The 52,251-nt window shown below is 38.5% G+C and overlaps 1 protein-coding gene across 1 annotated transcript; it reads right to left on the reverse strand.

The window, feature by feature from the left end:
- Positions 3,295 to 45,079, reverse strand: CDKL2 (cyclin dependent kinase like 2). The gene is made up of 14 exons (XM_013964725.2): positions 44,576 to 45,079; positions 41,839 to 42,037; positions 30,402 to 30,596; positions 27,973 to 28,151; positions 26,199 to 26,311; positions 23,284 to 23,423; positions 20,824 to 20,912; positions 18,923 to 19,058; positions 17,187 to 17,485; positions 14,924 to 15,017; positions 11,452 to 11,575; positions 11,120 to 11,226; positions 5,006 to 5,094; positions 3,295 to 3,977 (listed from the first exon to the last, which is right to left on the reverse strand). The coding sequence occupies exons 2-13, from the start codon at positions 42,004 to 42,006 to the stop codon at positions 5,029 to 5,031; spliced, it is 1,710 nt and encodes a 569-aa protein (XP_013820179.1). The 5' UTR covers positions 42,007 to 42,037; positions 44,576 to 45,079; the 3' UTR covers positions 3,295 to 3,977; positions 5,006 to 5,028.

The raw sequence follows: 52,251 nt of genomic DNA on the forward strand, positions 1-52,251 counted from the left end.
GATTGTTTTCAATTCAAGCAGCAGTTAATGGAGGTCGTTTTCCAAATTTAGAGGCACATGTGTGCTCAGCAGCTTCAGTCATGTCCAACTCTTTGCAACCCTAAGGACTGTAACCCTCCAAGTTCCTCTGTCTGTGGAATTCTCCAGACAAGAATACTGGAGTGGGCTGCCATTCCCTCTTCTAGGGGCTCTTCTGACTTAGGGATCAAACCTGTGTCTCCTGTGTCTCTTGCATTGACAGGTGGATTCTTTACCACTGAGCCACTGGCGAAGCTCTAGAAGCATGGAGATAGCTAAATGGAGATAAACTGATATAAAAACCCATTCTCTTGACCGATTGGAGATCCTACTCTACTGTAGGGAGAAGAAAACATGCTGAATTGAAATATTTTGGTTTCACTTTCCTGACTCCTCATTTAATTCATGTTAACCAATAACACAGCTTCCAAAATTTGGCTAGAGCCTTCCTCACTTCTACAGGAGATGATCCTACACGACAAAGTAGAGCAAGAAGGGATTAAATAAGGCTATGCAATGGAGGGAAATAAAATTTCACTGAAAGCAAAGGAAAACATTTTTGTGGGTGAGTTTTTGTTTTCAGTTTCTCAGTATATAATAACATCACAAATACCCACAATAATAATATCCAAAATATCTACAAACACAAAGCTCTAAATCACAAGTTACTTACAAGTGATGACAAGTGATTTGTGGTAAGGCACTTCTCAGAAAGACATGTTAAGAAACAGATAAGCTTTATCATAATTATGAGCTTTTCTGGTGGCTCAGTGGTAAAGAATTCGCTTGCTAATGCAGGAGACTTGGGTTCTAACCATGGGTCAAGAAGATGCCCTGGAGAAGGAAATGGCAACCCACTCCAGTATTTTTGTCTGGGAAATCCCATGGACAGAGGAGCCTGGAAGGCTACAGTCCACGGGGTCGCAAGAGTCAGAGACCACTTGGTGACTAAACAACAACATGGTAATTACACTTTAAGTTACTTCATGTCTGAAGCTACAAAGAGAGAAAATAAGACCTTTTAAAACATAATGTGAGAACATACTTTTTCATTCACATGGAGGAGTGTTAAGGGCCCATAAAGAAAGTGAAGTCACTCAGTCTTGTCCGACTCTTTGCAAACCCAGGGACTGTAGCCTACCAGGCTCCTCTGTCTATGGGATTTTCTAGGCAATAGCACTGGAGTGGATTGCCATTTCCTTCTCCAGGGGATCTTCCCAACCCAGGGACTGAATCTGGGTCTCCCGCATTGTAGACAGACTCTTTACCATCTGAGCCACCAGGGAAGTTGCTAAAACACAACACAAAACAACGGGGAAAAATCCATTTAGTCCAATTTTCTAGGACCAGCCTTAAAACCTGAAAAGCAGTGATGCTGAGGTCTCTAATTCCTGCTAATAGTTCGGTCATAGGAAGCAGGGCTTAGAAAACAAGTCAAGCACATTTTCCCATCTCGTGTAACACATAATTTATTATAGAATCAGCCTTGTAGCAAAACTAAAGTAAAGGAACCCATGATGAGAGAGTCACAAGAGAAGACGCGTCTCTGTGTCACCATTTCTATAGGATGTTAGCTATCCTAACCAAGCAAGGTATTCTCAATCAAAAGAACCAGGTTCTAAGATTGAGTTTGTCCCAGTTCTCACCAGGTCATCTTTACAAGACAAGTAAAGGACAAGACAGGACCAGGCTGCTTGTATTACTGGCTGTACAAGAAAATTAACCTGCTACCCCTGTTTCCTAAATTTTGAAAAGAAAATTAACGGATTATTTCAAACTTATTTGTTAAAATGATACAGTGCTGCATGCATTATTCATGGTCTCAAATAAAAATCAAGCAAAAACCATAGATGGAGCTCAGTAAGACACAATATTTATTAATTTTAAAACACATACACACAGCAAGCCCATTTCCCCCACCAGTACCTACATATATTTTCTATTAGTAATTGGCTCAATCATATCCTTGTAGGTGAGAAAAAGTTAAAGTAACCTCAAACTGAAAAGGGGGATTATTTTGGTTCAGTATCTACGGCCCCAATTTGCAAAATCTTTTTCAAATAGTTCTGCAAGTTCTAACCAGATAAGATTCTCAAGTCTCAACCTGGACTTACAGTGAATCATTTTTAATTCCTTAACTCTGAAGTTCACAATATGTTTTAATAAACAAAAAAAATTGCCCGAAAGCAAATATAGAAATGAGAAGGTTATTGATCTTAGATCCTTAGACGCTGAGATGATATTTTCACACTGATCTATAAATTTAAATAACATAGAAATAAACTAGAGAAACACTTGGCTTTTTAAGTATCATCTTCTTTCAAAGCTATAGAGTCTCTTGGCAATATTTTTCAAAGTAAAAATAGATAATATTTTAATGTGAAGCCAATTAGTACTTATACACAAATTTTGTTCAACATGTTAGCCATAACAATCTAGTCAAATACCTGGTCAGAGGTTAAAAATAGAACTTCAGAATCAAGACCAAATTTTAGTTGAACCACAGATAGACTCCACATTGGAGCCTCTTATTTTGCCTCCTCTGGAATGTCCTACTCTTTTGAAGCCCAAATATCTAAGGTCAGAATTTCAATATTAAGCTCCTTAGAGTAATAGAGAAAAGTGCTAGTTAAATTTGGGAGTTAAGTTCTAGCCAATGCCTTTTGGAAAAAAACAACACGTTGTTAATTGGTTAAGGCAAAAAAAAAAGTGTCCACACAAATTCTGGTCCCCTTAACAACCATTCTCTAAATGAGGAGCATGACTTACAACCCAGAAACCAAAAACCTGCAGTCCAATTGGTTTAACATCACCACCTAAGTTTGGACCAGTGCACTAGAAAAGATGTATGGGCTGATGGTAAATGATTTTGCACCTTGATAAGAAGTTTTGGGGAAGGCCTAAGTGTTTGAGGAAACAAGGAGAGAGGAACATCTCTAGGTTCTGCCTAACGTCACCTTCAAACTATCAGTGGGACAAGAGTGAAGTCCTAATGGTGGACATTCCCTCCCTAAAGCATTTCCAACTGGGGAGTTTCATAGACACTGGCCCAGAAAAGAGTAATCAGCCTGAGGAGACTGGCATAACGCAGTTTCAGCCCTCAAACTCTGTATGGTTGCCTCTTTTTTTTCAAATGAGAAGCACAGTACTCAGCTCCAAGGTAAACTTAACAAAATTCTTCTTCACCACTCATTTCAATCACATTCCTACACACAGGAACATTAGCACTAGAATCTTACAAAACAGAGGACTATCCAATGCCAGAACCACACTAAGTTATTAGAAATAAAGGTTTATTTGCAAAATTTGCTTTAGTGTGTTCTTAGAAGATCAGCAGAGAGGCCAAATTCCCACAATAACACTGATCAAACATTAACAATAATCACAGAAACCAAAGATACACTTCTATCCATAGAGAGTAGTTACTTTTCTCCTTAAAGCATAGAAACAAGCAAGATTTTTAAATGTTTTATAATTAAGTTTGAGTAAAGGAAACAAGATCTCTTTTTGATCTTTTTTTTGTTTTGTTTTCTTCAATTGATCCTAGTTTTGATCATCTACCTCCACTGAACTCACTTCCAAATAAATGTACACATTTATACAGATAACACACAAGATTCAATGCATAAATAACAAAACCTTTTAAATGCTTCTCTCTCTCTCTTTTTTTACTCACTTTAAATACACAATCTACTAATAGTAAATACACATTCATATAACAAAAACCCTATCACTATTCTTTCATTTGATATATCTTGAAATAGCATCAACAGACTTGAAAGGTGAGGAGATAACAGTTATTCAATCTTCCTGTGAAACACATGAATGATGTCTTTTCTTCTGCTGCAAGGCCTTTCTCAGAAAATGCAGGCAGTTCAGAAGTCAATGCTCAAAGCCATGAATCTCTGCTTCTAGAATTCTGTTGCACAAGAATGTTATCTCAGGTACCATAGCAGCATCTAAAAGCAAAGGGGGATAGTTTATATAAATTCCTTCTGGAAACTGATTTCTACCTCTCTTGTTTTCTTACCCTGTATATATTGATAGTCTTGGTAGGTATTACATGGTCTAAGAAAACCATGCATATCAAAAACAAGATTTTAAAGACAATCTTCAGGATAATTACTCACCAAACTATAATGTGTAGCAATCCACTTTTATATAAATAATGATTAATTTTGACAAAACAGATCCAAGTTTTAAGAGAGCCTGAAGTTTAAACAGTATGTACAATGAATGCATTGCAATGACTTCCACTAGGGCCTTGGAAAGGACCTCTAAAAATGAGAAATTAAAATTTAAAATTTGTTCACGTCACAGTAAATTCACATTTGGTGTCACAGACATTCAAAATACTTGGTGGAGGTTGAAAGATTAATTAACACAGTTGAAAGATTAATTAACATAATCAACACAGTTATGAGAATGTGGTATTTTATTAATAATACATTTCACAGAGTTAATGAGATACTCAATTTTGAATGACCTGTGTGAGCTCTCATAGAAAAGTATCACCCCCAAAAGGTCTGGTTTGGAGGGGGAGAAGGTTTTAGCATTAAAAAGTTCTATTTAAAAGAAAAGCAATCACTGGGTTTAGTGCTGATACCTCTTTATTAGGAAAAAGATTATCTAGCAATCATTTACTCTTTCTTGTTTTACAAGCCCAAAGGGCATATGACTGATAAGAGAGATAAGTCCATATCCTCCTGGAGTGCTTGTCACCCTAAGTTCACATTACTGTATCCAATAAAATACAGCAGATTAGTTTAAAGCAAGAGATGTAGACTCTATGAAAAAGGATTTCATCCCAGAGACAAATGCTACTCCTGTTTTTTTAAGTGGTACAATTCTTTGTCTATCAGGAGTTCCCACAGAGCCAAACATGGAAGAACATTTTGGCTGAAAATCTGTAGCTTTAGCAAGCTATCAACACAAAACATTTCCCATGAAGGTTAACACAGCTCCAAGTGTGAGAAACCAGACCTACCCAATTCAGAATCGACAGGACACTCAATGCTGGTGTTCCACGGAAGGCAAATCAGCCTCTGAATCATCTGACAGGGGAGATTTTGATACCTAGAAGTTAATAATTGAGCATAATAGATTCTCAGTAATTGCCGAAGTCCTACTTCCCCCAAATCCCAATTCTTGTTCAAACATCAGATGATCAGGGTTAACTATTCATATGGATAGCTCAAGCTGCTTATACAGAAAAAGATGAAGTAAGGGCTTCATCTTACTCTTTGACCTTGTTGTTGATATATATGCTAAATGATACTTCTGATGTGCCACGGCAATGTAAACCTGCTGTAACCCATGTTTACTACCTATCAACAAAATAAACAAATCAAAACCGTTTGGAAAAAAATACAAAAAAAAACAACTGAGGATGAAGGACAAGAGTCAAAACTTGGAGATACAACCCTTCGTGTGGGAGTAAGTTTCCAGTTTTGTTTGTTTTTCCCCACTGTGACTTTGCCCAAAAGGCAAGCTCCACTATCAGAGTAGTGAGGAAGTGCAAGATAGATCAGTAGAAATTACTCAATCTGAAAAACAGAAAAAAAGATTGAAGAAGGTGAAAAGCCTCAAGAACCTGTACAAAAATAAAACCTACCAAAAGGTCTACCATATAAGTCACTGGAATTTCATAAAGAGAAAAGAAAGAAATTACGGCAGGAAAAAATATTTGAAGAAATAATAACCAAAACTTGCCAAATTTGGTAACAGAGATCAGTTTGCAGATTCAAGAAGCTCAGCAAATTTCAGAAGGATACACTCAAAGAGAACTATGCCCAAACATAAGATATTCAAGCTAATGAACACAAAAGACAAAGATTAGATATTGAAAGCAGCTAGAGAAAAATGAAACACTACATATAGAGGAACAATTCAGATACCTGATAATTTCCCACCAGAAACTGTAGTGACTAGAAGACAGAGAAATAATTATCTTTATAGTGCTGAGAGAAAAAAATTTTTTTAAAAATCTACCAACTCATGCTCTATATCCAGTGAAAATATATTTCAGGAAAGAAGGCAAAATAATAATGTCATCCCCAAATGAAAGAAAAGTAAGAGTTTGTCATTATCATACCTGCTCAGTAAAAAGCATTACAGGAGGTTTTCCAGACAGAAAGAAAATAATATCAGAAATTAAAACTGTAATCTTTAAGAAAGAAGGAAGAACAACATTAAAAGTCAGTAGCTAGGTAAACATAGAAAACTACCTTTTTTTTGCATAAACTGCTTAAAATACTTATAATTATTTTAGCAAAAAGATAACATAGTGTAGTGAGGCTTTCTATGTATGTGAATAAAATACATATGCTAACTCTAATATAAAGTTCAGGTGTGGAGAAAAGAAATCGGTTTTGAAAGATTCTACATTTTATAAGTGATACAATACTTATGCTAAATAGACTATGAAAAAATTAGTTACATACACTGTAATCCCTAGAGAATTCATTTAAAAAAAAATAATGCAGAGATTATCACCAAAGAGCCAGTACTAAAAGTACTTAAATATAAAATAAGACTGGAAAGGGAAAACAGAGGAACAAAAAGCAACTAATAAAAACATAGTGCTAGATCCAAACACTTGAATAATCACATTAATGTTAACTGGCCTAAATATTCAGTGGTAGGAAGGATTCTAAAGATATTCCCCTAAGATATCTGTCCCTGGTTAGTCAATTGAATTCACTTAGCTACTTCTGTGAAAGAACTTAGCACATGAAATTAATTTAGCAATTCAGCTGACCCTCAGAGAGATTATCCCAGTGGGCCCAAGAAATCACATGTGCCCTTAAAAGCGGAAGAATGTCAGAGAGATGAGGCAGATGAGGTAAGAGTGAGTCAAAGGAGTAAGAAAGTTTCAACCACAGTTGCTGGCTTTGAGGGCTGTGGAATTAGGCCATGAGCCACGTGAACAGCCTCTAGAAGCCAAGAACAACCCCCCAGGTGTCAGTCAGCCCCACATCAGCCCCACAACCACATGGACTAGATGCTGCCAACTACTTGAAAGAGCCTGGAAATGGATTCCCCTCCTAGAGCCTCCAGAGAGAAACACAGCCCTGCTGACATCTTCATTTCAGCCTATGAGACTCTTAAGGAGAACAGCAGCCATACCTTGACTTCTGACCTATGGAAATTGTGAAGTTGAACAAGTGGAGATTGTTTTAAATTGGTAGTAACTTGTTAGAAGAAATAGAAAACAAACAGACGTTCCAATTAAGAGAATCAGAATTGACAGAATGGATACTAATGCTGTTGGCGAAAGAAACACTTTAAACATAAAAACCAGATAAGCTGAAAGTAAATGAAAGTATTGATAGAAAGATACACCATGGAGACAAATAACTGTAAGTACGATGGAGTGAAGGCTTCCCAGGCGGCACTAGTGGTAAAGAGCCCACCTGCCAGTGCAGCAGATACCAGACGTGGGTTTGATCCCCGGGTGAGGATGATCCCCTGGAGGAGGGCATGGCAACCCACTCCAGCATTCTTGCCTGGAGAATCCCACGGACAGAAGAGCCTGGTGGGCTACAGTCCACGGGGTTGCACAGAGTCAGACGTGACTGAAGTGACTTACCATGCACGCAGGCTGAAGTGACTATTTTAATCTCAAATAAAATAGACTTTGAGGCACAGAGCACCAAGAGAGATAAAGTGAGACGCTTCAAAATAATAAAAGGGACAATGTATCAGAAAGACAAAACAAGTATAAATGTGTCTGTACCTAACAAAACAGATTTTTTTAAATACATGAGGCAAAAATAAACAGAAAGATAGACAATGCCACAATCATAGTGAAAGATCTATCAAGATCTTTCAGGAACTGAAGGAACTAAACAAATCATCAAGAATATACAATGTTTGAACACTATCACCCTTAATCAAAGCTCACATTTATAAAACACTACATCCAACAACTAACTAATTATATACATTCTTTTTAAGAGAACAAGGTTTATTCACCAAGACAGACCATGTGCTGGGCCATAAAACACATCTCCATGCATCTAAAAAAATTGAAATCATACAGGGTATATTCTCTGACCACATGGAATTAAATTATAAATTAATAATAAAGTATCTAGAGAATACCCAAGTATCTGTTAAACAACACATTCATAAATAATTATTGGGTTAAAGAAGAAATTACAAGGGAAATTTTTAAAATGTTTGACCAGAATGATAATGAAAATATAACATATGGAAATTTGTGGGATGAAGCAAACAGTGCTTAGAGGAAAACATTTGAAGTTATGTATGTAAATATAAGATGTGTAAGCATGGGGTGGGGTGAGGGAGTGGAGACAGAGTCCATGGATTAAGCAATACTTCACTTACAAAATTTATCTTACAGATTGTTCCAGAAGGTATGTAATATACTTTTATAAATGTGAAAATGTTATGTAGTTCAGTGCACTGATGAACACCATAAAGTAAGGGTGCAAGGCAGGTCACAGCCTCAGAAGGCAGGCCCTTGGCTTTCAGTCTCCAGTCCTGTCTCTTTCCACTCAGATTTTCCACACATAAATTCATGGTATTTTGGCGTTAATCTGTGCTTTTTCAATACATCTACTTTCTCTTTCATTGTATTTTAACTACAAATGGAAACTGAACAAATAACCTGAGAGGAAAAATGCAGAACCAGTTTACAGATATAAAATGATTAGTTCAGAATGAGAAAGAAAAATACTGAAGAAGGGGGAAGGCAGCCAAAGCTTTTCTTCCATCGCATGCAACTAGACTGAGCTATGCTGACCCAAAAAGTGCTTTGAACAATAATGTGCTCACAAAGAGCAAGTGCAAAATTTTTCCTTTAAAATCTGCTTTACATTTAAGTTTAGAAGTATACAAGGAATTTCCCGCAACACTGTAGTTCCTAAAAATAAAATCTGTGGCCATGCTTCATCTTCACACAATAGGAATTTGTTTAGCTTTAATGATGTTGCTCCAAAAATGGCTGGTAAGGGATAAGCCAAAAAAGCAACAACTGTCTATAAATGTTTTTCTCAGAATCACTCGGTAACTGCCTCTGTAATTTGTTATCCTCAGCTATAGCATTCCCCTTGTTTGCAGAGTTGTACAAATTATTTCAGGAGTAACAGTAGGAAAAAGTACCCACACCGAGGAAGAGGGTACATACAGGGGCTGTCTGTGAAATGGAGATACTTAAACAATTGGGATGGAGAAATCCAAAATAAAAGTTGCATCAAGCAGAAGTGAAAACTTGTTTGAGGAAGAAAAGTGGGGGACAAAAAGAAGTAAAGGGAAAAATTCAGTGATACATGTCTCAAGTTTGTAGTTAGTTATGGATGGCCCAAGAGATTATAAAGTTCGCCAGCTTTCTTAGGGATATGACTGTTGTTGATATGAAAGTAGCAGAAACATAAATATTCTGGAGAGATAAGAGAAATTATAGAAAAAGACTATATGGATTAGAAAATCTCTAGCATGAACCTAGAGGGGTGGGATGGGGTGGGAGGTAGTAAGGAGGTTCGAGAGGGAGGGGACATGTGTGTACCTATGGCTGACTCATGCTGATGTATGGCAGAAACCCACACAATACTATAAAGCAATTATCCTTCAATTTAAAATAAATAAATTTAAAAAGAAAAATCTCTAGCATGGATGGAGCGGATTGCCCTAGGGAAAAGTGTCAAATAAACAATACATTTTAAGAAGATAAAAACAATTCCAGAGTTTAACTCTTTGAAAGATGGGTAATATTAATAATTTTGGTATTATTATAGTGAAATGCCATAATCTACAATAAAGAATAGGTACATTAAAGCCACAGCTAGGCTACATACACACACACAATTTTTTAACCTATAAAAAACTGATCACTGTAAGCTGTGAAATGTTTATGTAAATATATATGTAATAAGGGTGCTTAACAATAACTTCAGATATGCAGATGACACCACCCTTATGGCAGAGAGTGAAGAGGGACTAAAAAGCCTCTTGATGAAAGTGAAAGTGGAGAGTGAAAAAGTTGGCTTAAAGCTCAACATTCAGAAAACAAAGATCATGGCATCCGGTCCCATCACTTCATGGGAAATAGATGGGGAAACGGTGGAAACAGTGTCAGACTTTATTTTTCTGGGCTCCCAAATCACTGCAGATGGTGACTGCAGCCATGAAATTAAAAGACGCTTACTCCTTGGAAGGAAAGTTATGACCAACCTAGAGAGCATTTTCAAAAGCAGAGACATTACTTTGCCAACAAAGGTCCGTCTAGTCAAGGCTATCGTTTTTCCTGTGGTCATGTATGGATGTGAGAGTTGGACTGTGAAGAAGGCTGAGTGCTGAAGAATTGATGCTTTTGAACTGTGGTATTGGAGAAGACTCTTGAGAGTCCCTTGGACTGCAAGGAGATCCAACCAGTCCTTTCTGAAGGAGATCAGCCCTGGGTGTTCTTTGGAAGGAATGATGCTAAAGCTGAAACTCCAGTACTTTGGCCACCTCATGTGAAGAGCTGACTCACTGGAAAAGACTCTGATGCTGGGAGGGATTGGGGGCAGGAGGAGAAGGGGACGACAGAGGATGAGATGGCTGGATGGCATCACTGACTCGATAGACGTGAGTCTGAGTGAACTCCGGGAGTTGGTGATGGACAGGGAGTCCTGGCGTGCTGCGATTCATGGGGTCGCAAAGAGTCAGACTCAACTGAGCGACTGAACTGAACTGAACTGAACTGAATGCAATGAATCATAAAATAAAATTTAACATGCAAATTTTATAGATACCACTAATAAACCTACCCAATCAATAAAAGCAAACTCTCCATATGACACTTTAAAAGGAAGTATGTGTGCGTGCTAAGTCACTTCAGTTGTGTCTGACTCTTTGCAACCCTAAGGACTGTTGCCCACCAGGCTCCTCTGTCCACGGGATTCCTCAGGCAAGAATATTAAATGGGTTGCCATGCCCTCCTCCAGGGGATCTTCCCCACCCAGGGATAGAACCCACGTCTCCTGCAGTTTCCGCATTGCTGGCAGATTCTTTACCAGTGAGCCACCCGGTAAGCCCAAAATAAAGTATGAGAGAAACCCAAGTTCCATGAAACCTACGGACAGTATTTCTGTACCTGCTGTAATGCGATACTGGGGGTGTGCAAGTCAATTGTGGCCAGAGATGGAATTCGAGATTCTGAAAGATTTTTGTTCTCTTTCTTTATTAGCCTGGAATTCCGAGCTAGACAAAAATAACCATAAACAGAGTGAGAAAATGAGACATTTTTGTTAGTTTTTCACATTCTATATCTGTCCTTCAGTCTGTAGTTATTGTACATAAGTCTACATTTTCACATACTTAAATATGTAAAGTTACTAAAAATTTTTTATATTGTTAGTTTACTTAACATACATTTTAAATAATGTATAAAAAAGAGCTGAAATAGTAAAAGCATTGTAAACATACCGATGCCTTCCAGGGCTTTTAGTTCAGGGAGATGATTATAATTTAGTTCAGGCAAACGGACATCTGTCTTTGAGTATTCCCGTCTTTTCTTATTTGCCTGAAGTAGGCTCTTTTCACTAGCAACCTAATATCACCAGAATGGTTAACACAAATGAATTAGCTTCCAGGTAAGCTTGTCCCCTTTCACAACTACTATACTCATATCTTAAAATTTATGGAATTCAAAAGCTGGAAAAATATAAAGTTTGAGGAACACTAATAACAAATGAAACAACTTCACCCAGTTACTTCAAATCTCTTCCTAATTAAATTTACTAAAATTGCTAACAAGTGGGGTGCTTGGCTGCTGAGTTTCTCCCTCCAAGGTTCTGACAAGTGTCACAAGGTTAAAAGATGGGCATCAGTGTCCTGGTCTTTCAGGCCAGCAAGGTCAGGCCTTGTGACACTTGCTGGACTTTTATGCAAATAGTTGTTACTGACACCTGAATTGTGAATAGTTCATCTTGTTACAGATCACATCACCTAGCACATTTTTCACTTTCCCAATGGTAATCTTATTACTCGATTTTTACATTTGTCCTTGTCTCGCTCCTCAGCATTAGCAAATGATATTATCTCCCTAGAAATACATTTTATTAAGGTATAAAGTATAAAATTATTATTCAAATTATTTTCCTAATCTTAGTACTATTACTTCATATTTTATAAAGTCTGGAAAAATAATAACAGAAGTAACACTTCAATTCTGCACCTTTGTGAGTTAGACATTTTCCCAATCTGTTTCCTTTAAGAGACACAGAAACTCTAAAATCTTTTCCACATTTTCAAAACAGATGATACACAGAGATATTATATGATTTTCTAAAAGGAAAAAACCACATATAGATGATGAAATCATATGTATGTCCATGTATATACACATACATGTATAAACAGTGAAATACACACACAAAGACTATAATGACAGTGTTAAGCCCCTGAGGTTCCAGATGTCTTGAGTATACCTGTGGCAGATTCATGTTGATGTATGGCAAAACCAATATAATATTGTAAAGTAATTAACCTCCAATTAAAATAAATAAATTTATATTAAAAAAAATATTCTCTGAACTACTCTGCCTCCCAGAAAGTCTTCAGAAGTCCTGTAGTGAACTTTTGAGTTTCTTTATTTTGGATGTTTCTATTTACTCTTTTAATAGAATTAGTGCTAAGCCTCAAGTTTCAAATCAACTATAAAATAAATTAGTTAAAAAAAAACTATCCACAAGCAAAAAACAATAAAATAAAATAATGAGTACAAACTACTAGATTTGTATACTCAAAAAGTGACAAGTTAAAATACGTAAGAGATGTTTATAATAGTATACTTATCTACATCTCAGAATCAGGGTACAAAGCATGGGAGAAGGGTATTGATATTCAACCTAGAAGTTGAAGAAAGTGTATGCTTAGTTCTGCCTCTGTTAATTTTCATTAAGAAAAGACTCCATGGGTCTTCTCCCCACTAATCTTTACCTCCCTTCTTGAGTCCCTGTTCCAAAGGAAGATAAACAGAAATGAGATCTGTTTATCAGCCAGCGTTGATTATGTAATGCCTGAAAGAAGCCTGATATCAATTGCAGCAAACAGTGTTGAGCCAGCTACTTTGAAAAGCCTTGCTGATTAAAATAGTCTTCCAAAGCAGATCAGGAATGTAAAACACACAAAAAATCCATAAATAAATGAGCAGAGTATAGCAAAAAAAAAAAAAAAGGAAAGTACTATGGATACAGAAATTATAGGCTAAAGAATAGTTAAAAGAAAAATAAATGCAATGTCTCAATCATGAAAGATAGGAAAAGAAGGGTATACTTTTCAGCTCTGAGAATGATGAGAGAGGTAGAGAAGGGAAAATTGTGAGAAAAATACTCCTTTGGAAATATACATCCATACCTCCCTATTCCTGGCAGAAAAATCCATTCACCACATTTCTTAAGCAGTTTAAATGCATGTGACACTACTCAAGGTGTGGGGCAGAACAGTAATGAAAACAAAGAAAGCACAAATTCCTCCTGGGAAGTTTCCATTCAGGGAAAGGGGTAGCAGGGAAAGACATTATATAAATAAGAGAATACAGAGGATGTCAGGTAAGGTAATTAGGGATGGGGAATTAAACAAGGGGAGGGGAGAAAATAATAGGAGACAAAATTAGTTAAAATATTTGAGAAGACTTCACAGTAAGATTTCATCAAAGTCAAGAAGGAGAGAAAGCAAATTCTTTGGATTATCTGGGGTAAGGACACTCTAAAAGAGAGGAAACAGCAAGTGCAAAAACCCAAATGTGGGAGCATGTCTAGCCACGTTCTAGGAATAGCAAGGAAATCAATGTGATTGGACTTGTTTAGTTGTTAAGTCATGGCTGACTCTTTTGCAAACCCATGAGCCCCCAGGCTCCTCTGTCCATGGGATTTCCCAAGCAAGAATACTGAGGTGGGTTACCATTTCTTACTCCCAGGGATCTTCCAACCCAGGGACTGAACCTGTGTCTCCAGCATTAGCAGGTAGATTCTTAACCACCATCAAGCTGGAGGGACTGCAGTGATCAAAATGAGAGTAGCCAGGAGTGGGATGGAGGGATGGCGAGGGTAAATCACTCAGGGGCCAAAAGGCCCTGAAAGCACTTGGGTTTTTCTCAGAGATAAGAAGCCAACAAAGGGTTTTGAGTGGAAGAGCAATGATGATTCAACTTCACTTTTAGAAGAACACTTCTGGCCTGATAATACTCCTCCAAACCTTCAGAAGACCTCTGAACCTTGACATGATTCTACTACTGCAATCTGACACTATGTTTTAATTTGTTTATTCTCTACTAGACCACGAGCTCCTTGGAAAAAAAGGTTAACTTATTCTTCTCCATGTTTTCTGCTTAATAGATAATAAATATGTTAAGTGAATAAATAGAATATTCCTACCAGAAATCTGATCTGGGTAAGATAAGATAATTTACCTTTTCATCTACTCTATAAAAGTACTGATCACCAAACATTAGGTTAAGAAAATTTATGATCACTGAAAAAAATTAAAGCAGATATCATTTTAATAATAACATCTTTTTGACTGAAGTATAGTTGATTTACAATGTTGTGTTAATTTCTGCTGTACAGGAAAATGATTCAGTTATATATACATTCTTTTTTATATTCCTTTCCATTATGGTTTATCTTAGGATATTAAATATAGTTCCTTGTGCTATATAGTAGGACACTGTTGCTTATCCATTCTATATAATAATAACACCTTACATTTAAATTTCTAGATTTATAAAACTTAAACTTGACTTTGATGGGCTGGGAATGATATATACATAGTTAAGCTTCTACATTATGATGTGTCTCCCAACAAAACTCTCAGTTCTTCACTACCATGTTTAATATTAATAAAATCTAGAAATGACTAACGCTTGCTCTTCTACCACTGAGAACAGTTCACTTACCAATGTGGTCACATTAATATTATAAGCTCCTGGTGGAGAATGTTTATTTGGTTTAACAAATGGAATACAATACTTCTTGGTTTTCTCATCCACTCTGTAACAACAACAACAAAAAGTTATGTTAGAATCAGCAGTAATTATTTTTTTCAAGCACAAAATTAAATGACCCAACACCAAGTGACATGAACAGACATGAATTTGAGCAAACTCCAGGAGATAGTAAGGACAGGGAAGCCTGGTGTGCTGCAGTCCTGGGGTCGCAGAGAGTTGGACACGACTTGGTGACTGAACAAAAACTTACCACCAAGTGACATGCAGTTTAATCAGAATTTATTGCCTATTCTTTTCATTCCAATCCCTAAGAAAGGCAATGCCAAAGAATGCTCAAACTACTGAACAACTGCGCTCATCTCACACACTAGTAAAGTAATACTCCAAGACAAGCTTCAACAATATGTGAACCGTGAACTTCTAGATGTTCAAGATGGATTTAGAAAAGGCAGAGGAACCAGAGATCAAATTGCCAATATCTGCTGGATCATCGAAAAGGCAAGAGAGTTCCAGAAAAACATCTACTTCTGCTTTATTGACTATGCCAAAGCCTTGACTTTGTGGATCACAACAAACTGTGGAAAATTCTGAAAGAGATGGGAATACCAAAGCACCTGACCTGCCTCTTGAGAAACCTGTATGCAGGTCAGGAAGCAACAGTTAGAACTGGACATGGAAAAACAGGCTTGTTCCAAATAGGAAAAGGAGTATGTCAAGGCTGTATATTGTCACCATGCTTATTTAACTTATATGCAGAGTATATCATCAGATGCTGGGCTGGATGAAGCAAAAGCTGAAATCAAGATTGCTGGGAGAAATATCAACAACCTCAGATATGCAGATGACACCACCATTATGGCAGAAAGTGTAGAAGAACTAAAGAGCCTCTTGATGAAAGTAAAAGAGGAGAGTAAAAAGTTGGCTTAAAGCTCAACATTCAGGAAACTAAGATCATGGCATCCGTTCCCATCATGGGAAATAGATGGGGAAACGGTGGAAACAGTGGCTGACTTTATTTTGAGGGGGCTCCCAAATCCCTGCACATGGTGACTGCAGCCATGAAACTGAAAGACGCTTACTCCTTGGGAGGAAAGTTATGACCAACCTAGAGAGCATATTAAAAAGCAGAGACATTACTTTGCCAACAAAGGTCTGTCTAGTCAAGGCTATGGTTTTCCCAGTGGTCATGTATGGATGTGAGAGATGGACTACAAAGAAGGCTGAGTGCTGAAGAGTTGATGCTTTTGAACTGTGGTGTTGGAGAAGACTCTTGAGAGTCCCTTGGACTGCAAGGAGATCCAACCAGTCCATCCTAAAGGAGATCAGTCCTGAGTGTTCATTGGAAGGACTGATGTTGAAGCTGACACTCCAATACTTTGGCCACCAGATGTGAAGAGCTGACTCATTTGAAAAGACCCTGATGCTGGGAAAGATTGAAGGTGAGAAGAGAAGAGGACGACAGAGGATGAGATGGTTGGATGGCATCACCAACTCAATGGACATGAGTTTGAGTAAATTCCGGGAGTTGGTGATGGACAGGGAGGCCTGGTGTGCTGTAGTCCATGGGTTCGCAAACAGTCAGACACGATTGAAGGACTGAACTGAACTGAACTGTACTACTAAATGCCCACAGCCACACCATGGAGCAGCAGACGTGCAAAACCAATTATCTCTTTTATTATGACAACCTCTTTTTGTGTTATTAGACTAAATAGCTATAGAGAGTCTCTTCACCTTAAATAATACAACTCTATTTTCTTAGGACTCGGTAAATTTTTTGATCAAACACTAATAATTTTCATCACACTGGCCAAGAAGTCTTTTGAAACAGCAGCCTGACAAGAAGGAATAGCAGGGACTTCCCTGGTGGTCTAGTGGTTAAGAATCTGCCTTGCATTGCAGGGGACATGGGTTCAATTCCTAGTCAGGGAACTGAGATCCCACATACGACAGAGCAACTAAGCCTGTGCACCTCAACTACTGAGCTGTGCCCTCTAAAGCTGGTGAGACATAACTAGAGAGTCTGTGCACTGCAATGAAAGATCCTGTGTTTTGCAAGTAAGACTTGACACAGCCAAATAAATAAATAATTTTTTAAAAAAATGAATAGTATCCAGAAGTCTGAAAGTAATAATGCAGGTGGTTGGACGGATTAATATTTGCAGCTTGTAAATATGTAAGAATATTTTGTTCTTCTTTTCCTAATTCATACCTGTAACTCTGAATTCCTGAGATAGTGCCCATTCCAGAAGTAATAGTAGGAGTCGTTGCAGAAAGATTGTGTGTGAGTGGGGGAATTGCCATGCCTGGATTTCTTGTTTGGTCCACGCTGCCATTGCTGCAATCTTTGAGGCTTGTTGAAGGCACTATTTTGACGGGGCTCATCCCATTGTCATTGAGACAGCTGGCATTTGAAGCTCGACTTGCTTTTTCCACTTTTTCTCCATCTGTTTTTGATCCTTTTATTTTAAATACTTTAGAATCCTTAGTTTGGGGATCAGCATTGGTATCCTGTTATAAAATGTTAACAACATTAATGATCTGAGGAGAAGGAAAAATCACCTTTTCCTATGAAGTACTTGTCAACAAAACCAGAATTCCAGACAGAACACCTTCTTGTGCTCCGGTTTTTTTCTTATTCTACCTATGGAATTAAAACTAAACCTGGGATTCTCAGTCAGACACCTATTTCAAATGAAAATGCAACTCACACTAGCTCTGACATATATATATATGAGATTTAATGATGTATACACAGAACTTCCCTCATGGTCCAGGGGTTAAGAATCTGCCTGCCAATGCAGGAGACACAGGTTCAGTCCCTGATTCAGGAAGATTCTACTTGCCAAGGGGTAATTAAGGCTGTGAGCCACAAGTTCTGAAGCCTGAGTACTGCAACTGCTGAGCTCATGCCCTAGAGTCCATGCTCCACAATAAGAGAAGCCACTGCAGTGAGAAGCCCACTCACTGCAACTAGAGACAGCCCACATGCAGCAAAGAAGACCAGTGCAGTCAAACATAAATAACTTTTAAAAAATTATATATACACTTAAGCAGGTATACACATATCAAATTATATTTCAGTGGAAAACAATGAAAGAGGACTCCAGCATGCTGACTTTTGTTCTCTTGTATTTAGAGTCAGGGAACACAAAATTGAGTCCTCTTTCTTCTTTGGGTTCATTTGAGAAAATGTGAGTGAGTTGGTGGTAGATTTGAATTATCTTACTGAGAACAGATTCTGCATAAATTACCAAGAAAAGTAAATTTCAAATAAACTGAGTACCCAAATCTCAGTTTTTAAATGCTCTGCCGCTGCTGCTAAGTCACTTCAATCGTGTCCGACTCTGTGCGACCCCAGAGATGGCAGCCCTCCAGCTTCCCCTCTCCCTGGGATTCTCCAGGCAAGAACACTGGAGTGGGTTGCCATTTCCTTCTCCAATGCATGAAAGTGAAAAGTCAAAGTGAAGTCACTCAGTCATGCCTGAACCTCAGCGACCCCATGGACTGCAGCCTTCCAGGCTCCTCCATCCATGGGATTTTCCAGGCAAGAGTACTGGAGTGGGGTGCCACTGCCTTCTCCTTTAAATGCTCTACTTTATACAAAATTCTAAAAATTCTATTTTTCTCTCCTATTATCTAAGGGGAAAAATGGTGTATGTATTTGCATATGAGTGTACACATGCATGTCTAAATGTTCTTGAATGAGTATGATTTACTGACAAGCCCTGTTGTACAGATTTGTGTACAATAGGCACTCAGTACATGATATCCTAAGATGTTTTTTAAAACAGGTAATGTCTACAGAAAATACATTTTTATACTAAGCTAAAAGTGAACTTGTTAACCACCCAGGAGACTTTTAAGATCTTCATACCCCATACCTCCCTCAAATTTAAGGATATATTAAACTTAAAATTTAATATGCATTAAAACATGGAAATTTACCTGTACCACAAGTGTTTTTCTCTCTTCACCCAAAGACTCATCCTTTTCCTTTTCCTTCTTTCTGATTTGAGATTTTTTAGATAAAGAAATGTTTCTGGAATCTTTCTGTACTTTTAACTGCAGTTCCTGAGGAAACCTACATAAAAATACATTTGTCAATAAGACTGTATGAAACAGATAAATCTAGGAAAAATTGGTGTTCAAGATACTTATCTTTAAGAATTGAGTACTAAACTAGACTGTGTTATTCAAAATGAGAAATGAGGTTTCTGCAGATCACTGGGGATCTCTGAAAATCTTTCAGGAGGTTTATAAGATCAAAGCTCTTATCTTATTATGAAGGTGACTTCTTTTTCACCATCTGACATTTGATGAAATAAAAAGCAATGGGGGGTAAACTGCAGGTACTTTACCAAGATTGAAGCAGAGGCATCAAACTTTACAGACCTTACACAGATTTTATTATATTCTTCTAGCCACAAGTTCTCAAATTTAAGTTGGGGAGGGGGCAGTTTTAAGAACGTCCCACAGTAAATATATATATTTACTGTTAAGTCTATACCCCTGAAAAGATACCTTTGCTGCAAATAAAAGTGCAATGGTTGTCTTAAGAAAAGCACTTGTGTAGCTGGTTGAGTTACAAGCTAAACTAGCCACTTTCTTCATGGAACATTATTACTTGAAAAACTGACAGAAAAATTATTACTACTCAGACTTGGGGTAATCAGCAGATATTTTCTTTTAAAAAATGAACAAAGGAGTTTATTACTTCAAGGAAAAATCTGATAATATTTGCATTAATGATAAAATTCACACTTTTATAAAAAATAAGAATTTCATTCAACTTGTATCCACTACCGTGAACTTAGCAGATTCCTAATACTAAAGGTTTTTCTGATGAGAATGTAACTTTTTAATATAGTCCAATGAAATGTCAACATTATTAAATAAAGCTCTACATAAGTTAGCAAAAGAGTATTTTCCAAATGACTAATGAATGATTCTACAAAAGCATGCATGATCTACTCAAAGTGCAAGACAGACAAGTGGATTTTAATGTAATGGGGAAAGTTCATTGATACGGTTTCAGATTCCACAATACAAGCAACCTTTAAGAAACTACCACTGTCAAGTTTTGGTACGGTATCAAAGTTTTTTGGTATGGAATCAAAGAAAAATACCCACGGTGACCTAAAACAACTATCAAAATTCTCTTCCATTTTCCAGCTACATATGTATGTGAGGCCACAATTTCTCTGTGTATTTCAACCAAAACAACATATCATAAGAAATCAAATGTGGAAGCAAATACGAGGATCCAGTTATCTTTTACTAAGTTAAATAATAAATAGATTAGCAAAAACATAAAGCAATATCATTGCCACTTATCTCCCTATTTTTTGTTTTGTCAGCTGTACTGATGCCCGCAGCTGGAGCAGCACAGGAGACCATGCCAGCTACTCTGGCACCCACAGGTTTGGCACATCAGGTCTCCATGTGCATTCACAGAGTCAGCAGTGTCATAGGACTGGGTGTGGTGTAAGTTCAGCAGCAACAGGAGATGACACCTTTGCAAATACATCGGAACCCAAGATGATAGCATCACACAGCTGATAGCAAGACCAGAAATCAGTGACCTGAGTGACAGAGGTCATCACAGGGACAGAAAGAATGGCATGAAGGGACTGCTTTGTGAAAACCAAGGGCCCTAACTTAGCAAATACAGGGAACCACTCCTAGGAATGTGTTGTTGCTAAGGGTGAATGGAGGTAGGGTGGTAAACATTTGAGATCCTGTTAGAATAGGTGGGTACAGAAATACTGTTTGTTAGTGTTATGTACTGCTATGGCAGCCTTACTTTGACTCTAGGTTGATGTGACATAGAACACATAGTACCATACCTCTCAGCAAATCCATCCATATGGAAGAAATCATGGTGCAGGAGCTCAGCACAGAAGGGCCTTTTGTCTGGGTCAATATGTAAGCATTTCTGGGAAACCAAGGAATATATATCAGTTCAGTATATATAGTTCATATCAAAGAAAAACTGCCTACATTTACATGTGTAAACATAGAAAATTCTTCTTCAGAGTCAATGAATTTTAAACATCTATAATAAGTGATAAGGAATAAAGCACAAATCTAAACAGTGACCACCAATGACTGCTAATATCACAAAAAGAAAGATCACCAGACATTCAGTGTCTCTGAATACACAAACCTCTTATGAAGTATTCTTGCCAAAAATTCAACTTAATTCCAATCAAGCTCTAGCTCTACTATGAGTTTATACAAAATATGGGAAATGGAAGAACATATTAAATTATACTATGTGAAAAATTCTATGGGACAAACAACCTATTTTCTTTAACAGATAAATGGCAAGGTTTAAATAAAAAACAAAGAGGTGAGGAGGAGCTTGTAAATTGTCTTAAAGAGACATATCAACTGATTGTGATCTCTAGACTTCATGTGGATCCTAATTCAAACCATAAAAAGGAATTATGAGAAAATTAATGAAACTTTGAGCAGTGATTAGACATTTTACATTATGAAATTTTTGAGAATTTTTAAAATTTGCAGTATTTGCAGAATGGAAGGGAAGGGAACTACTCTGCGCTTACTATTGTGCTAGATACTTGACATAGATGATTTCATTTTATCTTGTTCTTTCATTTTCATATACATTTTATTACATCTTGTTCTGTCCCAGTGTTACCACTCACAGCTAGTAAAAATAAAAGGGACTCAATAAGTAGCTTTACACGAACAAGAATATTATACAAATAATTAAGGTATTTATAAGTGAAATACCATAATATCTGCAATTTGCTTCAAAATACTCCAAAAAAAATGTTGCTGAGGGAATTCCCTAGTGGTCCAGTGCTTAAGGCTCTGTGGTTCCACTAAGGGGGCACAGGTTCAACTCTTAGTCAAGGAAATAAGATCCCCAGGCCGCACAGTAAAAAACTGATGAGGAAAACAAAATTCCTAAGTGTGTGGAAAGGACAGATGAAATATTTTCCAAAGATTTCTAACCATTGTAACTAATGACCAGCTTATGGGGGTTCGTGACACCACTATTTTTTCTACTTCCTTTTCTATGTTTAAGATTTCCTATAATAAAATGTTCAAAAAGTCATATGATTCTACCATAAGGGGCATAAGCTGGACAATCTTTTTACCTTTATTCCTGTTTAATCTCTTTATAGACAGATCATAAAGCTAGTCTAAATAAAGAATATTTGGATCTGTTACATTACATAGAAAAATAACAATATATTTTTCTAAGAACTTGTTATAACTATTCATAAGCTTACTAAGCTTTTTTAAAATGAGTTATTTAAAGAAGCAAAAAAGCAAAAAATATCTTAGTGACCCTGCTCTTTTAGAGATATTTATTTTATCGACTTTATGACAGGAACCTCCCTGGTCGTCCAATGGGTTAAGACTTTGTGCTTTCACAGCAGAGGGCATGGGTTTGGGTTTGATTGCTGGTCAGGGAACCAAGATCCAAGATCTCACATGCCACATGGCGTGGGCCACCCCCCAAAAAAAACAACACTTTAGGACAATCCTAACTAATGAGGTTTTTTTTGAGCTAATAATTTCAAAAGGTCCACTTTGAAAAACAACTTGATCCAGTGAGAATGTCCCTAATATCCTCCCCAATTAAATACAAGGCAAAGGTGATGATCATGTAAAAATTAGCTTCAGTGAATCTAGTGGTTGAACAAAACCGCTTTTTAACAATATACTACAGAACATGATCTGTAGACCTTAATACTTTAAATTAAAGCCCTAGACTTTAATACTTCTCTACTTGTCTTTTTATTTTCTTATCCTATTTTCTTCTCTTTTCCACTTATACAAGGCCTACATTCTAAATGTTAAACATTAAAAACACATCATTATGGGACTGTTTTCACACTTAAAACACATTAGATAATACAAAATGATTTTTTTTTAAAAAACAAGCAAAATTTTCAGGCCTTTATCTCTGACATTCCTCCATCTCTGTTCCCACCAAATTAAACTCTTTCTTAATGTTGTTGTTGTTGTTCAGCGGCTAAGTTGTATCCAACTCTTTGTGCCCCCATGGACTGCAGCACCCAGGCTCCCCTGTCCTCCACTGTCTCCCCGCATTAGCTCAAATTCCTGTCCATTGAGTCAGTGATGCTGTCTAACCAACTCATCCTCTGCCGCCCCCTTTCTCCTTTCTTAATGTACAAAAATTTAAGTTGTCAGAGGAAACTGTTGACCGAAAAGATCAAGTAGATCAGAAAAGAAAAAGAGAAAATCAAATCCCCATAATATAAACTCCCTGTCAGAAAAAGCAAAAAAAAAAAAGTATTGATTACCTTTGCTAAATCAATCACAACTTCAGAGAGTCTGGGATAGCGTCTTTCAAGAGGTACCGTTTCTTTGATTTCAGGCAACCTCACTCCAGCAAACACAGGATTTTTATAAAACAGCTCTTGATGTCTTGGAATTAGATTCCCTGGCAGTGAGAATGGCACACATCTCTGTCATTATGCATCACAGGACAGGCGGTGAGGAGTAGAGTTGAGAGGAACTCAGTATGTAAAGTGGGGACTCTCTCAGCATGCAAAAGCAACCAAAGACAGTGCTCTTATTGTGGTGGTGCCTGGCAGTCATTATGGTGGTTTTGACACAAAGTCAACTCAAAGGAAATTGACATTCATATCTCAACATACTCATTCAAAAAGTTCCCACGCCACTGTGTAGAAACTTGAAGACATGAGGGTGGAGCTTAGGAAAAGGACAGGTAAAGAACATTGTATAATTTCTTATAATTGTATAAAAAAACTACTTTATTTCCAACAACAAAGCACAAAATGCTGACCCAAAGTGAAAATACTAATAGTTGTATGGTCAGAATCTAATCTAAATAAATAACTTCCACTCTTTAAGAATTTGATTTTTACCCAAGTGATTTTTGCCTGATTTAATCACTTTTGTCTTTACTTTCAATTTTAATACTTAACCTAATATAAAATACCCAGATAACCACGATGGTGTGATCAATCACCTAGAGCCAGACATACTGGAATGCAGTCAAGTGGGCTTTAGGAAGCATCACTACGAACAAAGCTAGTGGAGGTGATGGAATTCCAGTGGAGCTATTTCAAATCCTAAAAGATGATGCTGTAAAAGTGCTACACTCAATATGCCAGCAAATTTGGAAAACTCAGCAGTGGCCACAGGACTGGAAGGGGTCAGTTTTCATTCCAATCCCAAAGAAAGGCAATGCCAAAGAATGCTCAAACTACCCACAACTGCACTCATCTCATACCCTAGCAAAGTAATGCTCAAAATTCTCCAAGCCAGACTTCAACAGTAAGTGAACTTCCAGATGTTCAAGCTGGATTTAGAAAAGGCAGAGGAACCAGAGATCAAATTGCCAACATCTGCTGGATCATGGAAAAAGCAAGAGAGTTCCAGAAAAACATCTACTTCTGCATTATTGACTATGCCTAAGCCTTTGACTGTGTGGATCACAACAAACTTTGGAAAATTCTAGGGAATACCAGACCACCTGACCTGCATCCTGAGAAATCTGTATGCAGGTCAAGAAGCAACAGTTAGAACTGGACATGGAACAACAGACTGGTTCCAAATCAGGAAAGGAGTATGTCAAGGCTGTATATTGTCACCCTGCTTATTTAACTTCTATGCAGGGTACATCAGGTGAGATACCAGGCTGGATGAAGCACAAGCTGGAATCAAGATTGCTGGGAGAAATACCAGTAACCTCAGATACACCGAAGACACCACCCTTATGGCAGAAAGCAAAGAAGAACTAAAGAGCCTCTTGAAAGAGGAGAGTGAAAAAGTTGGCTTAAAACTCAACATTCAGAAAACTAAGATCATGGCATTTGATCTCATCACATCATGGCAAACAGATGCGGAAACCATGGAAACAGTAAGAGATGAGAGACTTTCTTTTGGGAGGCTCCAAAATCCCTGCACATGGTGACTGCAGCCATGAAATTAAAAAACACTTACTCCTTGGAAGAAAAGCTATGACCAACCTAGACAGCATATTAAAAAGCAGAGACATTACTTTGCTTACAAAGGTCCATCTAGTCAAAGCTATGGTTTTTCCAGTAGTCATGTATGGATATGAGAGTTGAACTATAAAGAAAGCTGAGCATGGAAGAACTGATGCTTTGGAACTGTGGTGTTGGAGAAGACTCTTGAGAGTCCCTTGGACTGCAAGGAGATCCAATCAACCTATCCTAAAGGAAATCAGTCCTGAATATTCATTGAAAGGACTGATGCTGAAGCTGAAACTCCAATATTTTGGCCACCTGATGAGAAGAACTGATTCACTAGAAAAGACCCTGATGTTGGGAAAGAATGAAGGTGGGAGGAGAAGGGGATGACAGAGGATGAGATGGTTGGATGGTATCACTGACTCAATGGACATGAGTTTGAGTAAGCTCCGGGAGTTGGCATTGGGTAGGAAAGTTGGCGTGCTGCAGTCCATGGGGTCACAAAGAGTTGGACACGACTGAGTGACTGAACTGACTAACTGACTGAATATAAAATATACATATGAAAATTCTGCTGTAAGAAACCACTGTGTTGTTTATGGAATTTCTAACCTAAACACTTAATCCTCAAGATATTTCCCATAATTTCCATTTTCCAAACTCCTTCACCCAACAGAAAGTTGACATTTCAACAAATATGAGAAGACTTTGATAATGTTGCTTTGAAATTCTGTCCAAACAGCACAAGTCCTAACTGAGGCAAGATTAAATTACCTTGGAAGTCCCTGTGCCACTCAATGTAAAGATGAGAATGAGGTAATAGTCATATTATACCAAATGCTTGCTGACCCAAAGATAATATGATCATTTGTATTCTCTCTACGTGTGACTTACTGAATGCAAAAGTGCAGAAAAATGTCCAGTGTCTGCTCTGTTCTTTAGAGGGGAGCTGGGCAGGAGGACACATAAAAGCATTATTAGGATCATATGTCAGATAGACAAAAGCCAGGCAGAGGATGAATGAATGAATATATGAATATTTACATATATATATATATATATATAGAGAGAGAGAGAGAGAGAGAGAGAGACAGAGAGAGAGAGAGAAAGAGAGAGAGAGATGCTTTCCTATTTGCTCCCTATATTCATTCAAAACACGCATCATCTTTAGTGAACCAACAATTTGCAAAATCAATACAAACAAAACCACATAGGAAAAAATAACTAAAATTTAAAATACAGATGCATAATCTTACCTAAACACACCATAATATGATATAGCTGATCAATATCAGAATCTCCAGGAAAGAGGGGCTCCCCCATGAGCATTTCAGTTACCAGACAGCCAATGGCCCACACATCAACAGCCCTGAAAGAAAAGCAATGTGATGTAAAATCCGGGATCCTAATATGTTTCAGTTCAGTTCAGTCGCTCAGTCATGTTGGACTCTTTGCGATCCCATACACTGCAGCACTCCAGGCTTCCCTGTCCATCACCAACACCTAATATGTTCACTATGACTGAATCTGTTTTGTATATTGTTGCTGTTGTTGTTCAATCACTAAGTCATGTCTAACTCTTTGCCACCTCATGGACTGCAGTGCACCAGGCTTTCCTGTTCTTCACTATCTCCCAGAGTTTACTCAAACTCATGTTCATTGAGTTGGTGATGCCATCTAACCATCTCATCCTCTGTTGTTTGCATATTACTATTTTTGTATTCTTGGTATCAAGAAAAGTAATAGTAAGCCTTAAATTATGCTCAAGTTTTTTTTTCTATAAACTTTAAGTATTAACTTCCAATATTACATAAATCAGATTTCAGGAAACTTCAAGCATGTGACACAAGGCTTCCAAAGAGTCAAAATGCTTGTTAAGTATATTTTATTCTGGAAATAAGCCTTCCAGGTTTGTTTTCAGAGGCTACTCATTTTTGTTTACACATAATTTGAACAAGGTTCATCAGTCTATCCAACTAGACACTGAAAACAGCATACCAGAACAAGATGGTTACTGGGGAAACAAACAACAAGGAGAACAGAAAGCTAATACTGAGAAAACAGAAAAATTCTCTTAAAAATTGGTCACAAGAACTTAGAATATTCTGGCATCATTACCATAGGAACAACTACCTTGAAATTGCTTAAGACCATAGCTGGCAGAAATTACAGCATGGCAGTAAATGAGAGCTCAGAGTAATCAAGAAAATATTAAATGATATATGCTCTAAAAACAGAGAAATTATAGAAAATATTTTAGAACAATTTCTATTGAAACTGGTAAAACCTGCAATCCCTTCTTCTTTGAAGAATTCATTTATGAAGATGATTTGTATTTTTAAAATGGCTCACTTAATTCCATTTCTACCCCCACCCTTGCCCACTCAGCTCGTCCTCAATGCAAGTGTCAGACTTACCTAATCAATGTCACCTCTCTTTACAAGTGATAAATATATCTATTTCTAACTTACTGTTAAAAACAGACCACTTACTCACCTGGATTTCTCTACCTCTAAAATAATCATACTCATACCAACCCATTTCACAAGAATGTTTAAAGGGGAAACACAAAAATGATTACAAATCACTTTCTAAAGTTTTCTAAACTGAAAACTTCCTTTCAGTATTAGAGGGATTTTTTTTTTCTTAACGTAAGAAGTAGGACCTATTTAGACAGAAACGCACTCCACAGACAAGGGTGTGGGCCATCGCAGAGGGCGAGTATTGAGTCACTAAGTCGTGTCTGACTCTTTTTGAAACCCCAAGGACTGTAGCCACCAGGTTCCTCTGTCCATGGGATTTCCCAGGCAAGAGTATTGGAGTGGGGTGTCGTTTCCTTCTCCAGAGGATCTTCTGAAACCAAGGTATCAAACTCGTGGCTCCTACATTGACAGGCAGATTCTTTACTGCTGAGCTACCAAGGAAGCCCAATTAGAGGGATTGTCATTATATTGAAAACATATTCCACTTTATGAAAAAAAGAGAGTCAAGTTTGCCCTCTGCACCCCCACCTTGCTAACAACATCTTACTTGCCATACTTGACATCACCAACCAACAGCTCTGGAGCTCTATACCATCGCGTTGCCACATAATCAGTATACACCTCCCCAGGAGCTGCCAGTGTCCGTGCAAATCCAAAATCACACAGCTTGACAACGCCAGACTGGGAGACTAATATGTTCTCTGGCTTAATATCTCTGTGTATAATCTATGATATAAAAAGCAGAGTATGACATATATTGATCGGCATATCAAGTTAAGCAAATTAACTTTTTTTTAGCACTTGTTACGTGCAGGGCACTGGTTTTGTTCCTATAATGAAGACAGATAGAAGCAGATAAAGTTGTTCCTGAGTTTAAAGAACCTGAGACCTAGCTGGGGGAAAAAGAACACTTATGCTTGAAATTTTATTTAAACAATTAAATTTTATTTAAATGAATAATGATATTGGATGAAATATATGTAGCTGTTGCTGTTCAGTCACTAAGGCATGTCCAACTCTTTGTAACCCCAAAGACTGTGGCATACCAGGTTCCTCTGTCCTCCACTATCTCCTGGAGTTCACTCAAATTCATGTCCATTGAATTGGTGATGCTATCTAATTATCTCATCCTCTGCCAGCCTCTTCTTCTTTTGCCTTCAGTGAATTTCCAATCAATTGCTCTGATAATGAGGGCTCTCAAGACTAAGACAGTAAAGCTATCACTGAAGACTGCAGAGGTCAGGGAAAATTTTTGAGGAAAAAGGTGGGCTCTAAGACAGGTCTTTAATACTAGTGTGACCTAGATAAATATAGAAATGAAAGGGCAATCCAAGTGAAGGGGACAAAAAGAGCAAAAGAGTGAGAATGAGAGTAGACCAGTAGCCACTAGGGAAATGTTTTTCCTGGACTAGAGGTTACTTAATAGGTTATGCCTCAACTGCCAGCCTGGGAAGTCTGAGTTCATGTCAAAGTGATAGGAACCCATGGGAACCCATGACATGACCCATATGGTGTTTAAAGAAGATATTGAACATTTAAAGAAGGCCATAAACAAGATAAAGCAAAGAGGGTGACTAGAAGTGGGAAGAAGAGCAGTGGGACAAATAGGAGGTGATAGATTGAGGGTGTGAGAAGGGGACGACAGAGGATGACATGGTTGGACAGCATCACCAACTCAATGGCCATGAGTCTGAGCAAATTCCAGGAGATAGTGAAGGACAGGGAAGCCTGGTATGCTGCAGTCTGTGGGGTTTCAAAGACTTGGACATGACTTAACAACTGAACAACAAAAACAAAGGGCCAGCATTAGTCTGGTGCTCAAGGGAATGGAAACGAGGAGGTGGAATGTAGAAGTATTCTAAATTAACAGAATTTAGGAAGCAATCTCAGATACTTTCCTTAAACTTCGGAATCTAAAGGAATGGTGGATCCATTAACAAAAATAGAAAAGTCTAGAGAAGGTTAATTTTGGTTAAGAATAATTAGCAGTTTAGTTTCAGCAATATGTGTTTTTAGGTGGATTTCTGAGCACCCAGGTGGAGGCATACATCAAGCAATTATAAATGTAAAGAGGCAAAAAATAAAAATTTTTACATTTGTAAAAATTATAAATGTAAAAAAGGTCAGTTGGTTATAAAAGAGAGACTATGGAAAGAGAAAACAGGACACTGGGAAACAATAGTACGAATTCTCAGTCAGTTCAGTTCAGTTCAGTCGCTCAGTCGTGTCCGACTCTCTGCGACCCCATGAATCGCAGCACACCAGGCCTCCCTGTCCATCACCAACTCCTGGAGTTCACCCAAACTCATGTCCATCGAGTCGGTGATGCCATCCAGCCATCTCATCCTCCGTCGTCCCCTTCTCCTCCTGTCCCCAATCCCTCCCAGCATCAGAGTCTTTTCCAATGAGTCAACTTTTCACATGAGATGGCCAAAGTATTGGAGTTTCAGCTTTAGCATCATTCCTTCCAAAGAACACCCAGGACTGATCTCCTTTAGAATGGACTGGTTGTATCTCCTTGCAAGTCCAAGGGACTCTCAAAAGTCTTCTCCAACACCACAGTTCAATTAGGTCTAATTCTCTAATACAAGTAAATTTTATTTAGAAAATTTTGAAAATATGTTTATTGTAAACTCTCAGAGGACCAGAAACTGACACTGCTGAGCATTTTGCATAGGCTAAAGCTACTAACTTCTATTATATCCTAGATATCCACAGTAAAGGCTAGTTAATAACATGCATAGCTCGAGTATATAGAGTTGAAGTTGATGTCTGTAACTTACTTTCAAATAATGTATAAATAAATCAGGCAGATTAATAAGTAGACAAATGGAAGAAAAGATGAATAAATATTTCATAAAACAAATATAACAAAATGTTAGCAAGTATAGAATTCAGCGATAGGTATATGGGTATTCACTGTATATGCTCCCAACTTTTCAGCTTTATAAATAATTATTTAAACTGAATACTTACATTGTGACTGTGACAAAATCCAATCCCACTGATAACCTGAAACAAATACTTCTGAACTAGTTGGTAGTCTAGTCCATTTGGAGAGAGCTCCAAGTCATCAAGAACCGTATGGTCAACAAATTCAAAGACTAGGTACCATCGCTTTTTTTTCTTACATACTTCCAACAAATTCACCAGATTTTCATGCCTTAGTTGCTATCAAAAAAAAAAAGTGAAAAATAATTTTTTAGAGGACCCAATTATTAGTAATAGTCACAGCATAAAATAGATCTCAGCACAAGAAAAACATCTAAATAAAATGCATAAACAGTAGAAATTGTGAAACTATATCCTGGCTTTAAAAATATGTTAAAAGACCTTACTGCTCCATTCTCCTCTCAGAGAACACAATAAAGCCAATGAGAAAAAGAAGGGTAGCTTCATCTTTGATGAAATTAAGAAGGATCTAGGACTCCAGTACTTTGGCCACATCATGCAAAGAGTTGACTCACTGGAAAAGACTTTGATGCTGGGAGGGATTGGGGGCAGGAGGAGAAGGGCACGACAGAAGATGAGATGGCTGGATGGCATCACTGACTCGATGGACATGAATCTGGGTGAACTCCGGGAGTTGGTAACGGACAGGGAGGCCTGGCATGCTGCGATTCATGGGGTCGCAGAGAGTCGGACATGACTGAGCGACTGAACTGAACTGAGGAACCCGACCCCCAACAAATGAGGCGGCACCATCAAGGTCAAACAGGAGTCTAGGGATATACCATAAGATTATCTGTGGTTACAAAGCTAGCAGAGCAGAGTTTTCCAAAGCTGATGACATACCCTGAAAAGAAAAACAAAACCAAAAAAATACCCTTCTTTGATATAATGAGAACAGGGTTCACAGACTGTCAGTGAAAGCATCCTAAGAACTGAATGGTACCAGGAAACAAGAGAGGAGGGGTGAACAATCCCATAGAAACTCATTTGCTGGAAGCAGTCTGTCAGTGAAACCAAGTGGAAGGCAAAACAATTCATTATGAACAAATCTGCAATTACAAGTTTCAGAGAAATTAAGGAGAATATAAATAAATCCCACACTCAGGCTTCTGTTGTTAGGAATATCACTGTGAACCAGGGTGGATTCCTGCTAGCCTAGAACAAGACCACAGCTTCTCCTGAAAATGAACCTCCTTCAGGTAGCTGGTCCAGAAGGGTCTCACTTTGTTGCAAGATAAGAAACAATCAAAAAGGAACGAATTCAGAATCTATTCAGAGATACAATAAGAAAAGAGAAGGACACTCTGTAATGTAATATGGAAAAATAATATTTTTAAAAACTGATTGTATGTATATGTGTAACTGATTCACTCTGCTGTACACCAGAAACTAACAGAACATTTTAAATCAACTATTTGTTGTTGTTTAGTCACTGAGTCGTATCCGACTCTTTGCGATCCCATAGACTGCAGCACATCAGGCTCCTCTGTCCTCCACTACTTCCTGGATTTTGCTCATACTAATGTCCATTGAGCCAGTGATGCTAATCAACCATCTCAACTTCTGTTGCCCCCTACTCCTCCTGCCCTCAATCTTTCCCACCATCAGGGTCTTTTCCAATGAGTCAGTTCTCATCATGTGGCCAAAGTATTAGACCATCAGCTTCAGCATGAGTCCTTCCAATGAATATTTAGGGTTGATTTCCTTTATAATTTATTGGTTTGATATTCTTGTAGTCAAAGGGACTCTCAAGAGTCTTCTCCAGGACCACAGTTAGAAAGCATCAATTCTTTAGCACTCAGCATTCTGTATGATCCAGCTCTCACATCCATGCATTACTAATGGAAAAAACATCAGTTCAGATCAGTCACTCGGTTGTGTCTGACTCTTTGTGACGCCATGGACTGCAGCACGCCAGTCCTCCCTGTCCATCACCCACTCCCAGAGTTTACTCAAACTCACGTCCATTGAGTTGGTGATGCCATCCAACCATCTCAGCCTCTGTCATCCCCTTCTCCTCCCACCTTCTATCTTTCCCAGCATTATGGTCTTTTCAAATGAGTCCGCTCTTTGCATCAGGTGGCCAAAGTATGGGAGCTTCAGCTTCAGCATCAGTCCTTCCAGTGAATATTCAGGACTGATTTCCTTTAGGATGGACTGGTTGGATCTCCCTGCAGTCCAAGGGACTCTCAAGAGTCTTCTCCAACACCACAGTTCAAAAGCATCCATTTCTCGGTGCTCAGCTTTCTTTATAGTCCAACTCTCACATCCATACATGACTAGTGGAAAAACCATAGCTTTGACTAGATGGACCTTTGTAGGCAAAGTAATGTCTCTGCTTTTTAATATGCTAAGTTGGTCATAACTTTTCTTCCAACAAGCAAGCATCTTTTAATTTCATGACTGCAGTCACCATCTGCAGTGATTTTGGAGCCCAAAAAAATAAAGTCTCTCACTGGTTCCATTGTTTCCCCATCTAAATGCCATGAAGTGATGGGACCAGATGCCATAATTTTTGTTTTCTCAATGTTGAGTTTTAAGGCAACTTTTTCACTCTCCTCTTTAAAGAGGTTTTTTAGTTCTTCTTCACTTTCCACCATAAGGGTGGTATCATCTGCATATCTAAGGTTACTGATATTTCTCCCAGCAATCTTGATTCCAGCTTGTGCTTCATCCTGCCTGGTATTTCGCATGATGTATTCTGCATAGAAGTTAAATAAGCATGGTGACAATATATAGCCTTGACATACTCCTTTCCTGATTTGGAACCAGTCTGTTGTTCCATGTCCAGTTCTAACTGTTGCTTCCTGACCTGCATACAAATTTCTCAGGATGCAGGTCAGGTGGTCTGGTATTCCCATCTCTTTCAGAATTTTACACAGTTTGTTGTGGTCAACACAGTGAAAGGCTTTGCCATAATCAACAAAGCAGAAGTAGATGTTTTTCTGGAACTCTCTTGCTTTTGCCATGATCCAGCAGATGTTGGCAATTTGATCTCTAGTTCCTTTCCCTTTTCTAATTCCAGCTTGAACACCTGGAAGTTCACGGTTCACACATTGCTGAAGCCTGGCTTGGAGAATTTTGAGAATTACTTTACTACCGTGTGAGATGAGTGCAACTGTGTGGTAGTCTGAGCATTCTTTGGCATTGCCTTTCTTTGGGATTGGAATGAAAACGGACCTTTTCCAGTCCTGTGGCCACTGCTGAGTTTTCCAAATTGGCTGGCATATTGAGTGCAGCACTTTCACAGCATCATCTTCAGGATTTGAAATAGTTCAACTGGAATTCCATCATCTCCACTAGCTTTGTTTGTAATGATGCTTCCTAAGGCCCACTTGACTTCACATTACAGGATGTCTGGCTCTAGGTGAGCAATACCACCATCGTGATTATCTGGGTCATGAAGATCTTTTTTGTATAGTTCTTCTGTGTATTCTTGCCACCTCTTCTTAATATCTTCTGCTTCTGTTAGATCCATACTATTTCTGTCCTTTATTGTGCCCATCTTTGCATGAAATGTTCTCTTGGTATCTTTAATTTTCTTGAGATCTCAGTCTTTCCAGTTCTATTGTTTTCCTCTGTTTCTTTGCATTGATCACTGAGGAAGGCTTTCTTATCTCTCCTTGCTATTCTTTTGAACTCTGCATTCAAATGCATATATCTTTCCTTTTCTCCTTTGCCTTTTGCTTCTCTTCTTTTCATAGCTATTTGTAAGGCCTCCTCAGACTGCCATTTTGCCTTTTTGCATTTCTTTTTCTTGGGGATTGTCTTGATCACTGCCTCCTGTACAATGTCACGAACTTCCGTGCATAGTTCTTTAGGCACTCTGTCTATCAGATCTAATCCCTTGAATCTATTCACACTTCTACTGTATAATCATAAGGGATTTGATTTAGGTCATACTTGAATGTTCTAGTGGTTTTCCCTACTTTCTTAAGTGTGAATTTGGCAATAAGGAGTTCATGATCTGAGCCACAGTCAGCTCCCAGTCTTGCTTTTGCCAACTGTATAGAGCTTCTCCATCTTTGGCTGCAAAGAATATAATCAATCTGATTTCGGTATTGACCATCTGGTGATGTCCATGTGTAAAGTCTTCTCTTGTGTTGTTGGAAGAGGGTGTTTGTTATGACCAGTGCATTCTCTTGGCAAAACTCTATTAGCCTTTGCCCTGCTTCATTCGGTACTCTAAGGCCAAATTTGCCTGTTACTCCAGGTGTTTCCTGACTTCCTACTTTTGCATTCCAGTCCCCTATAATGAAAAGGACATCTTTTGGGGTGTTAGTTCTAGAAAGTCTTATAGGTCTTCAGAGAACCATTCAAATTCAGCTTCCTCAGCATTACTGGTTAGGGCATAGACTTGGATTACTGTGATATTGAATGGTTTGCCTTGGAAAGGAACAGAGATCATTCTGTCATTTTTGAGATTGCATCCAAGTACTGCATTTGGACTCTTTTGTTGACTATGATGGCTACTCCATTTCTTCTAAGGGATTCTTGCCCATAATAGTAGATATAGTGGTCATCTGAGTTAAATTCACCCATTCCAGTCCATTTTAGTTTGCTGATTTCTAAAATGTCGATGTTCAATCTTGCCATCTCCTGTTTGACCACTTTCAATTCGCCTTGATTCATGGACCTAACATTCCAGGTTCCTATGCAATATTGCTCTTTACAGCATTGAACTTTACTTCCATCACCAGTCACATCCACAACTGGGTGTTGTTTTTGCTTTGGCTCCATCTCTTCATTCTTTCTGGAGGTATTTCTCCACTGATCTCCAGTAGCATATTGGGCACCTACCGACCTGGGGAGTTTATCTTTCAGTGTCCTATATTTTTGCCTTTTCATACTGTTCATGGGGTTCTCAAGGCAAGAATACTGAAGTGGTTTGCCATTCCCTTCTCCAGTGGACCACGTTTTGTCAGAACTCTCCACCATGACCTGTCTGTCTTGGGTGGCCCTACACGACATGGCTTAGTTTCATTGAGTTAGACAAGGCTGTGGTTCTTTGACTATACTGACATTTGTCAGAAAAATGATGTCTCTGCTTTTTAATATGTTGTCTAGGTTTGTCTCAGATGGTAAGGAGTCTTTCTGTGAACACAGGAGTCCCAGCTTCGATCCCTGGGTGGGAAAGATCCCCTGGAGAAGGGAATGGCACCCCACTCTAGTATTGTTGCCTGGAGAATTCCATGGACAAAGGAGCCTGGTGGGCAACAGGTCCCTGGAGTAGCAAAAAGTCATACACGACTGAGCGATTAACATTTTTATACTTTCCTTCCAAGAAGCAACATCCTTGAATTTCATGGCTTCAGTCACTGTCCACAGTGATTTTGGAGCTCAGGAAAACAAAATCTGTCACTGTTCCTACTTTTTCCCCTTCTATTTGCCATGAAGTGATGGGACCAGATGCCATGATTTTAATTTTTTGAATGCTGAGTTTCAAAACAGCTTTTTCAATCTCCTCTTCCACCCTCCTCAATAGGCTTTTTAGTTCCTCTTCACTTTCTGCCATTAGAGTGGTATTCCTTGCATATCTGAGGTTGTTGATATTTCTCCCAGCAATCTTTATTTCAGCCTGGCATTTCACATGATATACTCTGCATATAAGCTAAATAAAGCAGGGTGACAATAGATAGCCTTGTGTGCTCCTTTCCCAATTTTGAAACAGTCAGTCGTTCTGTGTTTGGTTCTAACTGTTGCTTCTTGACCCACTTACAGGTTTCTCAGGAGACAGGTAAGGTGGTCTGGTACTACCATCTCTGTAAGAATTTGTCACTGTTCATAATCCACAGAATCAAATGCTTTAGCATAGTCAATGATGCAGAAGTAGATGTTTTTCTGGAATTCCCTTGCTTTCTCCATGATCCAAAGAATGCTAGCAATACGATCTCTGGTTCCTCTGCTTCTTTGAAACTATCTTGTAAACTATAAGTTCTCAGGTCGTGTACTGCTAAAGCCTAGCTTGAAGGATTTCGAACACAACCTTGCTAGCATGTGAAATAAGCAAAATTGTACAGTAGTTTGTACATTCTTTGGCATCGCCCTTCTTTGGGATTAGAATGAAAACTGAACTTTTCCAGTTCTGTGGCCACTGCTGAGTTTTCCAATTTTGCTTACATATTGAATTCAGGACTTTGACAGCATCATCATTTAGGGTCAAGAAGCAACAGTTAAAACCAGACACAGAATATCTGACTGGTTCAAAACTGGGAAAGGAGTACAAGAAGGCTGTATACTGTTACCCTGCTTATTTAACTTATATGCAGAGACATCACCTAAAATGCCAGGCTGAACGAATCACAAGCTGGAATCAAGATTTCTGGGAAAAATGTTAATAACCTCAGATATGCAGATGACACCACTTTAAAGGTAGAAAGTGATGACGAACTAAAAAGCCTGTTGAGGAGGGTGAAAGAAGAGATTGAAAAAGCTGGTTGAAATGCAACATTCAAAAAACTAAGATCATGGCATCCAGTCCCATCACTTCATGGCAAATAGAAGGGGAAAAAATGGAAACAGTGACAGATTTTATTTTCCTGGGCTCTAAAATCACTGCAGATGGTGACCGCAGCCATGAAACTCAAGGACACTTGCTCTTTGGAGGAAAAGCTATGACAAACCTAGACAGCACATTAAAAAGCAGAGACATCGTTTTTCCAACAAAGGTCCATCTAGTCAAAGCTATGGTTTTTCCAATAGTCATGTACAGATGTGAGAGTTGGACCATAAAGAAGTCTGAGTGTCAAAGAATTGATGATTTTGAACTGAGGTGGTGAAGACTCTTGAGAGTCCCTTGGACTGCAAGGAGATCAAACCAGTCAATCCTAAAGGGAATCAACCCTGAATATTCATTGAAAGGACTAATGCTGAAGCTGAAACTCCAATACTTTGGCTACCTGATGCAAAGAACTGATTCATTGGAAAAGACTCTGATGCTGGGAAAGATTGAAGGCAAAGGAGAAGAGGGCAGCAGAGGATGAGATGGTTAGATAGCATCATCAACTCAATGGATGTGAATTTGAGCAAACTCTGGGAGATAGTGGAGGACAGAGGATCCTGGCATGCTACAGTATGTATCCACAAAGCCTTGGACACAACTTAGCATCTGAGCAACAACAAAATGCACCTAACAAGAAAGAATCAAACTATGTGATGCAAAAATTGAGAATTGCAGGGAGAAATACATGAATCTACTATCATAGTTGGAAATGTCAACATTTACAGAAATAGATCCAAGCAGGCAGGTAATCAGTAAGGCCTGAGTTGAACTCAAGAACACAGTCCAACAACTGGGTAGAACTGGCATCTATAGACTACTTCATCCAACAACAGAAGAAGTAACTTTTTTCTTAACCTCATGTGGAATATGCACCAAGATATACCACTCTGTGGGCCACAGACCACACTGACAAATTGAAACACAGAAATTATGCAATGCCTTCTGTTAGATCAAATGGAATTAAACTATAAATCAATAACATAGAGATAACTGGAAAATCTCAAAATAGGCAGAGATTGAACAATACACTTCTGAATTAAATTAAAACACAGGCTATCTGTTTCATATTATCCCCCATCCCCCTCTCTCTTCCTCTATTGCTCTGCTTTTCTTACTAACGGACCAAAGCTGAGATTCCGACTTCATTAGAGAAGGCATGGGTGCCATAGGAATGTACAGACTGCCAGTGGTGAAGACATTTGCCACAGGACATCAGTGGAGAAAGTACAGATGCACCAGAAGTGTTCCATGAATGATGTTGACACAAGCTACCAAGTCCACCATATGATGATCTGCTCAGTTCAGTTCAGTTCAGTCGCTCAGTCATGTCCGACTCTCTGCGACCTCATGAATCGCAGCACGCCAGGCCTCCCTGTCCATCACCAACTCCCAGAGTTCACTCAGACTCACGTCCATCGAGTCAGTGATGCCATCCAGCCACCTTATCCTCGGTCATCCCCTTCTTCTCCTGCCCCCAATGATCTGCTCACTTCATTCCCAGAAAAGGACCCACCAGGAAAGGAAGCCTCTACTGACAATGCCTAAAATCATACAAGCTGGCAAAAGGAGAACTGTCTGCAGAGGGCCCCTCCAGTTTCACAAAGCAGAGCAAAAAGGAGTGATTTGAAGCTGAAAATTGATATCTGGCACAGTAACCCATGAACGTAGAAGAAAAAAAATCTTGGGAAGAAAACATCTTCACTTTAGCCTCAAATTATTCCTAAAAAAAAAATAATGTTTCAAATGTAATATCCAGAGAAAAAATAAAGATAACCAGGGCATGCAAAAAAATGTTACTATAAGTAAAAAAAAAAAAATCAGAAGATAAAGTTGATCAAAACAGATGCAATATGAGTTCAGATATTGGAATTATCACATATAAGTGACTATGCATAAAAAGTCAACACAAAAAACTGAGGGAAACTGAAACCATAAAAAAATGATACAATAGATTTGAACTCAAAGAAAAACTCTAGAACAGAAAAGTTCTAGAAAATTTCTGAATGTTAGTGCCACCAAGCACCTTAAGGCTACCCTCAAGAGCCTCATTTAAGCAAACAGAACTCCTCTCGGGGCGAAGATAGCATCATCCAGAAACTCTATAGAACTTTTAGAAATTAATACTGGCATATCAAGAGATAAGACTCAATCAAAAACCAAGAGAAAAACAATGGAAATAAACGTGGGAGAGCTATTTACTGGACATGGACTTTAGAAAAGCCTGTGATTTAAATAGAAAGCAAAATAGAGGGTTTGGCAGCAAAATGGAAATTATAGGGAAAAGAATTGAATTAAAAATTAGAACATTAAAATATGTCTTTAAGAAATCATGGGGATGACCCAGAGAGATGTTATGGGGAGGGAGGTGGGAGGGGGGTTCATGTTTGGGAACGCATGTAAGAATTAAAGATTTTAAAATTTAAAAAATAAAAAACTAAAAAAAAAAAAAGAAGAAGAAGAAAAAAAATAAAAAATAAAGTATACTATAAAATATATGGATTAGAATCCATATTCAGTATCTATAAAACAACTGTATTAATAAAATGAAAAATTTTTGTCAAAAAAAAAAAAAAGAAATCAGTGGGTGAGTTTACCAATAGATTAGATATAGCTGAAACAGAACTACTGAACTGGGGCTTCCCTGGTGGCTCGTTGGTAAAGGATTCGCCTACCAATGCAGGAAACGGGAGTTCGATCCCTGATCGAGGAAGATACCACATGCCTCGCAGCTTCTAAGCCTGTGTACCACAACTGCTGAGCCTGTGCTCTAGAGCCTGGGACCTGCAACTCTTTGAGTCCACATGCCACAACTACTGAAACCTGAGTGCCCTAGAGCCCATGCCTCACTAGAGAAAAGCCCACATGGCAACGAAGACCCAACACAGTCAGAAACAAATAAAATTTTAAAAAAGAACTACTGAACTAGAGGATAGGTCAGAAGAAAATCTGTAGAATGAAGCAAGGGAAAACAAAAGGATGAAAAACACAAGAGAATATAAGACACATTATGAGGAAGGTCTCATATATGAAACTGAAATCTTATATGGAGAAGAGAAAGAATGGGACCATAGCAATACCTGAAACAGTAATAGCTGAGCATTTTCTAGAAGTGACAAATGACATTATTTTATAGATGCAAGGGCCATAAAATCCAAGCAAGATAAATATAAAGAAACCCACACCTAGGCATATTATTGTAAAAGTGTTGAGAGCCAAAGTCAAAGAGAAAGCTTCGATGCATCCAGAAAAAAAAAAAAAAAAAAGACCCACTAAGGAATGTCTGACCTTTCAATAGAAGCAATGCAAATAAAAGCCAGCAGAACAGTGTAATGTTATCTTGAACAAATCAGATGTAACTAACTGCCAACGCAGAGCTCTATGTCCTGTGAAAACACTCTCTTAAACAGAAAGCAAAGACTTTTTTTGAAAGACAAACACAAACGGACAACATTCCTTACTAGCAGATCTGCTTCAAAGAAAATAAAAGGATGTGATTTAAGTACAAGGAAAATGATCCCAGATGGAAGCTCAGAAATGTAGGAATAATTGATAAATAATGGAAAAGACAAATATTAGGTATTTATCAAAGGAATAAGAATCTTACATAGTACATACTCAGATCACAGGGCAATTGTGTCAAAACTAAATAACCAAGGGAGAAAAACCTAGAAAATTTCCACACGTTTGGAAATGAAGGAAAATGAGTAAATATTTTGCACTGCTAATCAAAATTTCTAGGACACATACAAGCTATTCTTAGCAGGAAAATGACAGCCTTAAATGCATATATGAGGGGAAAAAAAAACTAGAAATAAAAGAAGTTAAGCATATAACTCAAAACATTAGAGAAAAGAACTGTAAAATAACCCACCCAAAATAAGTAGAAGGTATAAAATGCTAAAGAACAAAAATTAATGAAATAGAAAAGAAATACACAAGAAAGACCAACAAAGCCAAACACTGGTTCTTTCTAAAGATAAATAAAATGGATAAACTTCCAGTTAGATTGATGGGGGTGGGACGGGGGAGGGAGTTAACATAGCAGGTCTGAGATCTTTATCCTTAGAAAGTTGGCTTGTGAAGTAAGCCCTTGGCTTGTACCTAGGTACTTGGATTTCAGAAGTGTTCCTTCATTTCTAGAACTGATAAAGTGATTTATGGTGCAAACAATATGGTGTATGCTGAATACCTGCAGTTCTACTAAGAGTCTGGAATTTTGGTACAAGCAAAGCAGGGAGTACTGCTATGACAAGCCCCGTAAAAAAACTCTGGGCCCTGAGTCTCTAATGAATTTCCTTACTAGACAATCACAAGTAGTGTCATAACTCATTGCTGGAGGAAATTAGTGCATCCTGTGTTAATCCACTGGGAGAAAAGCGACAGATTTCCTCTGAAATTCACCCCATGTGCCTTTTCCCTTTGCTTATTTTACTGTATATCTTTTTACTTTAACAAGTCATAGCCAAGAGTACAACTATTTGCTGGGTGCTGTGAGTCCTCCTAATCACTGAAACTTGGGGTGGTCTTTAAGACTCCCAACACAGTTGTTGGTAAATAGATAGACAGACAGATAGAGAAAGCGGCAACAAATACTTTTAAAATTATGTTTTGGGACTTCTCTGGTGGTCCAGTGACTAAGACTTTGGGTTCCCAATGTGTTGGAGACCTGGGTTCGATCCCTGGTCAAGGAACTAGATCCCACATGCCACAACTAAAGATCCTGCCTGCTTGTAGTAACTAAGACCTGGAGCATCCAAATAAATAATAAAAAATTATGTTATGGATAAATGAATACTCAGATGTAATCCTTCTGTTTATTACCAAAAGAGAAAACAAAAATCTATACTTTAAATTTACTTATGGAAATGAAACAAATATTTAAAAAGCACTTTCTAAAACTGTTGACCAAGAAACAACTTTTTTTTTTTTTTTTTCAATTCAATATATGTGTTTACTCACCTTTAGTAACTTGATTTCTCTCATGGCAATTTTTTTAACCATTTTATCATCATCACTTTCTAAGAACTTCTTGATGGCCACAATTCTTCCACTATCTTTATTCCTACACTTCATCACCATTCCATAGCTCCCTTCTCCAACCAATCCTAGGTTCTCATATTTTTCCATTTTAATTCAAAACCACTAGGAATTTTTCTCTCTGTGGGAACCGAAATATGGCATTAATTGTGTTGAATACATTAATTCCTCTACCCTCCCAAATTAATTCTTCCTCACTTGTTTTCCATATTAGAGCAGACACTGCATTAATAGCTGTCCTGTGTATTTATTCCCATCTAAGCTATGTTTTCAAAATATTCACGTACATTTCATAATAGACAAGGCAAGTGGAACTGAAGCCATTAACTTCAAATTTAAATAACTGAGTGTCATGTTAGTGAAATCTCAATATATTTTTAATGCAGATAAAGCAATGCTTGAACTATTATACAAAACAATTACAGTCTACCTTAGAAAAACACAGTTCCTTTTCACTCAAATGTGAAAACCAAGTGAATCTGGTTTTAGTGAAGATAAAATTAATTTTTTTACATCAGGTTTAAAAGATCAAAATTAAGGATCTTTATAGCCTTTCTAATCAGTCAGGGAACGTATTACCAAGGTAACACTAACAACTTCTGATAAACTATTTTTTTTAACTTTTCTTACCATAGTAATTAAATTCTTACATTGAACATACTAAATAACAGTCACACAGTATGTAAGCAGATTTTTAAAAATTAAATGTTAAATTTCCAAATACTGTATTTCAAAAATCCTTTAATGATTAATCACTAGAAGTATGACTATTTGAATTTTGTGTTTAGAATTATTTTACATCACATTATATGACATTTTCTGAAAAAAGGCAATCCTAACAAAATCTGTCTTACTTTACCAATGACTGGTGAAGGACTAGCAACCATTCCACTTGATATTTTGGAATAGAAAGAAACTTTTCAGTCCAGACACAGTTAGGTTTTAATTCATAAGTTTTGATTGTCAAGAAATATAAAAACTAATAAACTATAATCTCAAAGTTAAGTTTATTTTTATATCTGTTTTTGAAATTAAATTCCAGAAGCAGAAAATAAAAAATATTGCTTTTAATTTCAATGTGATTCTAAAAGTTTTTTGGGGAAAAAAGTCTTTCGGTAATATATTCCAGCTTCCCTGGTGGCTGAGAAATAATCACCTGCCAGTGCAGGAGACACAAGTTCAATCCCTGGGCTGGGAAGATCTCCTGGAGAAGGAAATGGCAACCCACTCCAGATTCTTGCCTGAAAAAGAAAATCCCATGGACAGAGGAACCTGGTGGGCTACAGTGCCTGGGGTCACAAAAGAGTCAGACACAACTTAGCTACTAAGCAACAACAAAATATGTATTCAAATGATGATTCATAATTGAAAATTTTTAACCTGACAATACAGAAACACTCACTCATAAAACTTGGAAAGAAACAAATTCTTACCTATAACATTAGTTGTGTACTTATGAAAATCTAAAATTAATTTACCCACCCAGACTGTGAACTGTTATATTTTCTTTTCTTCCCTATTCGTACACTAATGACTATGACAAAACAAATATTCTCTTTGTTCTAGCAAACTGTGAAAACCCAATGTACACATTTTCATCAGTTTACATTTGACAGTTTAGGATATATATATATATATATATATATATATATACACCAGCTATTTTTGTCCTTGGTATGATAAACCTAAAGTCTAGTCCTTAGTAACATATGCTGTCTTAGTGGTAGGAAAAAAATTAAGGAAAGAAGAGAGAGAGAATTACTCTGATAATTTTTTCCAAACACTGACATTTTATTTGAAAATAGTTAATAGAGAGAGATTAAATGAAATATATATATGTTGATAAACATGGAAAATCAGAAGATTGATCTTCGAAAGGAGAAAAAATAAATCCCAGTCAACACCAACCCAATTATGTCATCATTTTACTACCAGCTCTGACAGGAGGTTCTCCCATAAACTGTCCCTGACACTAACTTGTCATACATTTGACATTTTAACTTCCATTTAACTTCTATTAACTATTTTTAAATAAAATGTCAGTGTTTGAAAAAACATCAATGTAATTGTCTCTCTCCTTTCCTTAAGTTTTTCTCCTTTCACTAAGACAGCATATTTTATTAAGGACTAGATTTCAGGCTTATTATACCAAGGAAAAAAATAGCTGGAATCTATAACTTGAACCATTAAAAAAAAATTTGTAATTGGTGTCCTCAATATTTGGAAATGCAAAGTGAACAAAGTTAAAATTACCTTAAGCATGTCACAAGCTAACATTCTGCAAGTTAATCCAAATGTATTCTCCAACCAACTGCACATTGGGTCACGGTACATTGAACACACTTGCTTTTTCAAGTGGCACTGCCTACAAATACCTTAAAAGTATCAAGGCTGAAAAAGCTTCTTGTTTCGTGAAACAGTTACTCATAAACCATAACTTCTCATGCCTTCTACTTGTGAATGTAAAGGGTGATACAAACTAAAAGGAAATCTGACCAACTGGCAATGCCGTAGTTCTGGACATATGCCAAGGAAGCACAGGGTTCTTCTACCAATAATTTAGATAATAAAAATAATGCTGTTTTTATTTGTTAAAGACACAAATCTATTATAGGTGAAAGAACGAGATCATCGAAGCTTTAAAAAGTGTTATACTTACTGTTTGTTCTAAATCTTTCCGCGTGGAAAGTCCCAAAGGTTTTCAACTTGGAGACAAAATTGAGGTGAAGAGCATCTTCTTCGCAGGTCTAAAAGATGCTGACTAGCAAACTAGCAATTCCACTGCTGTCTTTATTTCTTCTGCGGACACAGTCACGGGTCCCAGGTGAAGCAGGCAGGTAGGCAGATTGGCCTCAACCCGCCGCAAGCTTACACTCAGGAGAACCGCGGGCCGCATGCTGTCGTCGTCAAGGCAACGACCTCACTCTGTCCCCAACCATAGGCACAAAGTCTCCAGAGAGAGATAAGGCCGGGGTATAAATGCGTTCACGGCAGGCACCAACACCTGTTAAGGCCAAGGCCTGTACGGAAATTAGCGAAGGTGAGAGGGCACCGCCCCGCAACTCTTAAGATGCCTGGTCCTTGTAGTCAGTGAAACTGCTCAGCTCTGGCTAGCCCTAAGCGAAGGCGTTGGCCACCAAGCTGCAAGGGGGCGGATCCTCACCAGCCCAGGCCCGCCCCCGAGTGCGCCAAGCCGCCCGTGTTCTGATTGGTTGAGCTCTGTCGTCAAGATCTCTGATTGGCTTAGCATCACCCATCCAGCCAGTTCACCTGGGGCTGGGCTCTGGATCTAATCTCTGATGCACAGACCCTAGTATCAGCATACATCTACGTTCTCAAGTAAGGGAGCACCTTTCCTTCTTCGCTGGGAGATCTCTCCTGTAGACTGGGAGAACAGCGATTCTGGTGCTCACGGAGACGCTAAAAGTGGTGGTGGGTTTTGTAGGATTGGGTGAAAATGGAAGGGGGAAACCGTGAAAATAGCGCGGTGAAGCGTTCTTCAAGCTCCTCCGCTGAGCCGGGAAGTGGGCTCTGCAGCCCTCACCCGGGAATGTTCGGACTTGAGAGCGATTCGACCCTTCCTTTCCGGTCTGGGCAGTGGGGCCAGTGTGGGGCAGGTAGATGAGAGTGACAGTATAGGAGGTGATAAGTAGGCGAGGCAAGGTGAAGGTAGGTAAGTGACGACAGAACTGACGTTAGAAGGGACCTTGAGGAGGACAGCCTGGACACTGAAAGTGAGGGAAATATTTTGGAGATAACGAAAGGGGAAGGGAGGACAGCGATGAAATAACAGGAAAGTGGCTAAGACGGTTGGGGAACTAAAAGACATGAGCAATACTGCCATATGACAGACAGCCAAGCAGGGTGCGGTTAGGAATGCTATGTTTAAGGCACAGACTAACTCAATCCATGATTATGCAAAACTGGTAGGCCAGACTCATGTAGATGCTTAAGTCACACACACAAAAAAACAACAGGGTTTTTCCTCATTCCATACCTCTGCAAGGTAAGGTATGAGGACACCTTAAACTCTGTTATTTTCACATTAAATCATAAAAACTATTTTATAATGGTATTTGGTCTCTGTAATTCCTTGATCCAGTTAGGAGTGTGTCCTGGATAGATCTTCTAAAAACTGAATTGTACACTTTAAAGGGGTGCATTTTATGTATGTGAATGATATTGCAATAAAACAACAGACATACTGGAGGATAACAAATTCATAGCTGGCCCAGAAATCTTTTTCAGTAAATTTATATATTTTAGCTTTAAGCAGCCCAGTTCTTTCTCACCTTAGCAGTGAGAAATCCATTCCTCAAATGTTAAAAATAGCATATTCTATTTGCACTGATAACAAGACTCTTACAAACTCTCCCTTGATGTTCCCTCTCTCCCTCTAGCCTCTATCCCCTTCCTCTGTTCATATTCACAGCATGCATGCATGCTAAGTCGCTTCAGTTGTGTCCAACTCTGTGCGACCCCATAGATGGCAGCCCACCAGGCTCCCCTGTCCACAGGATTCTCTAGGCAAGAGTACTGGAGTGGGTTGCCATTCCAAGATATTCATAGCCAACCTACAGAAAAAAATTGTTAATTTCTTGTTCTCTCTTGGGCTTTCATCCTTCTCACTTCATTGGAATAGTTCTTCCCAAAAGTCACTATGACCTATACAAAGCTATCTGTGGCAGACTACTGGACACTCACAATAAGCTGGATCCTTTTTTCTCTATGTGTGGCTTATTTTCTGAAATTTCCATTGCAGTTAGGGGTGGTCATGTGACTGAAGTCAATGGAATATGAGATGTGTACCATTCCCAGATCTTGCCCATGAAAATCTCCATTCAAGATCCTCCATGTTACTTTTCCCTTCCAGCTAGCAGTAATGGAAATGACTATAATGTGATCTTCAAACCACACTGTGAAGCTGGTAGAGCCTTCATTCATCTAGGTCCCTAAATGATTGAGTGGGGGAGTGACTACTGACCTTTTCACCACCACTCCTTTTTTATATGAGAGGGGGGAAAACTATTGTGTTTGAGCTATTACACATTTCAGGGTCTGTTTATTTTAGCAGTTGTGTGTTATTCACTCAGCCATGTCTGACTCTTTGCAACCCTATGGATTGTGGCCGACCAGCCTCCTCTGTCCATGGAATTCTCCAGGCAAGAATAAAGGAGTGGGTAGCCATTCTCTTCTCCAGGGGATCTTCCCAACCCAGGGACTGAACCTGGGTCTCCACATTGCAGGAAGGTTCTTTACCATCTGAGTGTCCATCTAATTATTTGACCTCTCAGCAGCATTTAAACAACTTACTATACTTTGCAAAACAAATTCCCGAAACTTAGCTTCCCTTGACACCAATACTTGCCACATTTTGTGTGTTCTCTGCATGTTCTTCCTGTTGTAGAACCCTAAAGGTGGGGATTATCTGAGCGCTGTCCTCAGCCTCTTCTGTGCTCTCTTCCTAGATGATCTCATCTAACCCAATAACTGCAAAGACCTACACTGACCAGTCACAGCAAAGCACCCTCAGAATTCCAAAATCATACTACCTTACATTTTTTTTCTTGGATATTCAATTGGCATACAAAACATGGATATAATAGAACTGATATTTTGTTTGGGCCACACCATGTGCTTCTAGCTCCTGTGGCAGTGACAGCCCAAAATCCTAATCACTAGGCCACCAGGGAAATCCCTAAGAGAAATGTTGATTTTCCCTCCACATTTAATTCATGCTCCTTCTTTATCTCCTCCTCTATCTCAGTAAGAGTACTGCCTTCCACCCAAGTTGCTTCAAAATCCTAGGAGTTATCCTTGAATATCTTTCCCTCACATTCAAAATTCAATCCATAATGGAATTTTCCCAGTAGTCCAGTGGTGAAGACTCCACACTTCCAGTGCAGGGGCAAGGGTTCACTCCTGGTGGAGGAACTAAGATCCCACATGTCATGAGGTGCAAAAAATCCAATCCACTATAGTCTTATAGGTTGTATCCCAGTTATTAACTGACCACTTATCACCATCTTCACTACTCCAAGAGACCACTGCCATAATGCAGCATCCCTTCCTGACAGGGTCCTCACATCATTTCCTTGCCCAGATGCCTACAATCCCAGTTCAAGAGTAAAATCCACCTACAGGGCCATCCTCAATTTAGCTCTTACCTACCTCTTGATTGGAGAAGGGAACCCACTCCAGTATTTTGGCCTGGAGAATCCCATGGACTACACAGTCCGTGGGGTCGTCAAGAGTCAGACATGACCAAGCGACTTTCATTTCACTCCCTCTTGATATCATCTGGTTACTATCATGGCCACGCTGGTGTTAATGTCCTTAAACACACCAAGCTCCTTGCAAGCACAGCATTGGTTCTATCTGGAATGCTCTTCTTCCTTAAAGCTGCCTTCTCTTCATTTCAGATCTCAAATGTACCTCCTGAAGCCTTTCATACCACCCCTGGGAGGGATGAAGGAACAGCCCCGTATCTAGTCACTATTACATCCTCTACTAGTTCTACTGTTAGCCATGTGCTATTGGAAGAGCAGTCAACCCCACTGTGCCTGAGTTTATCCATCTGTAAAATAGGACTCCTCACAGGATTACTATTGGAACTAAATGAGTTGTATTATGCCCAGGACTAATGAGGACTGAAATTGCTTGTCTGTTGCCTCCCTCAAAAACTACAAGTTTTCTGAGGGTAGGCTGGATCAGCTGTATTGCCAGCCAGCACCCAAGGAGTTGAGTTTCTGGCACGTGTCAGCCATGTCACTTTGTGACCTGCATGGACTGTAGCCTGCCAGGCTCCCCAGTCCATGGAATTCTCCAGGCAATACTAGAATGGGTTGCCATTCCCTTCTCCAAGGGATAGTCCTGACCCAGGGATCAAACCTGGGTCTCCTGCATCACCACTGCAAGCAGATTCTTAACCGTCTGTGCCACCAAAGAAGATGCTAATATTCACTGACTGCTGTACAAATCTTTCTCACTGCCTTCACACATACTGGTAATTTCACTGCTTGCTTTGAAACATCACTAATCCTTCCTGGTAAGCGATATTCCAACTGAAATGTCTCACATGTTTTCTAGTCCAGGTCACTATCCTCATTGCTACATGTCAAGCAGAGCTTTGTTTTCACCTCTCCAAGCTTTAGTTCACCTCTCTAAAAATAATAAAGGAAAATCAGATTATCAGAGTTTAAGATGTAGTAACCTAAGTAAAATAACAGGTCCTCAAAAATTATTCTCTTCTCAGTATTTAACAGGTATTTTGTTTCTGTTCCAAGTCCACACCCTGCCTCATTAATTAATGCTGAACTTCCTGAATGTTGTAGTTCCTGATTAAAGGATCCTTAATTTTAGGCCTACTCATGCTGGAAACAGATTTTTTTCAATTTTCTAAAATAAAACCAGAATAAAACGCACTGCATTCGAAGTTTAAACTCTCACTGCTTAAAACTCATCTTTTTTCTAAAATTACTGTTTGAAGCACATCAACACTTTTAGCTAATCCAGTATTTCAAATTACTTCATGCTTGTATAACTATATACACTGTATGAGCCTCAGTCTCGCTGTCTGTAAAAGATAACTACACGTGAGTTTGCCTAAATATTAGGTCAGATATTGGAGAAAACTCAATTTTGGAGACGAAAATGGGTATAAAGATAACTATTTTACTGGTTACACCATTTTCATTGATTTGTATATTTATGCTATTTAGAACTTGAATCAACTCCTTTCAGACACCTAATGTCAACTGCCAAAAAATAACCTAAATCTATTTCCCTCCCCCTCAGATATCACAACAGCCTTGTTTCCATTCTTATGCTCCTACCACCTAACCTGTACACAGCATATCACTCCCATTATTAACTGTCTTCATAATTAATGGCTTCATGTTGCAATTGGGCTTCCCTAGTAGCTCAGTTGGTAAAGAATTTGCCTGCAACACAGGAGACCCCTAGGTCGGGAAGGTCCCCTGGAGAAGGAAATGTCAACCTACTCAAGTACTCTTAAGTGGGGAATTCCATGGACAGAGGACGCTGGCAGGCTATACAGTCCATGGGGTCAGAGAGTTGGACATGACTGAGCAACTAATGCTTACTTACTAAACTAGTTTTAGGATTTTTTAAAATCCTATTTTGTGGAAAATGCCATTGGAATTTTGAAACATTGCACTGAATCTGTAGATTGCTTTAGGTAGTATACATGTAGCAATTAGTTTCTCCAAATAAACTAAGTATGTGGGCTGCTTACATGATCCAGTATAGTTCACCTCTTATCACTTTGCCACCCCTTGAACCCCAATTCCACCTATCCCAGCTTCTCATTACCCTCTTCACTTTTCTAATTTCATAGGCTTCACATAAGCTAGTCCCTCTGACTGGAGTGCTCCTATGTCCCATGTCAACTCTAGGTGATTGGGGAACACTCTCTAAAGTTGCCACTCAGTTGCTTTGTGTTATCTTCTTTTACATCACATTTACTAAGGAAACTTCTTGCTCATTTATCTTCAAGAACAGGGCCTGGGGCACACAGGTGCTCAATAAACACTTGACAGTGTTAAGCGGTCTGTCTTCATTAAAACAATTATAAAGGAAAACACACCCCCACACCCACCAAGCTATTTATAGAAATCACCCATGGGTTACATTGTCAACTTCATTCTTTGGGATTATCTGTACTTTCTACAATGGGCACAGCATGCTTTTTTGTGTTAAAGCACAGTACATAAATCATTCTATATACTCTTTTTGAAATTAAAAGGCACAAGTCAAAATTACACTCTCCTATACAGCTTCTTTTTAGGTCCACTTCGTACCAAAATCCAAGAGGGTTCCACTAGCACTCCTGCCTCCCTATCATGAAAGCATGGTTTTTTAAAACATATACATTTTTAGAATATTCCTGCCTCCCTATCATGAAAGGCTGGTTTTAAAACACTCCACATATCACTTTGCTTTTGTAGTTATGCAAGGGAACAACTTTGGATCTTTGATACTACCTTTTTCCTCACCAAGACCTGGCTGTTTTACCCACAAAGTCTTTCAAATTGTCTAGATTTCTAACATCACTCTAGTCCAAGCTAGCACAACCACTCTACTATCATGGCTTACTGAAATACAGCATCCTTTCACCCAACTTACTCATTAACTCCTTCACTTTGTTTACTCTGTAGCCAGATATTTCAAAATAGAATTACCATCCTGCCAAATAAACCTTCAACTTTCTATTGTTTTTGTCATAAAGACCACCCCCTCACAGTCGGCTTCCTAGTTTCTCCTTATTAAAAAAAAAAAAAAAAGATGGAACCTGAGCTCCCCTGGAGGTGGAAGCATGGAATCTTAACCACTGGACTGTGAGGGAAGTCCCCTTAGCTACCTTAAATATGCAACCACTGTTTCAGACCTTTTAACCTGAGAACAGGCAACCTTGTTTTATTTCATCATTTATCGACAGTACCTAAAACACACCTGGCATTCAGAAGCTCAATCGTTAATGACTTAAATAAGCCAGTGAAAGTTAATCAGAATAGCATGAACAAATCTTCCTGCATCCTGAAAAATGGACAGAAGGGAGACAAAGAGAAAATATTAAGCAGAACAGATGAGACTTCAAACATTTTTAGGTTAATAGAGATGTTCACTATCACAGAATTAAGTATGCACATCACTTAGAGAAGCATGGCAGTTAGAAAACACATTGCTTTGGACTTCTGAATTTTGAATTACCTAGGACTTCAAAGGGCTTGCCTCTTTGAAGCTGGTAAAGAATCTTCCTACAAGCAGGAGCCCTGGTCGGGAAGATCCCCTGGAGAAGGAGTCGGCAACCCACTCCAGTATTCTTGCCTGGAGAATCCCACGGACAGAGGAGCCTGGCAGGCTACAGTCCATAGGTCACAAGAGTCAGACATGACTTAACAACTAAACCACCACCAGGAGTTTAAAAGAGGACAAGGCAAAATAGGATTAAAAAAAGAAATGTTTGAAACATAGTTATCCTTAAGACAATAGAAATTCAACTGTTACAAAAAAAGTTAACACGTAACACTTACTGAAGACCCCAAACACTTTCAAGAGCTTCGCCTATTAACTCACTGAATCCTCACACTCCTCTCTAGTGTACAAATGAGTTAAACAGGAGCACAGAAAATGGCTCATCACTGAATGGTGGAGTTCCCATTCAAGGCCAGGCTGTCTTCAAAGCCCACCTCTTATCATCACACTACATGAAATTTACTGAATGGACAATACACCGAAGCTAAGGTAATTCCTGGCCTAAATGAAACCATTCAGAGAAAACTTGTGGGGAAAGAGGCTGAGGACAGAAAGGAT

Source organism: Capra hircus, chromosome 6, assembly GCF_001704415.2.
Source record: "Capra hircus breed San Clemente chromosome 6, ASM170441v1, whole genome shotgun sequence".
Classification (NCBI taxonomy): Eukaryota; Metazoa; Chordata; class Mammalia; order Artiodactyla; family Bovidae; genus Capra; species Capra hircus.

Bases quoted from the DNA above. Each gene is read 5' to 3' on its own strand.
- CDKL2 (XM_013964725.2), bottom strand. From the start codon at position 42,006: ATGGAAAAATATGAGAACCTAGGATTGGTTGGAGAAGGGAGCTATGGA. The intron at 23,424-26,198 runs GTAAGATTATGC...TCTCACTGCCAG, and splicing joins TCATATTATGGTGTGTTTAG to GGAATCTAATTCCAAGACAT. The intron at 20,913-23,283 runs GTAATCAATACT...TTGGTTTCCCAG, and splicing joins TTGTGATTGATTTAGCAAAG to AAATGCTTACATATTGACCC.